This window comes from Aquarana catesbeiana, linkage group LG01 (assembly GCF_042186555.1).
Source record: "Aquarana catesbeiana isolate 2022-GZ linkage group LG01, ASM4218655v1, whole genome shotgun sequence".
In the NCBI taxonomy this organism is placed as follows: domain Eukaryota; kingdom Metazoa; phylum Chordata; class Amphibia; order Anura; family Ranidae; genus Aquarana; species Aquarana catesbeiana.
Window position 1 is genome coordinate 219,200 of NC_133324.1, and position 72,089 is coordinate 291,288.

Genomic DNA, 72,089 nt, shown 5'->3' on the forward strand with positions numbered 1-72,089 from the left:
CCAACAAGGAGAGGCAGACAGTCACAAGCCAATAAGAGAGGGCAAGCAGGCTCTGTGTCTAGAGGCAACAGTGCTGGTGGTGGAGATGGTGCATCCTCATCAGCACGTGGCCGTGAGACACGCTTTGCCTTTTTTATTCGGCAGCTGGCCATGTTGAGCCGCAACATACAGAAGACTTGGCCGAGTGGATGACAAAGCCGTCCTCATCCTCCTCATCCTCTCTCACCCATGCTCAGGGTACTTTGTCTGGCAAAGCAGCTGCCAACACGGCCTTTTCCCTCGGCTCAATGGCATCAGTGACTCCTTCCCTAGCCCCACCATGTCCTCCTGAGGAGTCCCTCGAACTGTTTGACCACAGTGTTGGGCACATGCTCCAGGAGGATGCCCAGCATTTAGAAGGCTCTGATGATGATACTGAGCTAGATGAAGGCAGTAACGTGAGCACGGACAGAGGGGGTGCCCAAGATGGACAGCAATCTGGCAGTCATGCTCCCCCTGCTGCAGCATACTGCCAGGTTTTCTCCAGTGATGAGGAGGGAGGGGATGATGAGGTCACTGACTCAACGTTGGTGCCTGAGAGGAGGAGGAGGCACATAACCAACGAGGCAGGATGCCCTTCAGGGGCCAGCCTAAGGGCAGCACACTGACTGCATCACACCGCAAAGCTCCGCATGTGCAGGGCGCTGCTGTCTCTGCGCGTTACTCCAAAAGTTCTTAGGTGTGGGCCTTTTTTGAGATGAGTGCATCAGATCACACCGCTGCTATTTGCAACATACGTCTCAAGCGTATCTCGCATGGCCAAAACATCTCCCACTTGGGCACCACATGCTTGACCAGACATATGTTGACCTGCCATGCAGTTAGTTGGCAAGCGTATCTAAAAGACCCACACCAAAGAACAAAGAGGACCTCTCCTTGCTCCTCATCAGCTGAGATCTCCAACCCCACTATACCTTCAGTCCTCTCTGAGACCTGCACTGAGAGGAATGAAGGTGTACAATTAGGTGTGTCACAGCCAAGTACTTGTGGGCATTCTGCTTTCCGTACACCGACGTCAGATTGTACCAGGCAAATTTCCCTGCCCCAGGGAGTTTGCTCCCAACCATCCACATGCCCAGTGGTTGAATGCTAGCTTGGCAAAATTGCTAGCACTTCAACTGCTGCCTTTTCAGTTGGTAGACTCTGCCCCCTTTCATGAGTTTTTGGAATGTGTGGTTCCTCAGTGGCAGGTACCCAAAAGCCACTTTTTCTCACAGAAGACGATTCCGGCTCTCTACCGGCATGTGGAAGGCAATGTTTTGGCCTCGCTGGACAGGGCGGTCAGCGGTAAGGTGCATATTACCGCTGACTCATGGTCCAGCAGGCATGGACAGGGACGTTACCTAAGTTTCACAGGGAATTGGGTGACTCTGCTGGCAGCTGGGAAGAATGCAGGACAAGGTGCAGTAGTGTTGGAGGTTGTTCCGCCACCACGCCTCCAAAATGCCACTACTAATGATTGTGACACACTTCTCTCCTCCACCCCCTCCTCTTCTTCTTCCTCCATGGCCTCTTCCTGTGCTTTGTCCTCAGAACCAGTGGTGCTCCGTAGCCGTTCAAGGGGCTACGCAAGTACGCAGGCCAAAAGATGCCATGCGGTGCTTGAGCTGGTGTGCTTGGGGGACAGGAGCCACACTGGGGCAGAGGTTCTGTCAGCTCTGCAGGGGCAGGTTCAGAGGTGGTTGACGCCACGCCAACTTAAGGCAGGAATGGTGGTTTGCGACAATGGCACCAACCTCCTCTCTGCCCTCCAACCTCCTCTCTGCCCTGTTTGGCTCATGTCCTTAACTTGGTGGTGCAGCGGTTCTTGGGCAGGTACCCAGGCTTACAGGATGTCCTGAGGCAGGCCAGGAAAGTCTGTGTGCATTTCCGCCGGTCATATAATGCCAGTGCTCGGCTGGCAGACCTCCAAAAGGAATTTAACCTGCCCAAGAATCGCCTAATCTGTGACATGCCCACCAGGTGGAACTCAACACTGGCCATGCTGCAGCGGCTGCACACGCAGCAGAGGGCCATCAATGAGTACCTGTGCGACTATGGCACCAGGACAGGGTCAGGGGAGCTTGTTTTTTTTTCCCCACGCCAGTGGGCCATGATCAGGGCATGCACTGTCCTGTCACCATTTGAGGAGGCCACGGGGATGGTGAGCAGTGACAGTGCATGCATAAGTGACACTGTCCCCCTTGTCCACCTGTTGGAGCAAATGCTGCGTGGAATAATGGACAGGGCACTTGAGGCAGAACAGAGGCAGGAAGAGGAAGACTTCCTTAGGGCTCAAGGCCCCCTTTATCCAGACAGTGTTCCTGCGTGCCCACCGATCACACAGGAAGAGGAGGATTGTGTCAGTATGGAGGTGGAGCCTGGCACTCAGCATCAGCAGCAGTCTTTAAGGGATCATTTACAGTCCCAAAACACATGGATTTGTACGTGGCTGGGAGGAGGTGGCTGCAGATCATTTTGTCCTTAGTGACCCAGAGGACTCCGGATCGAATGCCTCAGCAAACCTACGCTGCATGGCCTCCCTGATCCTGCAAAGCCTGCGGAAGGCTCCTCGTATTCGTGGTGTCAATGAGGGGGATTGTTTCTGGCTGGCAACCCTCCTTGATCCACGTTACAAGGGTAAGGTTGTGGACCTTATCTTGCTGTCGCAGAGGGAGCAGAGGATGAAAGATCTTCGGGAGGCCTTGCAGAAAGATCTGTGCAACGCGTTCCCAGAGACTGGGAGGTTACAAACTCCTGTTCCTGGACAACGTGTTGCTGAGGCTTCGGTCAGTCAAAGAAGGAGCGGTGGAGAAGGTGGCCGTCTGACCGATGCGTTCAGACAATTTTTTAGTCTGTAGCCCCAAGGTATGATCGGTTCCAGCAACCATCGCCAGCGTCTGTTTTACATGGTGCAGGAATACCTAGGGGCAAGATCAGACTTGGACACCTTTCCCACCGAAAAATCATCTGGGTTACTGGGTCTTGAGGATGGATCACTGGCCAGAGCTTGCACAGTATGCGATTGAGCTACTGGCCTGTCCTGCATCCAGCGTTCTTTCAGAACGCACATTCAGTGCTGCTGGAGGCTTTGTAACCGATCACAGGGTGCGTCTGTCCACCGACTCGGTCGATCGACTGACCTTCATAAAAATGAATCAGTCTTGGATCACCACCAGCTACCAAGCACCTGATGCTGATGTAACGAATACATTTTTTTGAAATGTCAGATCCCTTCAAAGACTGCCTATGCTGATGCTGAGTGACTATCCTGTTATACTGAGTAATTATCCTCTTCCTCCTCAATGATCATGATGATAGCTTGTAAGAACATTTTTGGTTCTGGGCGCCGCCAGTCCCGCCACCAGTGCCTAAGGCCCAATTTTTCAGCCCCTGTTTAACAGAGGCGTGTAATTACAATTTTTGATGCAATACTTTGCAGCAGGGCTCGTTCCTGCGCTCCAACTAGAGTATCTGTGAGGGGTTGCAGTGGTGTGGCACCAGCACCAGTGCCTAAGGCCCAATTTTTCAGCCCCTGTTCAACAGGGACATGTAATAGATATTCTATTCTTGATCTAATATTTCACAGCAGGGCCCATTTCTGCATCCACCAAGAGTATCTGTAAGGACTTACAGTGTTGTGGCACCAGCACCACCACCAAAGGCCCAATTTTTCTGCCCCTGTTCAACAGGGGCATGTAATTACAATTTTTGATGCAATACTTTGCAGCAGGGCTCGTTCCTGCGTTCCAACTAGAGTATCTGTGAGGGGTTGCAGTGTTGTGGCACCAGCACCGGTGCCTAAGGCCCCTGTTCAACAGGGGCATGTAATTAGAATTCTTGATCTAATATTTCACAGCAGGGCCCTGTGAGGGCTTACAGTGTTGTGGCCACAACAACACCTAAGTCCCAAATTTCTGCTGAGTATATAGGGCAGGCCCCTACTTTCAAACATCCAACTTACAAATGACTCCTACTTGCAAACAAAAGGAGACAACAGGAAGTGAGATGAAATCTACCCCTAGGAAGGGAAATTCTCTCCTGTAAGAGTTAATATGGGAAAAACTTTTCTCCTTTCCACTGATGCTTTATCACCAGTTCTTGTTTCACAAAAAAACCCAAATTTTCAAAAAACATTTGTAATTGGGACAGAAAGTGAGGTGAAATCTTCTGAAGAGGAGCACAGACAACAAAACAAATGTCACAGGGGTGATAACCCTTCCCTAGGTTTTCCAAAAATCCTAAAATAGATTTTTTGGCTGGAGCTAAACACGTTAAAAATGTACCCGTTCAAAATTACAAACCGATTGTACTTAACAACAAACCTACAGTCCCTGTCTTGTTTGCACCGCCTTTATACTGCTATTCAGAGTATATAGGGCCTGGGGGCCTCACACCTTTCCTTATTTTAATTTGGGTGCGGGGTTCCTCTTAATATCCATACAAGACCCAAAGGGCCTGGTAATGGACTGGGGGGTACCCATGCCGTTTGTCTCACTGATTTTCATCCATATTGCCAGGACCCGACATTACATTAAACCCGCAAGCAGTTTTAAATGACTTTTTTTCCTTTAAAAATGTAATTTTGTGCATGGACTGTTCTAAGCACGGGAAACATGCGCCACTTTACAGGCATACTATAGACACCCCCCAGGTATGATATTTAAAGGAATATTTCACTTTTTTTAACTTTAAGCATCATTAAAATCACTGCTCCCGAAAAAACGGCCTTTTTAGAAAAAAAATTTTGCATTGATACATGTCCCCTGGGGCAGGACCCGGGTCCCCAAACCCTTTTTAGGACAATACCATGCAAATTAACCTTTAAAATGAGCACTTTTGATTTCAAACGTTCGAGTCCCATAGACGTCAATGGGGTTCTAACGTTCGTGCAAATTTTCGCTCCATTCGCAGGTTCTGGTGCGAACTGAACCGGGGGGTGTTCGGCTCATCCCTATTGCTGAGTATGGATGGATGGATGAGTATTGCTGGGCATGGATGGATGGATGAGTATAGCTGAGCATGGATGGATGCATGGATGGATGAGTATTGCTGAGCATGGATGGATGAGTATTGCTGAGCATGGATGGATGCATGGATGGATGAGTATTGCTGAGGATGGATGGATGAGTATTTCTGAGCATGGATGGGATGGATGGATGAGTATTTCTGAGCATGGATGGGAGAGTATTTCTGAGTATGGATGGGAGAGTATTTCTGAGTATGGATGGGATGGATGGCTGGAGTGGGCATTACACATCCAGCCCACAGCACCTGCTGCACCCAATCTGTCCCATCGCACTGTACCAATAGGTACGGGGAGGGGAGAGAGGAACCGGACATGACGCCGGTTTGTTTACAAGTGATCGCTCCATCATTTGACTGAGCGATCATGTGGTAAGCAGCTGCTGTCAGAGGCCATTTACCATGATCTGAGAGTACCCAGCGCTCATGGACATTCCCGGGTGCGCGCCCCAGGGGGGTGTGCGGGAGCAAGATTCTGAGAGGACGTCCATGGACGCCCTCCCAGAATAAGCTGACTGCGCTGTAGCCATCTTTCGGCTATGGCCCGGTCTGCATGTGGTTAAGGAGGCCTGCCCCCTGCCAATCCATTGGTCAAGGCTCCCTAAAACACCCCAGGCAGCTCCACCTCTCCTCCTCTCTTTCCAGAACTTTCTAGTAAGCTCTGGAAAGAAGAGGGAGGTCTCAGTGACGCTTCCTATGAGTCACCAGCTCTATACTGGGCCACTCCCCACCCAGATTACACAAAAAAAACAGGCATGGCTGCCAGCCTGGCCTGCCTAAATTATCCTTACTTTTCCAACAAAAAATCCTAGCATCTACATTTCTAGAGGGTGCTACATAGAAATCATCATCTATGGTGCAGTTTTGCCTTAGCCATAAATATTGGCCATAGGGAATGCTATTCACCAGGGATTTACGTTGAGACAACCAACCACTTTCATCTATTCTGATCTTGGCATCCAAAAAAGTGACCGAATCCTGGCTGCATTCCATTGTAAACCTTAGATTGCAGTCCTGAATGAGCTCAGATATGAACTGATCTAATTCCAATCATATGCGACCGCAAATCATGAGTATATCATCGATGTACCGGTGCCACAAATGAATGTGACACAGGTCCATGGATGACCCCTGACTAAAAAAGAGTTGACGCTCCCATATCCCCTTCAGGTACAGGTTGGTATACAATGGGTCACAGTGTGCTCCCATCTCAACCCCCTGCACCTGGAGAAAGTGGGAGCTCCTAAAAATGAACAGATTTCAGGATAATATGTATCCCAGTAGCTGTAGCATGAAAGAGTTCTAAGGCCGGGAATATTTTTGTTTTTCTTTAACCACTTAAGGACCAGCCTCGTTTTGAGATTTTGGTGTTTACATGTTTAAAACAGTTTTTTTTTGCTAGAAAATGACTTAGAACCCCCAAACATTATATATTGTTTTTTTCTAACACCCTAGAGAATAAAATGGCAGTCATCGCAATACTTTTTTTCACACCGTATTTGCGCAGTGGTCTTACAAGTGCACCTTTTTTGGAACAAAAATCACTTTTTTGAATAAAAATATAAGACAACAGTAAAATTAGCCCATTTTTTTATATTGTGAAAGATAATGTTACGCTGAGTAAATTGATACCCAAGATGTCACGCTTCAATATTGCGCCCGCTCGTGGAATGACGACAAACTTTTACCCTTAAAAATCTCCATAGGCGACATTTAAAAAATTCTACAGGTTGCATGTTTTAAGTTACAGAGAAGATTATTGCTCTCATTCTACCGATCGTGGCGATACCTCACATGTGTGGTTTGAACACCGTTTTCATATGCGGGCGCTACTCTCGTCGGGACAGGGTACATTTACATTTTTTTATTATTATCTATTTTACCTTTTATTTTTTTATTTTTACACCGTTTTACATGGTGCAGGAATACCTAGGGGCAAGATCAGACTTGGTCACCTTTCCCACCGAAAATCCTCTGGGTTACTGGGTCTTAAGGATGGATCACTGGCCAGAGCTTGCACAGTATGCAATTGAGCTACTGGCCTGTCCTGCATCCAGCATTCTTTCGGAATGTACATTCAGTGCTGCTGGAGGCTTTGTAACCGATCACAGGGTGCGTCTGTCCACTGACTCGGTCGATCGACTGACCTTCATAAAAATGAATGAGTCTTGGATCACCACCAGCTACCAAGCACCTGATGCTGATGTAACCGAATCATTTTTTTTGAAATCTCAGATCCCTTCAAAGACTGCCTATGCTGATGCTGAGTGACTATTCCTGAGTAATTATCCTCTTCCTCCTCAATCATCACGCTGATAGCTTGTAAGAACATTTTTGGTTCTGGGTGCCACCACCAGTGCCTAAGGCACAATTTTTCTGCCCCTGTTCAACAGGGGCATGTAATTACAATTCTTGATCTAATATTTCACAGCAGGGCCCTGTGAGGGCTTACAGTGTTGTGGCGACAACAACACCTAAGGCCCAAATTTCTGCTGAGTATATAGGGCAGGACCCTACTTTCAAACATCTAACTTACAAACGACTCCTACTTACAAACGGAAGGAGACAACAGGAAGTGAGATGAAATCTACCCCTAGGAAGGGAAATTCTCTCCTGTAAGAGTTAATATGGGAAAAACATTTCTCCTTTCCACTGATGATTTCCAATCCTTGTTCCATAAAAAAAACACATTTTCAAAAAACATTTGTCATTGGGACAGAAAGTGAGGTGAAATCTTCTGAAGAGGAGCACAGACAGCAAAACAAATGTCACAGGGGTGATAACCCTTCCCTATGTTTTCCAAAAAGATTAAAAAAGATTTTTTGGCTGGAGCTAAACACGTTAAAAATGTACCCGTTCAAAATTACAAAGAGATTCTACTTAACAACAAACCTACAGTCCCTGTCTTGTTTGCACCGCCTGTATACTGCTGTTCAGAGTATATAGGGCCTGGTGGCCCCACACCTTTCCTTATTTTAATTTGGGTGCGGGGTTCCCCTTAATATCCATACAAGACCCAAATGGACTGGGGGGTACCCATGCCGTTTGTCTCACTGATTTTCATCCATATTGCCAGGACCCGACATGACATTAAACCCGCAAGCAGTTTTAAATGAGATTTTTTCCTTTAAAAATGACATTTGGTGCAGGGACTGTTCTAAACACGGGAAACACGCGTCACTTTACAGGCATACTATAGACACCCCCCAGGTACGATATTTAAAGGAATATTTCACTTTTTTTTTTTACTTTAAGCATCATTAAAATCACTGCTCCCGAAAAAACGTCAGTCTTTAAACCTTTTTTTTTGCATTGATACATGTCCCCTGGGGCAGGACCCGGGTCCCCAAACCCTTTTTAGGACAATAACATGCAAATTAGCCTTTAAAATGAGCACTTTTGATTTCGAATGTTCGAGTCCCATAGACGTCAATGGGGTTCTAACGTTCGTGCGAACTTTCGGTCCGTTCGCAGGTTCTGGTGCGAACCGAACCGGGGGGTGTTTGGCTCATCCCTACTATTCAGGACAATTATTCTGGCGATTGAAATAAATTAACACTCGAGTGCTAAACACACCCAGCGTTAATTTGCGTTTTCATGCGTTTTACATGTGTTTCCAAGCGACAAGCATTTTTTTATCCAAACTCTGATGCTCCTGGACGCACTGGCGGTGTTTTTTTTTCCTGCCGCTAAACTCTCCTGCTACTAAACACTACTAAAAGCCTACACTATATTACCAAAAGTATTGGGACGCCTGCCTTTACACACACATGAACTTAATGACATCCCAGTCTTAGTCCGGAGGGTTCAATATTGAGTTGGCTCCGCGCTTTGCAGCTATAACAGCTTCACCTCTTCTGGGAAGGCCGTCCACAAGGTTTAGGAGGGTGTCTATGGGAATGTTTGACCATTCTTCCAGAAGAACATTTGTGAGGTCAGGCACTGATGTTGGACAAAAAGGCCTGGCTCAAAGTTTCCACTCTAATTCTGCCCAAATGTGTTCTATTGGGTTGAGGTCAGGACTCTGTGCAGGCCAGTCAAGTTCCTCCTCCCCGAACTCTCTCATCCATGTCTTTATGGACCTTGCTTTGTGCACTGGTGCGCAGTCATGTTAGAACAGGAAGGGGACGTCCCCAAACTCCTCCCACAAAGTTGGGAGCATGAAATTGTCCAAAATGTCTTGGTATGCTGACGCCTCAAGAGTTCCCTTCAGTGGAACTAAGGGGCCAAACCCAACCCCTGAAAAACAACCCCCCACCATAATCCCCCCTCCATCCCACACCATAATCTCCCCCCTCCACCAAATGATTGGGACCAGTGCACAAAGCAAGGTCCATAAAGACATGGATGAGCGAGTTTGAGGTGGTGGAACTTGACTGGCCTGGAGAGAGTCCTGACCTCAACCCAATAGAACACCTTTGGGGTGAATTAGAGCAGAGACTGTGAGCCAGGCCTTTTTGTCCAACATCAGTGCCTGACCTCACAAATGTTCTTCTGGAAGAATGGTCAAACATTCCCATAGACACTCTCCTAAACCTTGTGGACGGCCTTCACAGAAGAGGTGAAGCTGTTATAGCTGCAAAGGGCGGAGCCAACTCAATATTGAACCCTCCGGACTAAGACTGGGATGTCATTAAAGTTCATGTGTATGTAAAGGCAGGCGTCCCAATACTTTTGACAATATAGTGTATGTGTGCATGAACACATAGGCTTATATACATGAGAGTTTAGAGGCAGGAAAATAGAAAACTCCAGACACCCCTAGAAGCAGCTGTAAAAACGTTGTGTCTACATGAGGGCTTATAGGGGAGAATGACGTAAAAGCAGCAATATTTGGATCCTGGACCCCAATGTACACATTGACCCTCACAATCATATCAATTATTTGCATGTTAGTTATACAAAAATATATATATTATTAATATTGTTGGTGTTATTATTAATGTTTTTATTAATATTATTTTATGTATTTATTTGTATCTCATTGATATTCACATAAACTAGGTGGTCAATGAAAAGGTGAAGTGAAGGAGACATAGTAATGCCGCGTACACCCGGGCGGACTTTTCACCCGGACTGGCCAGTCGGATTGAATCTGGTTTCAAATCTTTCCGCCGGATCTCTGCCGGACCCAGTTCCTATCGAGAAATCCACTCGTCTGTATGCTGGTCCCACGGACAAAAAACGATGCATGCTCAGAAGCAAGTAGGAGACGGAAGCGCTGGGTCTGGTAACACTAGTGTTCATATTGTAGGTAGCACATTCCTCACGCTGCAAATTCTGTGATCGTTGAATGCAGCGCATTATTGTCTTCTTTATAATGATAGAAGAATGAAGTTGTTTTGCTGCCTCATATTCACACAGAGCTCTCCCAAACTGATCTCTGGATTATTTCTCTTGATCTCATGAATTATATGGTATTTTTTAAAAGCCCGATCTCCGTACTAATGTTTTCACATTTGTTTTTTGGAGTCATCTTTTATTATTTTTTATTTCATCAAGATTTTTTTTAGGATTATTACAAAATTATTTTCTAGTAATCTCCATATATATATATTATTTTTATTTTTTTTATTTTGTTTTTGGTGTTTTTTTTTTTTGGTGTAAAGTTACCACAAGAACCTTTCTTTTATTTTTTTTTATTTTAATAAAACACATTGGATATTTTATTTTATGAAAATACTTGCCTTTTATTCTGGTTAATAAAATAAAGAGGAAGGCAACACTGGAGAAACTTTTGGAATTTGCAAAGCCTTTTGGCCCCCAGGGCAAACATCAAGTCTGTGGAAAAGAAAATTGGGATCTTGAGGAGTCCATATAATAGGGAGCCCAATCTGGTCCAGGAATCCCAGAGATCAAAAGCAGTAGAAGATGACATGGTAGTGGCTGGTGTAGTACCACAGCCTGCATCTTCAGACCAGACTGAACCCAGGTCATCACTTTCTTCTCTTCCCTGCAGCCTTCCCTCCACACTGCCCTGCACCCTTCCCTGCACCCTTCCCTCCACGCTGCCCTGCACCCTTCCCTGCACCCTTCCCTCCACGTTGCCCTGCACCCTTCCCTCCACGCTGCCCTGCACCCTTCCCTCCATGCTGCCCTGCACCCTTCCCTCCATGCTGCCTGCACCCTTCCCTGCACCCTTCCCTCCATGCTGCCCTGCACCCTTCCCTGCAGCCTTCCCTCCACACTGCCCTGCAACCTTCCCTCCACGCTGCCCTGCACCCTTCCCTCCACGCTGCCCTGCACCCTTCCCTCCACGCTGCCCTGCACCCTTCCCTCCATGCTGCCCTGCACCCTTCCCTGCAGCCTTCCCTCCACACTGCCCTGCAACCTTCCCTCCACGCTGCCCTGCACCCTTCCCTCCACGCTGCCCTGCACCCTTCCCTTCACACTGCCTTGCAGCCTTCTCTCCACACTGCCCTGCACCCTTCCCTGAAACCTTCCCTCCACGCTGCCCTGCACCCTTCCCTCCACACTGCCCTGCACCCTTCCCTGCAACTTTCCCTCCACGCTGCCCTGCACCCTTCCCTGCAGCCTTCCCTCCATGCTGCCCTGCACCCTTCCCTCCATGCTGCCCTGCAGCCTTCCCTCCACGCTGCCCTGCACCCTTCCCTGCAACTTTCCCTCCACGCTGCCCTGCACCCTTCCCTCCACGCTGCCCTGCACCCTTCCCTCCACACTGCCTTGCAGCCTTCTCTCCACACTGCCCTGTACCCTTCCCTCCATGCTGCCCTGCACCCTTCCCTGCAGCCTTCCCTCCACACTTCCCTGCACCCTTCCCTGCAATCTTCCCTCCATGCTGCCCTGCACCCTTCCCTGCAATCTTCCCTCCATGCTGCCCTGCACCCTTCCCTCCACGCTGCCCTGCAGCCTTCCCTGCAGCCCTCCCTCCACACTGTCCTGAACCCTTCCCTGCAGCCTTCCCTCCACACTGCCCTGCAGCCTTCCCTCCACACTGCCCTGCACCCTTCCCTCCACACTGCCCTGAACTCTTCCCTGCAGCCTTCCCTCCACAGTGCCCCGCACCCTTCCCTCCATGCTGCCCTGCACACTGCCCTGCACCCTTCCCTGCAACCTTCCCTCCACGCTGCCCTGCACCCTTCCCTCCACGCTGCCCTGCACCCTTCCCTCCACGCTGCCCTGCAACCTTCCCTCCATGCTGCCCTGCTCCCTTCCCTGCAGCCTTCCCTCCATGCTGCCCTGCACCCTTCCCTCCACGCTGCCCTGCACCCTTTCCTCCACGCTGCCCTGCAACCTTCCCTCCATGCTGCCCTGCTCCCTTCCCTGCAGCCTTCCCTCCATGCTGCCCTGCACCCTTCCCTCCACGCTGCCCTGCACCCTTCCCTTCACACTGCCTTGCAGCCTTCTCTCCACACTGCCCTGCACCCTTCCCTGAAACCTTCCCTCCACGCTGCCCTGCACCCTTCCCTCCACACTGCCCTGCACCCTTCCCTGCAACTTTCCCTCCACGCTGCCCTGCACCCTTCCCTCCACGCTGCCCTGCACCCTTCCCTGCAGCCTTCCCTCCATGCTGCCCTGCACCCTTCCCTCCATGCTGCCCTGCAGCCTTCCCTCCACACTGCCCTGCACCCTTCCCTGCAACTTTCCCTCCACGCTGCCCTGCACCCTTCCCTCCACGCTGCCCTGCACCCTTCCCTCCACACTGCCTTGCAGCCTTCTCTCCACACTGCCCTGTACCCTTCCCTCCATGCTGCCCTGCACCCTTCCCTGCAGCCTTCCCTCCACACTTCCCTGCACCCTTCCCTGCAATCTTCCCTCCATGCTGCCCTGCACCCTTCCCTCCACGCTGCCCTGCACCCTTCCCTCCACGCTGCCCTGCAGCCTTCCCTGCAGCCCTCCCTCCACACTGTCCTGAACCCTTCCCTGCAGCCTTCCCTCCACACTGCCCTGAACCCTTCCCTGCAGCCTTCCCTCCACACTGCCCTGCACCCTTCCCTCCACACTGCCCTGAACTCTTCCCTGCAGCCTTCCCTCCACAGTGCCCCGCACCCTTCCCTCCATGCTGCCCTGCACCCTTCCCTGCAACCTTCCCTCCACGCTGCCCTGCACCCTTCCCTCCACGCTGCCCTGCACCCTTTCCTCCACGCTGCCCTGCAACCTTCCCTCCATGCTGCCCTGCTCCCTTCCCTGCAGCCTTCCCTCCATGCTGCCCTGCACCCTTCCCTCCATGCTGCCCTACACCCTTCCCTGCAGCCTTCCCTCCACACTGCCCTGCACCCTTCCCTGCAACCTTCCCTCCACGCTGCCCTGCACCCTTCCCTCCACGCTGCCCTGCACCCTTCCCTCCACACTGCCTTGCAGCCTTCTCTCCACACTGCCCTGTACCCTTCCCTCCATGCTGCCCTGCAGCCTTCCCTCCACACTGCCCTGCACCCTTCCCTGCAATCTTCCCTCCATGCTGCCCTGTACCCTTCCCTCCACGCTGCCCTGCACCCTTCCCTCCACGCTGCCCTGCACCCTTCCCTGCAGCCCTCCCTCCACACTGTCCTGAACCCTTCCCTGCAGCCTTCCCTCCACACTGCCCTGAACCCTTCCCTGCAGCCTTCCCTCCACACTGCCCTGCACCCTTCCCTCCACACTGCCCTGAACTCTTCCCTGCAGCCTTCCCTCCACACTGCCCTGCACCCTTCCCTCCACACTGCCCTGCACCCTTCCCTCCACGCTGCCCTGCACCCTTCCCTCCATGCTGCCCTGCACCCTTCCCTCCATGCTGCCCTGCACCCTTCCCTCCATGCTGCCCTGCACCCTTCCTTCCACACTGCCCTGCAACCTTCCCTCCACGCTGCCCTGCACCTTTCCCTCCACGCTGCCCTGCAACCTTCCCTCCACGCTGCCCTGCACCCTTCCCTCCACGCTGCCCTGCACCCTTTCCTCCACGCTGCCCTGCACCCTTCCCTCCACGCTGCCCTGCACCCTTCCCTCCATGCTGCCCTGCACCCTTCCCTGCAGCCTTCCCTCCACACTGCCCTGCACCCTTCCCTGCAACCTTCCCTCCACGCTGCCCTGCACCCTTCCCTCCACGCTGCCCTGCACCCTTCCCTCCACACTGCCTTGCAGCCTTCTCTCCACACTGCCCTGTACCCTTCCCTCCATGCTGCCCTGCAGCCTTCCCTCCACACTGCCCTGCACCCTTCCCTGCAATCTTCCCTCCATGCTGCCCTGTACCCTTCCCTCCACGCTGCCCTGCACCCTTCCCTCCACGCTGCCCTGCAGCCTTCCCTGCATCCTTCCCTGCAGCCCTCCCTCCACACTGTCCTGAACCCTTCCCTCCACACTGCCCTGAACCCTTCCCTGCAGCCTTCCCTCCACACTGCCCTGCACCCTTCCCTCCACACTGCCCTGAACTCTTCCCTGCAGCCTTCCCTCCACACTGCCCTGCACCCTTCCAACCACGCTGCCCTGCACCCTTCCCTCCACGCTGCCCTGCACCCTTCCCTCCATGCTGCCCTGCACCCTTCCCTCCACACTGCCCTGCACCCTTCCCTCCACACTGCCCTGCACCCTTCCCTGCAACCTTCCCTCCACGCTGCCCTGCACCCTTCCCTCCACGCTGCCCTGCACCCTTCCCTCCACGTTGCCCTGCAGCCATTCCCTCCACAGTGTCCTGAACCCTTCCCTGCAACCTTCCCTCCACACTGCCCTGCACCCTTCCCTCCACACTGCCTTGCAGCCTTCTCTCCACGCTGCCCTGCACCCTTCCCTCCATGCTGCCCTGCACCCTTCCCTCCATGTTGCCCTGCACCCTTCCCTCCACGCTGCCCTGCAGCCTTCCCTCCACACTGTCCTGAACCCTTCCCTGCAGCCTTCCCTCCACACTGCCCTGCACCCTTCCGTGCACCCTTCCCTCCACACTGCCCTGCACCCTTCCCTGCAACCTTCCCTCCATGCTGCCCTGCACCCTTCCCTCCACGCTGCCCTGCACCCTTCCCTCCACACTGCCCTGCACCCCTCCCTCCACACTGCCCTGCACCCTTCCCTCCACGCTGCCCAGCACCCTTCCCTCCACACTGCCTTGCAGCCTTCTCTCCACACTGCCCTGCACCCTTCCCTCCACGCTGCCCTGCACCCTTCCCTCCACACTGCCTTGCAGCCTTCTCTCCACACTGCCCTGCACCCTTCCCTCCACGCTGCCCTGCACCCTTCCCTCCACACTGCCCTGCACCCCTCCCTCCACACTGCCCTGCAACCTTCCCTCCACGCTGCCCTGCACCCTTCCCTCCACGCTGCCCTGCACCCTTCCCTCCAAACTGCCCTGCACCCTTCCCTCCACGCTGCTCTGCACCCTTCCCTCCATGCTGCCTTGCAGCCTTCTCTCCATGCTGCCCTGCACCCTTCCCTCCATGCTGCCCTGCACCCTTCCCTGCAATCTTCCCTCCATGCTGCCCTGCACCCTTCCCTCCACGTTGCCCTGCACCCTTCCCTCCACGCTGCCCTGCAGCCTTCCCTCCACACTGTCCTGAACCCTTCCCTGCAGCCTTCCCTCCACACTGCCCTGAACCCTTCCCTGCAGCCTTCCCTCCACACTGCCCTGCACCCTTCCCTCCACACTGCCCTGAACCCTTCCCTGCAGCCTTCCCTCCACACTGCCCTGCACCCTTCCCTCCACGCTGTCCTGCACCCTTCCCTCCACGTTGCCCTGCACCCTTCCCTCCACGCTGCCCTGCACCCTTCCCTCCATGCTGCCTGCACCCTTCCCTCCATGCTGCCCTGCACCCTTCCCTGCAGCCTTTCCTCCACACTGCCCTGCAACCTTCCCTCCACGCTGCCCTGCACCCTTCCCTCCACGCTGCCCTGCACCCTTCCCTCCACGCTGCCCTGCACCCTTCCCTCCACACTGCCCTGCACCCCTCCCTCCACGCTTCCCTGCAGCCCTCCCTCCACACTGTCCTGAACCCTTCCCTGCAGCCTTCCCTCCACACTTCCCTGCAGCCTTCCCTCCACACTGCCCTGCACTCTTCCCTGCACCCTTCCCTCCACACTGCCCTGAACCCTTCCCTGCAGCCTTCCCTCCACACTGCCCTGCACCCTTCCCTCCACGCTGCCCTGCACCCTTCCCTCCACGCTGCCCTGCACCCTTCCCTCCACACTGCCCTGCACCCTTCCCTGCAACCTTCCCTCCATGCTGCCCTGCACCCTTCCCTCCACGCTGCCCTGCACCCTTCCCTCCACGCTGCCCTGCACCCTTCCCTCCATGCTGCCCTGCACCCTTCCCTCCATGCTTCCCTGCAGCCTTCCCTCCACACTGCCCTGCACCCTACCCTGTAACCTTCCCTCCACGCTGCCCTGCACCCTTCCCTCCACGCTGCCCTGCACCCTTCCCTCCACACTGCATTGCAGCCTTCTCTCCACACTGCCCTGCACCCTTCCCTCCACGCTGCCCTGCACCCTTCCCTCCATGCTGCCCTGCACCCTTCCCTTCAGCCTTCCCTCCACACTGCCCTGCACCCTTCCCTGCAACCCTCCCTCCATGCTGCCCTGCACCCTTCCCTCCACGTTGCCTTGCACCCTTCCCTGCACCCTTCCCTCCATGCTGCCCTGCAGCCTTCCCTCCATACTGTCCTGAACCCTTCCCTGCAGCCTTCCCTCCACACTGCCCTGAACCCTTCCCTGCAGCCTTCCCTCCACACTGCCCTGCACCCTTCCCTCCACACTGCCCTGAACCCTTCCCTGCAGCCTTCCCTCCACACTGCCCTGCACCCTTCCCTCCACGCTGCCCTGCACCCTTCCCTCCACGCTGCCCTGCACCCTTCCCTCCACACTGCCCTGCAGCCTTCCTTGGAGGCTGTGGCTCTGGTGGTTGACTTGTGGCAGGAGGAGGAGGAGGGGCTTGCTCATTTATTTGGGTGTTGACAGTTAACTCGCCCCTCAGCCCCTTGTGAAGGACATCAGAAAAAAGTTTTTTCACACAGGAGGCATTGGCCCTTCTCCATTTCAAGCGACCTGCTGGCTAAATAACAGCCATAGGACTCTTCAGGTTGGGGGGCTTTTGAGGAAATTTGTAGCTTCTCACTTGAGGCACAGTGATGCCTCCTCTGTCACCGTCCCCTTCCTGGGCCTTTGTGTATGAAGGCGGAGGGGAGGCACCTGCGATTATGTGAGGCTCCTACTGGGCCTCCTATGTGACATTAACCCCCGCCCTCCTCCTGGATGACACTAACCCCAGCCTCCTCCTGGATGACACTAACCCCGGCCTCCTCCTGGATGACACTGACCCCAGCCTCCTCCTGGATGACACTGACCCCGGCCTCCTCCTGGATGACACTAACCCCGGCCTCCTCCTGGATGACACTTTCCACAACTTCCTCCTGGCTGAGCTCATCCTGTGTATAAAAAGGGACATAGTTTTAGTTTTTGGTTCATCAATGACACAATTTTCAGCTCATGACTTGAAAATTCAATGTTAATACATATAAAAGAGTATCATTCTGATCCCAGCATTTTTTCAAGCTGGTGACAAACATATTTGGCCACTACTGTCAATTGATATGTAGACATCATTTTTTGGATAAAATCCTTAATAGGTAATCAAATAGAACATCTAGTTAACATCATTAATATTAGGACAATCAATAAAAGAGGTATGGTCTGCATTGGGTAAAGCAGGGGCGCAAATGACACCATTTTAAAAAGGTGGCGAGAGGGGGAGGGCCCCCCAAGTTTCCAACTCCTTCACAATTTTGTTTTTTAAGGGGGGATAGTTGAGTAAATATAAAGAAGATGGTTCACGTCCTAAACGAATACCCAAGTATGTGATATGTTGAGTTGCCTGGGCAAGTGGAGATAGATGTCTCCATTTAGTAGCTAGGCGTGGCTGTAGTGCTAAAACCTCACTTTTGTCAAAATGAATGCGGAAGTAACAGCAAAGTCAGAAGGCCGCAAAGAGTTGTTTGAGTCTATCAAAGTCTGATATGGGATCGGTAGAGAATAAGAGTATGTCGTCCGTGAACAGGGCGGAGCGGAGAGTTTGGTTGCCTAAGGTGCAGGGCCGGACTGGCCTACCGGGATACCGGGAAATATCCCGGTAGGCTGGCTGCACAAAGTACCGCTGGGGCCGCTCACTGCCTGTGTCAGCAATCTAAAGAGCAGCAGCGGCGGCCGCCCGCTGCTGCACTATGCAATGGCTGGGTCACTCACTGCTGTCTGTGTCTCCTCCGTTCAGGCGCCGGCGTGCCGCCCACCACACTCATCATGCCTCTGTCTGTGTGCCTGTCTGTGCAGGAGAACGCCGTGCTGCTCCATTTTTGCCTTCATGACTCGTCCCGTGCGGCGCCAGCACCGCCCACTATCTGCACGAGGAGAGAATAGAAGTGAATGGCCGGCCGTGCAGCTGCTGCAGCACAAGAACTAAGGTATTAAAAATATCTCTCTCTCTCTCCCCCCTCTCTCTCTCTCCCCCCTCTCTCCCTCTCTCTCCCCCTCTCTCTCTCTCTCTCCCCCCTCCCCCCTCTCTCCCCCCTCTCTCTCTCTCTCCCCCCTCTCTCTCCCCCCCTCTCTCTCTCTCTCCCATGTTTTGTTCAAGTGCCACATTATCTTTGAAAAGCTGTATACCATCAAACGCTGCCACTGTGCCCATAGATTGCCAACACTGTGCCTTGCCCATCAAACGCAGCCACTGTACCCATCAATTGCAGCCACTGTGCCCCATCAAACGCAGTCACTGTACCCATCAATTGCAGACACTGTACCCATCAATTGCAGCCACTGTGCCCCATCAAACGCAGCCACTATACCCATCAATTGCAGCCACTGTACCCATCAATTGCAGCCACTGTACCCATTAAACGCTGCCACTGTACCATCAAACGCAGCCACTGTACCATCAAACGCAGCCACTGTACCCATAAATTGCCACCACTGTGCCCATTAAATGCTGCCACTGTGCCCATCAAATGCAGCCACTGTACCCATAAATTGCTGCCACTGTGCCCCATCAAACACAGCCACTGTACCCATCAATTGCAGCCACTGTGCCCGTTAAACGCTGCCACTGTACCATTAAACACAGCCACTGTACCATCAAACGCAGCCACTGTACCCATCAATTGCAGCCACTGTGCCCATCAAACGCAGCCACTGTGCCATCAAACGCAGCCACTGTACCCATCAATTGCAGCCACTGTGCCCATCAAACGCAGCCAATGTGCCCATCAAACGCAGCCACTGTACCCATCAAACGCAGCCACTGTACCCATCAAACACAGCCACTGTACCCATAAATTGCCACCACTGTGCCCATTAAACGCTGCCACTGTGCCTATCAAACGCAGCCACTGTGCCATCAAACGCAGCCACTGTACCCATAAATTGCTATGGGGCTGGTATGACATTTTTTCCAGGGCTGGTTTTCATTCCCAGTCCGGCCCTGCTAAGGTGATGCCACTGATCCCATTAGCTGAGTTGAGTATTCTAGATAAGGGTTCAATCGCTATGTTGAACAACAACGGGGACAGGGGGCATCCCTGCCTCATTCCCTTTGTTAAGGGGATTGTGTCAGAGACAAAGTCAGGGGTGACAAGACACACCGTTGGGGAGGCATACATTTGTAATAAAAATCTCATAATTTGACCCGAAAAGGTGAATTGTTCCATTACTCTGAAAAGCCAGGAGAAACGAATGTTATCAGGCTTTTTCTGCGTCGAGAGACATAATGGCAACGTCTTGGTCGGGTGAGTTTTAGCGTATTCTAAAGCCATTAACCAGAGAGCCGGACGCATTTCTCAGGGTAGAGATATGAGTAGGATGTCTTGGGGCTGAACATAATTTAGCCAGCAGCCTGCCCGCCTTGTTACCAAACTTGTGAAAATGAAAAGTAGAGTATGATGTTTTGGCTGCTTCATGTTGTTCTGCCCAAAGATCAAAAATACGTTTAGCCTGTTGCCATTCTTGTATGTTATCAGAGGTACGGTTTAGTGTTAGCCGCTCATGAGCCAAGCGTAGAGCTTTGCTGGCCTGCCTATATTGTTGTCTGGTCCGTTTTTTAAATTGGGCGGTATATGAGATGGTTTTACCCGTAGAAAAGCTTTGCTGGCTTCCCAAAAAAGGTTTGGGTCAGAAATGTGAGCTCCGTTTGTGGAGATGTATTCTTCCCAGGCTTCATACAGTTTGTGTCGGAAGTCTGAAGAGCTGAAGGTTTAGCCTAAGTTATGTGTACAGCAATAGGGCTGTGGTCTGAAATTCTGGCGTCATGTATGTCTGGGGCACTTATTGTGGAGATTAGAGCAGGGGAGGCAAAAAAATAATCTATGCGAGAAAAAGTGTTATGCGGGGGCATAATGAATTGCATGGAAGCGATGGATTGTGCTAGGAGATTAGAGTTCGGTACGGGGGGGGTATAGGTACGTTGTCTATGTGTCGGGTGATACGTGCGATCTGCCAGCGTGGACATAACAGAATTAAAGTCTCTACCCACTAAGTGTAGCATCTCAGGGGCAGTTAGCACCCATTGCACCGGATCTTGAAAGAAGGAGGCATCAGGCAAATTAGGAGCATAAATGTTGGTGACAGCAACTGCTTTGTCGCCCAAGGTCAAATGTAGGGTTATTTTGCGGCCTGTCGAATCAACCCTGACATCTCTGACAGTGTGGTGTAAGTTTTTGTGTAATAGAATAGCAACTCCCGCTTTTCGGCCTACTGCCGGAGAGCCATAGATAGAACCCACCCACATTTTTGGAAGGCGTGTTAAATCGTCTGCGGACAGGTGTGTCTCCTGGAGCAGAGCCACATCTACCCAGAGACACCGTAAGTGTCTAAGGATTGACATGCGTTTATTTGGAGGGTGAAGCCCCTTAACATTCCACAAAACAATCTTTAGGCGACTCCCATCGGTAGATGATGACATGGCTGGAAATAAACAATGTTTTGGGTTAGAGGTTTGGAATGGAGCCTCTCTGTGGGTAGAGTATCAACCATTCGGGAGTCACCAAAGCGCTGTAGATCTCCTGAGAACATAGGTACTAGATAGGTAAACATGAATTTCAAATCTTCTAAACACCAATAGAGAACGAACAGTAGCAAAGCAGATTTTCGGTTAAGGAAAAACAAAATAAACATAGCGGACTTCACTTTTTTCCACATGAGGTTCAACTACCTATCATATCCCCCGACGGTCGCTAGCTCCTCATGTAGGGGCAGGATGTAGGCTATGGGGAGTGGAGGGAGGGAGGAAAAGAAGGGAAAGATGGGAGAGGGGGGAGTGAGATGGGTAGAGGGTAACAGGGAAGGGTAGTCAGAGGGGAGAAGGTCAGGGAAAGAGCAACTCACATTTAGACACTGGGGTAGGCTCAGATGAGTGAAGGCTCATCTCATGGGCCTAATCTACGTAGGTGTAGTGACTGCAATTATTGCATGGGTCTCTAGAGTGATCTTCTAGACAGACAGCATGTGGCCTTATTGGCGACTGGGGTAGAAGGCTGTAGAGCAAATAAACGTTAAGCAACAGGCTGACATAGGTACTGTGTCAAAGGGTTCAGTCATGATAAATTGAAAGAACAATAAAAGTACATAATAAAAAAAAGAAAAAAAGAGAGATAAGGGGGGGTAATATTACCCGTCTGTGCAAGCACAAGTGGCGAAAGTGGGTTTCTGAAGTCCTTCAGCGATTCCCAAATGCGGCTGCATTTATATGGAGGTTTGATCGGGCTGCGTTGATGTTTAGGCGGTGCAGTTGAAGAGAATGGTGATGTTGATGGTGGGCCCTCTGCAGTGTTGCTGTGTTCCATCTCGGTGCTCCGGGTGGTTAAGTAATTTTCTGCCTCATCAGGTGTGTTGAAGGTGAGGTGTTCTCCTTCCTGCGTTTGGATCTGGAGGATAGCTGGGTAAGCTAAGGAGAACCGGATTTGGTTGTTATGTAGAGTTGAGCAGATCGGCGAAAACGCTTTATGTTGTTTCATCACCTCCATGGAGTAATCCACAAAGAGCATCAATTTTGCGCCATCCAGAGTTAAGGAGCACGAGCGTCTAAATGTTTGCATTATAGCATTCTTGTCAGCATAGTTTAGGTATTTAACTATAACATGAGGAGGTTTGGCGTGGGTTTCTGAGTAGTGACCCATGCACATTCAATAGTGCAAGGTATGCGGAGGCCCAGTTGCTCTGGGATGGTTTTTGCGCAAATATTCGTAAGCTGGGAAGTGGACACTGACTCTGGCAATCCGATTATGCGCAAATTGTTCCTTCTCGAGCGATTTTCCAGATCGTCGAGTTTATCCCATATGTCCCTGTTTGTGGCAGTGATGCGTGCGATCGCGGCAGATGAAGCTGTGAATTCATCCTCAAGGGATGATATCCTCTCTTCCACATGAGTAATTCTCTGTGCCTGAGCTTGAATTTCTATATGGAGCTGCTCCAATCCTCTGTGAACTGCTGCATCCAAAGTGGCTATTAATGTGGGGCCCAGCAGTGTGCGATGCCAGCAGGGGAGGCAGGATCCGTACCTGCCATTTCTGGAGCAGAAGGAGGCTGTGGCTGCATCTGCAGCATCTCTGGTGTGCCTGGGGTGGCCGCCATCTTGGCTGTGTCAGCCGCTGTTTCTCCCGCGGGGGGTATCGTGGAGGATGCCTCCTGTGCATACGATCGCTCCACAATGCGATCCATGTGTGCCCACAATGAAGCAGGGATAGAGGGGGGTCTCCCCAAAGCAGTAGCCGGGTTTAAATGCTAGTTGTGTAAGGAGCACTGCGGGAGCTGGAGCTATTTACCTCCTCCTCATGTGGCGCCGGAACCAGAAGCTATTTAACCATTTAAGCCCTGGACCATTTTGCTGGCCAAAGACCAGAGCACTTTTTGTGATTCGGCACTGCGTCGCTTTAACTGACAATTGTGCGGTCGTGCAACGTGGCTCCCAAACAAAACTGACCTCCTTTTTTCCCCACAAATAGATACTTCTTTTGGTGGTATTTGATCACCTCTGCGGATTTTATTTTTTGCGTTATAAACAAAAAAATAGCGACAATTTTGAAAAAAACACATTTTTTGCTTTTTGCTATAATAAATATCCCCAAAAAGATTTCAAAAAACCTTTTTTTCTCAGTTTAGGCCGATACATATTCTTCTACATATTTTTGGTAAAAAAAAAATGCAATAAGCATATATTGATTGGTTTGCCCAAAAGTTATAGCGTCTACAAAATAGAGGATAGTTTTATGGCATTTTTATTAATATATTTTTTTTTTTTACTAGTAATGGCAGCGATCAGTGATTTTTATCATGACTGTGATATTGCGGTGGACACATCGGATAATTTTGGTGCAATTTTGGGACCATTCACATTTATACAGCAATCAGTGGGATTAAAATTGCATTGATTACTGTGTAAATGTGACTGGCAGTGAAGGGGTTAACACTAGGTGGTGCTGTAGGGGTTAAGTACGCAATGGCACGGCAGCAAATTCAAAGGGACGTACAGGTATGCCCATTTTCCTGTTCGTGCCATTCTGCCAGCATACATTGTCGTGCGCCGGTCGGGAAGCGGTTAAAGACTAAAATATAAGGCCCACTTATCAGATTCCTCACCCCCTCTGATGGGCCATTGATAAATTTAAGGGGGGGTTTCTAAATCAATTTAAAGGCACACAGACCATTTGGAGAGATTTTATGGGGGAGGGGATTCTAAATCAATTTAAGGACACACGGACCATTTGGAGAGATTTTAGGGGGGAGGGGATTCTAAATCAATTTAAGGACACACAGACCATTTGGACACATTTTTGGGGGAGGGGTTCTAAATCAATTTAAGGACACACAGACCATTTGGACACATCTTAGGGGGGGATTCTAAATCAATTTAAGGACACACAGACCATTTGGAGAGATTTTAGGGGGGGGGATTTTAAATCAATTTAAGGACACACAGACCATTTGGACACACTTTAGGGGGATTCTAAATCAATTTGAGGACACACAGACCATTTAGAGAGATTTTAAGGGGGAGGGAATTTTAAATCAATTTAAAGCCACACAGACCATTTGGAGAGATTTTATGGGGGAGGGGATTCTAAATCAATTTAAGGACACGCAGACCATTTGGAGAGATTTTAGGGGGGAGGGGATTCTAAATCAATTTAAGGACACACAGACCATTTGGACACATTTTGGGGAGGGGTTCTAAATCAATTTAAGGACACATAGACCATTTGGACACATCTTAGGGGGGATTCTAAATCAATTTAAGGACACACAGACCATTTGGAGAGATTTTAGGGGGGGGGGATTTTAAATCAATTTAAGGACACACAGACCATTTGGACACACTTTAGGGGGATTCTAAATCAATTTAAGGACACACAGACCATTTAGAGAGATTTTAAGGGGGAGGGAATTTTAAATCAATTTAAAGGCACACAGACCATTTGGAGACATTTTAGGGGGGGGGTTCTAAATCAATTTAAGGACACACAGACCATTTGGAGCCATTTTGGGGGGGTTCTAAATCAATTTTTAGGACACACAGACCATTTGGAGACATTTTGTGGGGGGGATTCTAAATCAATTTAAGGACACACAGATCATTTGGAGAAATTTTAGGGTAAAGCACTACAATGGAGCTCACAAAATACATTAAGTGACTAGACTAGGTGGATATGGGCCCAGTATAACATGCTGGGGAGGTCAGTGAAGGCAAATATGCATGCAAGACAAAAAGAGCATTAAAAAATTACAGCATGCATGAGGACAAAGGGGACATTCACACCATATTGCAATCATGGTAATTAGGGATTGAGTAAAGAAATACATTACATTAGCAAACATTAAATACAATAAAATGTGATGTTAAAGGATACAATTCTTACCTTAATATAGTCCTTCTGCAGGACCTGGATGATGGCAGAACAGGTCTCTGGGATAAAGATCCCCAGAGCCTGGGGGGAGATGCCTGTTGAGAACTTGAGGTCCTGCAGGCTTCTCCTAGTTACCAAGTACCGCAAGGTGGCGACCAACCTCTGCTCCGGAGTGATGGCTTGCCTCATGCAGGTATCCTGCCTGCTGATATAAGGAGTCAGCAAAGCCAACAAATGGTGAAAAACAGGGTCCGTCATCCTGAGAAAGTTCCTGAAATCCAGAGGGTTATTCTCCTGGATCTCACAGAGAAAAGGCATGTGAGAGAATTGGTCACGCTGGAGCAACCAATTCTTGGTCCATGAACTCCTCCCCACCCTGTTCATGGACTGGACTTGGGCTGAAGAATGAACTAAAGCACCCAGCACATACAAAGCACAAGCTCGACGATGAGAACATACCTGCAACATGGCTTCAAAATGGTTGGCTGGTCAGAACGAACTTAACAGAACGCACTGAAGAACAGCAAGGCATGTGAAGAGCGAGCTGAAAATCAGCAACGAGCGGACAACAACACACAGATAAATGAATGCGAACTGACTACATGCACTGAAACGCAGATACAAACCTCACGAGCACAAACTGAACAACAGTTAAACGATCTGAAAAATACGAGTCTGAACAGCGCAAATCTTCTCTCACCAAACTTCTACTAACACGAGGTAAACACAAGATTATCAGAAGGGGCCCAAAGGGTGGCGCGTGAGCTATTGAACTACCGCTTTACAGACTCGTCGGACCTTGTGTACGTCACCGCATTCTAGACGGTCAGACTTTGGTGTGAGCATGTTTGGGCAAGTCCGTTCATCCGAAAGTCCGTTGGAAGTCCGTCAAAAGTCTGTTGAAAGTCCGCCGGAATGACCTTCGGACTTTTGTTGCCGAAAAGTCCGCTCGTGTGTACACGGCATTAGTCTGTCTGTAAAGTGGAGCATCTGTAACATGCATAAAACCTGCTGCAGCAAATATGAGATTTCTAAAGAAAAAAAAAACGTGTCAAATCACATTTAAACTGACTCATGGTTGCAATTGTTGTAATATGAAAAAAAAGAAATAAAGCAAAAATTTGAAAAAAATGGCTTGGGGTCCCTCCCAGAAATCCATACCAGACCCTTATCCAAGCACCCAGCCTGGCAGTCCAGGAAAGAGGGGACAAGCGAGTGCCCCCCCTCCTAGACCATACCAGGCCACATGACCTCACCATGGGAGGGTGGGTGCATTGGAGAAGGGGGGCTCTGCCCCCCCACCCCAAAGCACCTTGTCTCCATGTTGATGGGAACAAGGGCCTCATTCTCATAACCATGGACCTGGCCCTTTTAACAAGTGGTCCCCCAGATCCTGCCCTTTTATGTGAATAGGGTACATTGTGCTCCTACTCATTCACCAAAAAAGTGTAAAAAACACCAAAAATAATGACAGTAGCTGGTTTTTGACAAGTCCTTTATTAAAAAAATAAAAATAAAATGTCCCCGATATAGATCTATCATCAATCACGACATCCGATGCACCACCGACCTGAAAAAAGGACAGAAAAGAAAGGTCCGCTCCCAACGGTCGCCCCCGCGGTCTGCCTGCTCCACTGTGTGACAGTTCTTATATAGGGGATACAGGGTGCTTGCTGGGTTGGTGACATCACTGGGTGGCCCTGTTCCTTCCCTATATAAAAACTGTCATACAACGGAACAGGCAGAATGCAGGAGCATTTGTCGGGAATGGATTTTTTTCCACGTCATTTGTTGTGGCGGATCTACATTGGGGACATTGGTTTATTTATTTTTTTAATAAAGGAATTGTTAAAACCCGGCTACTGTATTTTTTTTTACACTTTTTTTGGGTAAATGTACCCCATACTTATTCACATGGGGGGCCAGAACCTGGGCCCCCTTGTTAAAGGGGGCTTCCAGATTCTGATAAGCCCTCTTCCCGCAGACCCCCACAACCAATGGCTATGGTTGTGGAGATGAGGCCCTTGTCCCCATCAACATGGGGACAAGGTGCTTTGGGGTGGGGGAGGGGAGGTGCTCAGTCATTCCCCCCCCTTTTTTGGCCTGCCAGACTGCGTGCTCAGATAAGGGTCTGGTATGGATTTTGGGGGGTCCCAAGCCGTTTAAAAAAAAAATGGTGTAGGGTTCCCCTTAAAATGCATACCAGACCCAAAGGACCCGATATGGACTGGTGGGGACCACACGCTGTTTTTTTGTTCACTCTGCCAGCAATTTTTTTTTTAATTCAGCTGTCAGCGGAGAAGGGTGCACTTCCCGGCCCCACTCCTTAAGAGCCAGCTATTCACAGCACCCTGATTGGGCAAAGCTTTGCCCAATCAAGGTGCAGAATACACTGTGCAATGCAACACATTGCAGGGCATTCGGCAGGGTGAACATCTGCTGAACACCCTGCAAATTCGGGTGATCCCTGAATGGAGCGAACAGCCAATGTTCGGCCCAAACTCATGCTCAGGCTGAACCATTCACCCAACACTAATGACAAACACTTTTTTTTTCTACAACAGCATAGTGTATAGGATTTTTACTATTTACTACACAGAAAGCCAGTCACATTCTTTTATTTATTTATTTATTTTTATAAAATGTAAAATGTTGATTCGCATTATATACTGCATTTTATAGGGGAAAAATGTCCAAAAGCATCAATAATTTGAAGTTCAACCCCAATAGCAAACTAGAGCCGCAATGTACACATCACTGTACAATTTATCAATTATTTGCATAGTGCTAATTAATTTAAAATAATGAAAATAATACCAATATTGTTGTTAATTTTATTCTAATGTAATGTATTATTTAATATTATCATTGTATTTTTTTAAATTAGTATTTTATTATTATTCACCTAAACTAGATGGGTCAATGAGTAGTTAAAGTGAAGGAGACATAGTAAGACTTGTATAATGACAGATTGTATTGGAAAGCAGATGGTGATCAGTAAATTCAGCGTCTTTTTCCTGGGGGAATCCGGCAGAATCTTTCAGGTTTGTTGTTCTTTGTTTTTCTTTTGTTGTATTGTGAATGGAGCGGTCCCACCACTGTAATCATGTGCCGGTCTTGTGGGGTCTCTAGAGGAATCCAACACAACACAGAGATTAAGATATTACTGTATAAGGCAGAAGAAATACAAACTTCTAAATGTGTCTCTAAACTGACTTCAGTGATCAGATGAAGAATAATAAATTCAGATTCCATCTCCTGAGAGATTCTACAGAAACTTTCATCCAATAGAAAACAAACTCCGACTCTTCCCTGAAGAAGATGTCTAATAATAATTTACTAAAGAACCGCTTTCCAGTATCAGCAATGCCGAGAGAAAAAAAGTTATAAAGTTTAGTAGTTACTTTTACTGGAAATTATTAGTATACAAAAGTTTACCAGTTTAATACAAAATCAATAATAATAATTATAATAAATACTTTAAATAATGGACATATAATTTGTGAAGAAACATTTTGTAATATATATGAATGTTTTGTTTGTGAAATGCGCCTACAGCACCAAATACTTTGCTTTTATATTTTACCCAGAGAAGGCACATGTGTGAACTTTCCCTGCTGAAGGGCATAAAGCAGGTTGGCGCTGTTGTCATACATGACTTTTCCTGGCACAAGAGGAGTGCCACCTCTGGGTCTGCCTCGCGGGAACTTACAGAGTCTCTGCCCCGGTGTGGATTCTGTTCCCTAGACATAAAAGCTGCAATGCTACATGACTTCATTTTTCCTAAATTCATTGTATAGTCTCTTGAACACTTGTGGGGGTTTGCTGTTTCAGAGGACAACTTACCTGATGCAATCTGCTTATTCTATGGACAACATATAGTATCCTGCTTAAACAGGTTTAAAAGTTGTGGTGAAATTCTGTTAACATGTTCCACATTGATTCATTCTTGGAAAAAAAAAATAAAAAAAATACTTCTTAGTTCTCACTGCAGTCTACTTGCTCTCTCCTTCAGAAAAGAGGGCCTGGCCAAAAAGGATTACACGCCTAGCAGCAAAATTGTCAATTTTTTCCTTATACAGTCTGTGAAAAAGGAAGCCAATTTTTTACCTGCATATGTAATCTGTTTACTCTCTCCCTCATAAATTGCAGTCTATCCAATGAAAGCTTGAAAAACGAGGTGCAATTCTGTTCAATGTTTATGTTTTTAATTTAAAACTGAAAGTATCAATTTTTTTAGTTTCAGGTGCAAGATGCCTATTCAGTCACTCAGAAATCAAAGCCTTCCAATACATTCTTAATATCAATGGTGCAAATCTCTAACCCCTTACCATCTTCAGTCTTCAAAGCAAGACACTCATTTTTTATTTCCTCCTGTAATTTGCTTGCTCTCTCCCTCAGAAATTGTGGCTTATCCAAAAATGTTTGATAGCTGTGGTGCAAAACTGTAAAACAAATCTTCCTCAGTCCCTGAATTTTTCTTCAGTCTCTAAATTAAGATAATCATTTTTAATTTTCCTGATGTAATATGCTCACTCAACCTCAAAAATTTTCATCTTCAGTTTACTAAAAATGACATTACTTTTTTATTTACAGATGCAATTTGCTTACTCCAGGGGTGTCCAAACTTTTTACAAAGAGGGCCATATTTGATGAGGTGAACATGAATGAGGGCCGACCATTTTGCCTGACATTCTTTGAACCATTAAAATTAAATGCAAACAAATACACTACCCAACAAGAAATTTCTTGCCTTTGTGGTTGTGTGTGGTGAAGAGTCTAAGGATGAGTTTGGGCTTGTTATTTGGATATACCGTATTTATTGGCGTATAAAAAGGCACAGGCATATGACACACACCTTCACTTTAAAAGGGAAGTTTCAGGAAAAAACTTAAATTTTAAATAAAGAAGCAAATGTGAAGCAAAATAAGGGTCAGTGCCCATCAATGCAGCCTAATCAGTGCCATCTGCAGTCTCACCATTGTCATTAGTGCAGCCTCACCATTTCCATGAATGCAGCCTCATCATTGACATAAATGCAGCCTCACAAGTGTCATGAATGCAGCCTGACCATTGCCATCAGTGCAGCCTGATCCATGCCCATTTGCAGCCCTGGAGGGGACAGGGAGCGGGGCGGGACGAGTGCTAACAGATTACAAACAGGAGAATCTCAAGTTTAATCGGTGGCCTCTTTATTACAAAGTCCCGCCTCCTATGATAGACAGAACAGTCATTCTATGGCAGCCCAGGAGACGGGACTTCCTATTACAGAGGCGGCCGAGTAAACAGGAGATTCTCCTGTATGTAATCTGATGGCACTCATTACTCCCCCTCCCAGTCCTCTCCGAGGCTGCCAGAACTGAATGATAAATACGGTATATATCTTTTGTGGCCCCCCAAAGCTGTGCTCGGGGATTCGTTGGGGGCCACACAAGATACATATATATCCAAATTACCAGGGGGGCCATATTAAACCAGAACACGGGCTGCAATTGGCCCGCAGGCCGAACTTTGGACATGCCTGGCTTACTCACTTCTTTAAAAATTGCAGCCTATCCATTTTTTTTTTAAATTCCACATGTAATACACCTGCTCATTCATTCAAAATTGCAGCCTGTGCATAAAGGCCTAATATATGGAGGATAAAGGATTGTTTGAGGATTTGCATCATTTAATTTACAGAACATGCCAACAACTTTGAAGATTTTTTTTTTTTATTGTGAAGCAAACAACAAAAAGGACAAAATAAGAGAAAAAGTCAATGTGCAAAACTATTCACCCCCCTAAAGTCAATACTTTGTAGAGCCACCTTTTGCGGCTATCACAGCTCCAAGTCTCTTTGGATAAGTCTCTATGAGTTGCCACATCTCACCACTAGGTTTTTTGCCCATTCCTCTTTGCAAAACTGCTCCAGCTCCTTCAAGTTGGATGGTTTGCACTTGTGAACAGCAATCTTTAAGTCTGACCACAGATTTTCTTTTGGATTGAGGTCTGGGTTTTGACTAGGCCATTCCAACACATTTACATGTTTCCCCTTAAACCACTCAAGTGTTGCTTTAGCAGTGTGTTTGGGGTCATTGTCCTGCTGGAAGGTGAACCTCCGTCCTAGCCTCAAATCACACACAGAGTGCTACAGGTTCTGCTCAAGAATATCCCTGTATTTAGCACCATCCATCTTTCCCTCAACTCTGACCAGTTTCCCAGTCCTGACTGCTGAAAAACATCCCCAAGGCATGATGCTGCCACCACCATGTTTCACAGTGGGGATGGTGTTCTTTGGGTGATGTGATGTGTTGGGTTGGCACCAGACATAGCGTTTTTTTTGATGGCCAAAAAGTTGAATTTTAGTCTTATCAGACCAGAGCACCTTCCTCCATACATTTCGGGAGTCTCCCACATGCCTTTTCCCAAACTCAAAACGTGCCATTTTGTTTTTTGCTGAAAGTAATGACTTTCTTCTGACCACTCTGCCATAAAGCCCAACTCTATGGAGTGTATGGCTTATTGTGGTCCTATGTACAGATACTCCAGTCTCTGCTGTGGAACTCCTCCAGGGTTATCTTAGGTCTCTGTGCTCCTCTCTGATTAATGCCCTCCTTGCCCAGTCTGTGAGTTTTGGTGTGCGGCCGTTTCTTGGCAGGTTTGCTGTTGTGCCATGTTCTTTCCATTTGGTTATGATAGATTTGATGGGGCTCCTAGGGATCAGCAAAGATTTGGATATTTTTTTATAACCTAAACCTGACTTGTACTTCTCAACAACATTGTCCCTTCCTTGTTTGGAGAGTTCCTTGGTCTTCATGGCAGTGTTTGGTTAGTGGTTCCTCTCTCTTAGGTGTTGCAGCCTCTGGGGCCTTTCACAAAGGTGTGTCTATGTAATGACAGATCATGTGACACTTAGATTGCACACAGATGGACATCATTTCACTAATTATGTGACTTCTGAAGGTAATTGGTCGCACCAGAGCTTTTTATGGGCTTCATAACAAAGGGGGTGAATACATACGCACATGACAATTATCAGTTTTTTATTTCTGAAAAATAGTTTTATGTATATATTTTTATAATTTTACTTCCCCAACTTAGACTATTGTGTTCTGATCATCACATATAATTCAGATTAAAAAAAAACATTGAACTAAAGGCTGTAATGTAACAAAATAGGTAAAAATCCAAGGGGGTAAATACTTTTGTAAGTCACTATATATATATATATTGTATACATGGACCACATAATGCTTAGACATGGGCTGCCAATAAGTCTTCCTGTATTAATAAATGGTAATCACTGAATTGGCACATTTAGCAGATTATCCAATAGTTACATAAAATGTGTAAATGTTCAGGGACCACAGATCAAAGGTCTAAGAAAACACATATACTGGAGGTGTAAAGGGTAGAAGTGTCTAGAAAGAATTCACCTGCTGGTGGCATTGTGGCTCCCAGATCTACAGGCTGCAGTTCCAGTGTCCACCAGCAGGTGTCTCTCAGCAGTCAGAAGCTGACATCATCTTCTGCAATTAGACATCTCCTGATGTTGATTGCAGGAAGTGTATTTAAACCTTGTGCATGCTTTTCCTCACTGCCTTGGTATTTTTTCCATGTGCATCTTGTTTCCTGTTCCTGGACCCGACCCTGCAGCCTGATTCCTTCATACCTGCTTTCTGCGTCCTCTGGTACCATCTCCCTGTCCTGTCTTGTTCCCAGCTCCTTCTGCTTGATCTCCCATGTATGACCCTGGCTCTGTTATGATTATGACCTGTTTATCCCATTTACTGTATATATTTGAGTCAGGATGATTGAAGCGCATTATTACTACTATTACATTGTAATATAAAATGAAATCATTCAACTCACCATAATGCAGAATCAGTGGGAGCCCTGTGCATGTCACCTGCTAGGTCGCCTGCCACCAGATGCCATCAGGTGTCCCCAGCAGAGTCCGTCCTTACATTAGCAGAGTCCGTCCTTACATCAGGTGCCCCCAGCAGAGTCCCTCCTTACATCAGGTGCCCCCAGCAGAGTCCCTCCTTACATCAGGTGCCCCCAGCAGAGTCCGTCATTACATCAGATGCCTCCAGCAGAGTCCCTCCTTACATCAGGTGCCCCCAGCAGAGTCCCTCCTTGAATGAATGAGTGACTTGTATAGCGCTACCTATGCGAACTGAATCGCCTCAGGGCGCTTTTTTAACCTACCAGCATGTCTTTAGAGTGTGGGAGGAAACCGGAGTGCCCGGAGAAAACCCACGCAGGCACAAGGAGAACATGCAAACTCCAGGCAGGTAGTGCCGTGGTCAGGATTTGAACCAGTGACCCTATTGCTGCTAGGTGAGAGTGCTATCCACTACACCACTGTGCTGCCCCCTTGCATCAGGTGCCCCCAGCAGAGTCCCTCCTTACATCAGGTTCCCCCAGCAGAGTCCCTCCTTACATCAGGTTCCCCCAGCAGAGTCCCTCCTTGCATCAGGTGCCCCCAGCAGAGTCCCTCCTTGCATCAGGTGCCCCCAGCAGAGTCCCTCCTTACATCAGGTGCCCCCAGCAGAGTCCCTCCTTACATCAGGTGCCCCCAGCAGAGTCCCTCCTTACATCAGGTGCCCCCAGCAGAGTCCCTCCTTACATCAGGTGCCCCCAGCAGAGTCCCTTCTTGCATCAGGTGCCCCCAGCAGAGTCCCTCCTTACATCAGGTGTCCCCAGCAGAGTCCCTCCTTACATCAGGTGCCCCCAGCAGAGTCCCTCCTTACATCAGGTGCCCCCAGCAGTGTCCCTCCTTAAATCAGGTGCCTCCAGCAGCGGAGTCCTTCATTACATCAGGTGCCCCCAGCAGCGGAGTTCCTCCTTACATCTCTTCTCCACTGAACACAAGGGGATTAGTCATCACGGCGGCCATCTTTTTGTAGCCCATCAGAAGTGACATTGTTCTCACACTGAGAACAAAGCACCCGGCCGTAGTGATGCACTACGGGCGCCGGGCGGATGCTGTTCGGTGCGATGGATTGTGCCACAAAGCAGCTCCAAACCCCTCCAATGAAGCACCTCGTCTGCAATCTTGTGATTGCATAAACGTGGCACTTCCCATAGTGCACTGTGTTCGGTGCCTGAACACAGTGCACTTAAGGACTTTTTTTTTAACCACTTGCCTACAGGGCACTTACACCCCCTTCCTGCCAAGGCCATTTTTCAGCCTTCAGCGCTGTCACATTTTAAATGACAATTGCGCGGTCGTGCTACACTGTACCTAAACAAATTTTTTATCATTTTCTTCACACAAATGGAGCTTTCTTTTGGTGGTATTTAATCACTGCTGGGTTTTTTATTTTTTACAAAAAAAAGACCAAAATTTTGAAAAAAAATGTTTTTTACTTTTTTTCTGTCAGTAAATTTTGTAAGTAATTTTTTGCCTTCACTGATGTGCGCTGATGAGGCAGCACTGATGGACACTGATAGGCTGAACTGGTGGGCACTGATGAGGCAGGACTTATGGGCACTGATAGGTGGCACTGATGAGCACTGTTAGGTAGACATGTGTATTCGTTTTTGTACAAATGCATTTTCGTCTGAATTTCAGGTATTTTCGTTATCATTTTAACAAACGATAACGAAAGCGCAGAATCCAAAAACCGAAAGATCCGACATAAACAAATGCTTTATTTTTGTTTTCGTTGTGACAACAGTTCGGTATAGATAGGAGATTTGACATGATGATGACAATAACAATCTGTGTCTATCAAACCTGTGATCGAATGTGCCTAACCTTAACTCTATTAGTCCGAAATTATTCCACATAGAGAGAAAAGATTCCACATAGAGAGAAAAGAAAAGATTCCACATAGAGAGAAAAGATTCCACAAAGAGAGAAAAGATTCGACATAGAGAGAAAAGATTCCACATAGAGAGAAAAGATTCCACATAGAGAGAAAAGATTCCACATAGAGAGAAAAGATTCCACATAGAGAGAAAAGATTCGACATAGAGAGAAAAGATTCCACATAGAGAGAAAAGATTCCACATAGAGAGAAAAGATTCCACATAGAGAGAAAATAATCGACGAAGAGAGAAAAGATTCCACATAGAGAGAAAAGATTCCACATAGAGAGAAAAGATTCCACAGAGAGAGAAAAGATTCCACATAGAGAGAAAATAATCGATGAAGAGAGAAAAGATTCCACATAGAGAGAAAAGATTCCACATAGAGAGAAAAGATTCCACATAGAGAGAAAATAATCGACGAAGAGAGAAAAGATTCCACATAGAGAGAAAAGATTCGACATAGAGAGAAAAGATTCCACATAGAGAGAAAAGATTCGACATAGAGAGAAAAGATTCCACAAAGAGAGAAAAGATTCCACAAAGAGAGAAAAGATTCGACATAGAGAGAAAAGATTCCACATAGAGAGAAAAGATTCCACATAGAGAGAAAAGATTCCACATAGAGAGAAAAGAAAAGATTCCACATAGAGAGAAAAGATTCCACAAAGAGAGAAAAGATTCCACATAGAGAGAAAAGATTCGACATAGAGAGAAAATAATCAACGAAGAGAGAAAAGATTCCACAAAGAGAGAAAAGATTCGACATAGAGAGAAAAGATTCGACATAGAGAGAAAAGATTCCACATAGAGAGAAAATAATCGACGAAGAGAGAAAAGATTCCACAAAGAGAGAAAAGATTCGACATAGAGAAAAAAGATTGGACATAGAGAGAAAATAATCGACATAGAGAGAAAAGATTCCACATAGAGAGAAAAGATTCCACATAGAGAGAAAAGATTCCACAAAGAGAGAAAAGATTCCACATAGAGAGAAAAGATTCCACATAGAGAGAAAAGATTCCACATAGAGAGAAAAGATTCGACATAGAGAGAAAATATTCGACATAGAGAGAAAAGATTCCACATAGAGAGAAAAGATTCGACATAGAGAGAAAATAATCAACGAAGAGAGAAAAGATTCCACAAAGAGAGAAAAGATTCGACATAGAGAGAAAAGATTCGACATAGAGAGAAAAGATTCCACATAGAGAGAAAATAATCGACGAAGAGAGAAAAGATTCCACAAAGAGAGAAAAGATTCGACATAGAGAAAAAAGATTGGACATAGAGAGAAAATAATCGACATAGAGAGAAAAGATTCCACATAGAGAGAAAAGATTCCACATAGAGAGAAAAGATTCCACAAAGAGAGAAAAGATTCCACATAGAGAGAAAAGATTCCACATAGAGAGAAAAGATTCCACATAGAGAGAAAAGATTCGACATAGAGAGAAAATAATCGACGAAGAGAGAAAAGATTCCACATAGAGAGAAAAGATTCCACATAGAGAGAAAAGATTCGACATAGAGAGAAAATAATCAACGAAGAGAGAAAAGATTCCACAAAGAGAGAAAAGATTCGACATAGAGAGAAAAGATTCGACATAGAGAGAAAAGATTCCACATAGAGAGAAAATAATCGACGAAGAGAGAAAAGATTCCACAAAGAGAGAAAAGATTCGACATAGAGAAAAAAGATTGGACATAGAGAGAAAATAATCGACATAGAGAGAAAAGATTCCACATAGAGAGAAAAGATTCCACATAGAGAGAAAAGATTCCACAAAGAGAGAAAAGATTCCACATAGAGAGAAAAGATTCCACATAGAGAGAAAAGATTCCACATAGAGAGAAAAGATTCGACATAGAGAGAAAATAATCGACGAAGAGAGAAAAGATTCCACATAGAGAGAAAAGATTCCACATAGAGAGAAAAGATTCGACATAGAGAGAAAATAATCGACGAAGAGAGAAAAGATTCGACAAAGAGAGAAAAGATTCGACATAGAGAGAAAAGATTCCACATAGAGAGAAAAGATTCCACATAGAGAGAAAAGATTCGACATAGAGAGAAAAGATTCGACATAGAGAGAAAATAATCGACGAAGAGAGAAAAGATTCCACAAAGAGAGAAAAGATTCCACATAGAGAGAAAAGATTCGACATAGAGAGAAAATAATCAATGAAGAGAGAAAAGATTCCACAAAGAGAGAAAAGATTCCACATAGAGAGAAAAGATTCGACATAGAGAGAAAAGATTCCACATAGAGAGAAAAGATTCCACATAGAGAGAAAAGATTCCACATAGAGAGAAAAGATTGGACATAGAGAGAAAAGATTCTACATAGAGAGAAAAGATTCCACATAGAGAGAAAAGATTCGACATAGAGAGAAAAGATTCGACATAGAGAGAAAAGATTCCACATAGAGAGAAAAGATTCCACATAGAGAGAAAAGAAAAGATTCCACATAGAGAGAAAAGATTCCACAAAGAGAGAAAAGATTCCACATAGAGAGAAAAGATTCCACATAGAGAGAAAAGATTCCACATAGAGAGAAAAGAAAAGATTCCACATAGAGAGAAAAGATTCCACAAAGAGAGAAAAGATTCCACATAGAGAGAAAAGATTCGACATAGAGAGAAAATAATCAACGAAGAGAGAAAAGATTCCACAAAGAGAGAAAAGATTCGACATAGAGAGAAAAGATTCGACATAGAGAGAAAAGATTCCACATAGAGAGAAAAGATTCCACATAGAGAGAAAAGATTCCACATAGAGAGAAAAGATTCCACATAGAGAGAAAAGATTGGACATAGAGAGAAAAGATTCTACATAGAGAGAAAAGATTCCACATAGAGAGAAAAGATTCCACATAGAGAGAAAATAATCAACGAAGAGAGAAAAGATTCCACAAAGAGAGAAAAGATTCGACATAGAGAGAAAATAATCAACAAAGAGAGAAAAGATTCCACAAAGAGAGAAAAGATTCGACATAGAGAGAAAATAATCAACGAAGAGAGAAAAGATTCCACAAAGAGAGAAAAGATTCGACATAGAGAGAAAAGATTCGACATAGAGAGAAAAGATTCCACATAGAGAGAAAAGATTCCACATAGAGAGAAAAGAAAAGATTCCACATAGAGAGAAAAGATTCCACATAGAGAGAAAAGATTCCACATAGAGAGAAAAGATTCCACGTAGAGAGAAAAGATTCCACATAGAGAGAAAAGATTCCACGTAGAGAGAAAAGATTCCACATAGAGAGAAAAGATCGCTGCTGGAATTGGGTGGGGGAAGTAAAATAAAAATAATAATGATGATGAATGTTATTGGCCGATTGTAACCGAAGAGGAGGGGCAGTAAAATAGCTAGAATTAAGTACACACGTACAGCCAACTTCCTTTCACTTACGATTTGCTAGCAGAGAGAGACACTCACACTGAATCATTTCAGAAGTCAATCTTAGCTGGTCAATTTGTCAGAGAACCTGAGTGGGGGGCCCATGGAATCCACAATCCCTTGGAGAGGCTGGGAAACCCTTGTTCCAGATCCCCATGCATCACCTATGTCTAAGTTACCCTGTGTCTATTAGGGGCACAGCATGACTGAGAAAAGGACGGACAGCTATTTAATGGACACCGAGAATTTGGTTTGAATTACTTAAAATGGAACAGTAATATTTATCAACAATATTTCTCAAGAAATCTATGATACATGAATTCCACTGTATCAGAATGATGGGACATTGTAAGAGGTTTGTAGACTGTTGCCATGCCATCTGCAATCCCAGATTAATCAAAGCATTGTTTGGTAGACATGTGCGATTAGTTTCGTACGAATCAAAAATTTTGTACGAATTTCCGTAAAATTCGTACATTCGGGAGGATCCGAAATACGAATTGCTATGCTTCCGAAATTTTGTACGAAATTTTGTTTACGAATTTCGGATTCCAAATTCCTAATGAACATTCGTAATTGTTACGAAAAGTTAACGAACCTAAAAGTTAAAAACGAGGAAGTCATCACAGCACAGGGATGGTGGGAGCCCCTCATAATGATAAATTCATCATAACGAACATCCGTAATAGTTACGAAAAGTTAAGGAACCTAACGGAAATTCGTATTTGGTATGAAATTTTGGACACGAATTACGAAATACGAATTAATTCCAATACGGAATGGAACGGAACAAAACAAATTTATTGACGGCGCACATGTCTATTGCTTGGATGTGGATTCCATGGCCTGCAATGTAGGATACAGACCATCTGATAATTCTGGGAGATCCTGCTATTGTGTGAAGGTGTCCTGTGTTTAAAGTATATTTATGATTTTGTGTGTTGTGTCTTCTGAGCTAAAAGATGGCAAGTCTGTACTGAAAGGTCATACCTCGGAGTCACCTAGACTGGTTAAATGATTCGTTAATTAGATTATGTTCATTTATGTTTCTGGTTACATGTGTCTTGTTAGGGAAATATGATCAGGAAGGGCGAATGTTCTTCTGAAATGTATAAAAGCCTGTATTTCTTGTCCAATGAGGAGTTCCATGTTCAGTTTGTAACTAAGCTAGTCTTGCCTGGTTCTTGGTTGCAATGGCTGTAATATTTGATATCTGAGGATCCAGGTTGGAGGAAGCAGTGTACTGGTGGAAGCACTTAAGTGAAGTGCGAAGTGGTTCTGTTACAGAAGTCATCTCAGGTGGAGTGCCCCATCCTGCATCCTTCCCGACTCCCAGCAGAGTTACCCAGTGGGAGATGAACGATACATAACATTGCTGCCATTACTTGCTAGACCACGTCTCTGCTGACTGTGTGGTTATGTGTTTTGGAAATATTACCTACCACATGATGTTGGAGGGCAGGGATAAGCTTATGAGTGAAGAATAGGGATGAGCCAACATATTTTTCATGCAAATGATAACATTTTTACCCATTCAGCCTCCTGTTTGTCAGGAGTTAAGTATCACATGTAGAAGTGATATTTCTGCTGCGTCTGTAAATTTAGCCTGGAGTTGGGCTTTACATTTGGCTACTTTGTTTGTCAATGAATTGCAATAAAATAAAATCATTTTGCAAAAAGTTCATAGGGAAATGTGAGCATTGTTCTGGGCCATAGGTGGTGTACAGGTGTGAGAGATGAAATGGTTAATAAAATATTAGCAAGGTATTTGGTGAACAAACCATCCATATATACACAATATTACCAAAAGTTTTGGGACACCTGCCTTTACACGCACATGAACTTTAATGGCATCCCACTCTTAGTCCATAGCAGGGGTGGACTGACCATTCGGGCACTCGGGCACTGCCTGAGGGCCCAGGGCCACTAGGGTCCCCATCAGGGTTCCCAGCCTCAATAAAAACAGGGACAGTTTATAAAAATGTGTGTTTTTTTTACACATGTCCCTGAAATGTCTGACAACGACATAATTTTGATGTGAAAATCCTGAGGTTGTAGCTTCACCACCTCTCCGCTGCCTTCTCAGCCAATGGGAACACAGTGTACCCGCCCCCTTCTCCAGCACAGCTTAGTTGACATAGGAGCAGAAGATGCCGACAGCTGGAGGATAGGAGAGAGAGGAGTATACAGCCTGCAGTGTGGGACGGGCTGCTGCCTGCTGGAAGGTAAGCTGGCTGAGCTGAATTTATTCTTGTCAGAGCTTAACCTGGTAAGCAGGGGGGCTGTTTTTCCTCTAGCAGGGCTCCTCCTATCTCTGAGGGTGTTAGATCTATTTTCTGTGTGAAGTGCACTGCTCCTGGAGGAAGGACATGTTCTGAACTTCTATCCCAATTTCTGCTACACCTCCCTAATCATTACCTGCCCACTAGGGATGAGTCGAACACCCCCCGGTTCGGTTCCCACCAGAACCTGCGAACGGACCGAAAATTCGCATGAACGTTAGAACCCCATTGACGTCTATGGGACTCGAACATTCGAAATCAAAAGTGCTCATTTTAAAGGCTAATTTGCATGGTATTGTCCTAAAAAGGGTTTGGGGACCCGGGTCCTACCCCAGGGGACATGGATCAATGCAAAAAAAACTTTTAAAAACGGCTGTTTTTTCGGGAGCAGTGATTTTAATGATGCTTAAAGTAAAAAAAAAAAAAGTGAAATATTCCTTTAAATATCGTACCTGGGGGGTGTCTATAGTATTCCTGTAAAGTGACGCGTGTTTCCCGTGTTTAGAACAGTCCCTGCACCAAATGTCATTTTTAAAGGAAAAAATCTCATTTAAAACTGCTTGCGGGTTTAATGTCATGTCGGGTCATGGCAATATGGATGAAAATCAGTGAGACAAACGGCATGGGTACCCCCCAGTCCATTACCAGGCCCTTTGGGTCTTGTATGGATATTAAGGGGAACCCCGCACCTAAATTAAAATAAGGAAAGGCCCTATATACTCTGAACAGCAGTATACAGGCTGTAGGTTTGTTGTTAAGTAGAATCTCTTTGTAATTTTGAACGGGTACATTTTTAACGTGTTTAGCTCCAGCCAAAAAATCTTTTTTAAGCTTTTTGGAAAACATAGGGAAGGGTTATCACCCCTGTGACATTTGTTTTGCTGTCTGTGCTCCTCTTCAGAAGATTTCACCTCACTTTCTGTCCCAATGACAAATGTTTTTTGAAAATTTGGGGTTTTTTGCAGAACAAGGACTGGTGATAAAGCATAAGTAGAAAGGAGAAATGTTTTTCCCATATTAACTCTTACAGGAGAGAATTTCCCTTCCTAGGGGTAGATTTCATCTCACTTCCTGTTGTCTCCTTCCGTTTGCAAGTAGGAGTCGTTTGTAAGTTGGATGTTTGCAAGTAGGGTCCTGCCCTATATACTCAGCAGAAATTTGGGCCTTAGGTGTTGTTGTGCCAACAACACTGTAAGCCCTCACAGGGCCCTGCTGTGAAATATTAGATCAAGAATTGTAATTACATGTCCCTGTTGAACAGGGGCTGAAAAATTAGGCCTTAAGCACTGGTGCTGGTGCCACAACACTGCAACCCCTCACATATACTCTAGTTGTAACGCAGAATCGAGCCCTGCTGCAAAGTATTGCATCAAAAATTGTAATTACACGCCCCTGTTAAACAGGGGCTGAAAAATTGGGCCTTAGGCACTGGTGGTGGCGCCCAGAACCAAAAATGTTCTTACAAGCTATCACCGTGATGATTGAGGAGGAAGAGGATAATTACTCAGGGATAATCACTCAGCATCAGCATAGGCAGTCTTTGAAGGGATCTGAGATTTAAAAAAAAATTATTCGGTTACATCAGCTTCAGGTGCTTGGTAGCTGGTGGTGATCCAAGACTGATTCATTTTTATGAAGGTCAGTCGATCGACCGAGTCGGTGGACAGACGCACCCTGTGATCGGTTACAAAGCCTCCAGCAGCACTGAATGTGCGTTCCGAAAGAACGCTGGATGTAGGACAGGCCAGTAGCTCAATTGCATACTGTGCAAGCTCTGGCCAGTGATCCATCCTCAAGACCCAGTAACCCAGAGGATTTTCGGTGGGAAAGGTGTCCAAGTCAGATCTTGCCCCTAGGTATTCCTGCACCATGTAAAACAGACGCTGGCGATGGTTGCTGGAACTGATCATACCTTGGGGCTGCGGACCAAAAAATTGTCTGAACGCATCGGTCAGATGGCCACCTTCTCCACCGCTCCTTCTTTGACTGACCGAAGCCTCAGCAAGACATTGTCCAGAAACAGGAGTTTGTAACCTCCCAGTCTCTGGGAACGCGTTGCACAGATTTTTCTGCAAGGCCTCCCGAAGATGTTTCATCCTCTGCTCCCTCTGCGATGGCAAGATAAGGTCCGCAACCTTACCCTTGTAACGTGGATCAAGGAGGGTTGCCAGCCAGTATTAGTCCTTCTCCTTGATACCACGAATACGAGGATCCTTACGCAGGCTTTGCAGGATCAGGGAGGCCATGCAGCGTAGGTTTGCTGAGGCATTCGGTCCGGAGTCCTCTGGGTCACTAAGGACGACATGGTCCGCAGCCACCTCCTCCCAGCCATGTACAAGTCCATGTGTTTCTTGGGACTGATCCCTTAAAGACTGCTGCTGATGCTGAGTGCCAGGCTCCACCTCCATACTGACACAATCTTCCTCCTCCTCCTCTTCCTGTGTGATCGGCGGGCATGCAGGAACACTGTCTGGATAAAGGGGGCCTTGAGAGCTAAGGAAGTCCTCCTCTTCCTGCCTCTGTTCTGCCTCAAGTGCCCTGTCCATTATTCCACGCAGCGTGTGCTCCAACAGTTGGACAAGGGGGACAGTGTCACTGATGCATGCACTGTCACTGCTCACCATCCTCGTGGCCTCCTCAAATGGTGACAGGACAGTGCATGCATCCCTGATCATGGCCCACTGGCGTGGGGAAAAAAAACAAGCTCCCCTGACCCTGTCCTGGTGCCATAGTCGTACAGGTACTCATTGATGGCCCTCTGCTGCGTGTGCAGCTGCTGCAGCATTGCCAACGTTGAGTTCCACCTGGTGGGCATGTCACAGATTAGGCGGTTCTTGGGCAGGTTAAACTCCTTTTGGAGGTCCGTCAGCTGAGCACTGGCATTATATGACCGGCGGAAATGCACACAGACTTTCCTGGCCTGCCTCAGGACATCCTGTAAGCCCGGGTACCTGCCCAAGAACCGCTGCACCACCAAGTTAAGGACGTGAGCCAAACAGGGCACATGGGTCATTTGTCCCTGTCGGAGGGCAGAGAGGAGGTTGGTGCCATTGTCACAAACCACTATTCCTGCCTTAAGTTGGCGTTGGGTCAACCACCTTTGAACCTGCCCCTGCAGAGCTGACAGAACCTCTGCCCCAGTATGGCTCCTGTCCCCCAAGCACACCAGCTCAAGCACCGCATGGCATCTTTTGGCCTGCGTAATTGCGTAGCCCCTTGAACGGCTACGGAGCACCGCTGGTTCCGAGGACAAAGCACAGGAAGAGGCCATGGAGGAAGAGGAAGGGGTGGAGGGAGAGAGGTGTGTTAGAATCATTAGTAGTAGCATTTTGGAGGCGTGGTGGCGGAACAACCTCCAACACTACTGCACCTTGTCCTGCATCCTTCTCAGCTGCCAGCAGAGTCACCCAGTGTGCCGTGAAACTTAGGTAACATCCCTGTCCATGCCTGCTGGACCATGAGTCAGCGGTAATATGCACCTTACCTCTGACCGCCCTGTCCAGCGAGGCATGGACATTGCCTTCCACATGCCGGTAGAGAGCCGGAATCGCCTTCCGTGAGAAAAAGTGGCGTTTGGGTACCTGCCACTGAGGAACCGCACATTCCACAAACTCATGGAAGGGGGCAGAGTCTACCAACTGAAAAGGCAGCAGTTGAAGTGCTAGCAATTTTGCCAAGCTAGCATTCAACCGCTGGGCATGTGGATGGCTGGGAGCAAACTTCTTTCGGTGGTGCAGCAGCAGGGGCAGGGAAATTTGCCTGGTACAATCTGACGTCGGTGTACCAAAAGCAGATTGCCCACAAGTACTTGGCTGTGACACACCTAATTCTACACCTTCATTCCTCTCAGTGCAGGTCTCAGAGAGGACTGAAGGTATAGTGGGGTTGGAAATCTCAGCTGATGAGGAGCAAGGAGAGGTCCTCTTTGTTCTTTGGTGTGGGTCTTTTAGATACGCTTGCCAATGAACTGCATGGCAGGTCAACATATGTCTGGTCAAGCATGTGGTACCCAAGCGGGAGATGTTTTGGCCACGCGAGATACGCTTGAGACATATGTTGCAAATAGCAGCGGTGCGATCTGATGCACTCATCTCAAAAAAGGCCCACACCAAAGAACTTTTTGAATAACGCGCAGAGACTGCAGCACCCTGCACATGTGGAGCTTTGTGGTGTGATGCAGTCAATGTTCTGCCCTTAGGCTGGACCCTGGAGGGCATCCTGCGTCGTTGGTGATGTGCCGCCTCCTCCTCATCCTCCTCCTCCTCCTCCTCCTCTCTCCTATCAGGCACCCACGTTGAGTCAGTGATCTCATCATCCCCTCCCTCCTCATCACTGGAGCAAACCTGGCAGTATGCTGCAGCAGGGGGAGCATGACTGCCAGATTGCTGTCCTTCTTGGGCACCCCCTCTGTCCGTGCTCACGTTACTGCCTTCATAGAGCTCAGTATCATCATCAGAGCCTTCCAAACGCTGGGCATCCTCCTGGAGCATGTACCCAACACTGTGGTCAAACAGTTCGAGGGACTCCTCAGGAGGACATGGTGGGGCTAGGGAAGGAGTGACTGATGACATTGAGCCAAGGGAAGAGGCCGCTGCTTTGCCAGACAAAGTACCCTGGGCATGGGTGAGAGAGGATGAGGAGGATGAGGACGGCTTGGTCATCCACTCGACCAAGTCTTCCGCATGTTGCGGCTCAACACGGCCAGCTGCCGAAAAAAAGGCCAAGCGTGTCCCATGGCCACGTGCTGATGAGGATGCACCGTCTCCACGACCAGCACTAGACACAGAGCCTGCTTGCCCTCTCTTATTGGCTTGTGACTGTCTGCCTCTCCTTCTTGGCCTTCCAGACATACTAATGGCCTGTAGCTGCACTAAGCTGGGATATATATATATATATATATATATGTACTGATACTGCAGCTAGTAAGATCAACTGCCTGCCTGTAGTATGAGAACACCACCAACCTTCTACAGGTAGCTTTAGCTGAACACTGTGAGCAGGACGCACTGCACTAACTGTAAATAGTTTAGCTGCCTGACTGTGGTACTAATAGGATCAAAAGAACACCAGTAATTTTCTTCAGGTAGCTGTAAATACTGTAACAAGACAAGCCTGCCTGTCAGTAGGAAGATAACAGGAACGGATCTAGCTGAACTGAATACAGTGTATATATATATATATATACAACACCTGGGATGTATATATATACACAATACACTGTAAGTGCAGCTAACTCACTGACTGTTCTGCCTAATCTATCTAACTCAAATCAAATGACACTGTCTCTCTCTCTCTCTATCTATGAACGCCGGAACACACTACACAGGGCCGCCGTGCAGGCGGCCCTATATAGTGTGGGGCGTGTACTAAATCCCCTGAGCCATAATTGGCCAAAGCCTCCTTGGCTTTGGCCAATTATGGCTCTCTGTTCAGACGGCACTGTGATTGGCCAAGCATGCGGGTCATAGTGCATGCTTGGCCAATCATCAGCCAGCAATGCACTGCGATGCCGCGGTGAATTATGGGCCGTGACGCGGCACACGAATTTGGCGCGAACGGCCCATATCGTTCGCAATTCGGCTAACGGGCGAACAGACGATGTTCGACTCGAACACGAAGCTTATCCCTACTGCCCACCAGTACACAAGCACAGTCTCCTCCTCTCATATATTGCCACAGAAATCCCAACCTCCAAAAACAAATTTCAGGGTGATGGCAAACTCATTTCAGGAAGGTGGTGCTCCGCGCTCCCAACCCCCGCCCCCACCTCCCCTTTGCTGCAACATTTTTTTGAGATCACTGTGTTTATTTTTAATTTAAATTCCAATCTTAACAGTACCAAATCCATCCTTGTCCTCCTTCCTTTTCCATCCCCCCCTCCTTCTTTCTTAGAAGGTTGTTCATAACCTCAACTAACTTTAATCTCATTATAAATAATGCTTTACTAACCATTTCCCCAATATTGTTTCACAGGATCTCTATAGTCTTGAGACATTACTATATCCCATACATAGAAACAGCTCAAATAAGTAATATAGAGTACAGATCTCCCCTTTTTTTAAAAATGGTATACGTATAGGTGCTTATATACGTGTATGAGGATACGCACACATAAAGGTTTCCCGCCTTGTCCTTTTTATGTAGGTGGTTTGTCAAGACCCTATTCCAGCAGGGGAGATAATCTAGCTAAAATAACTGGGTCTCCTAAATATTTAGGCTGTAAATGTTGTTCAACTGAAGAGATCTGAAATGGAGATCCAGGGGCAGTAATTGGATTACTTGCAGCATCTCCTGGATCTCTATTGGACATGCGCACTGCCAAAAAACTGGTTTGTTTTCGTTTCATTCGTTTTTTGTTTTTTTTTTCGGAAATTTGAAAATTCGGAAATTTGGAAATTTGAAAATAAGCAAGAAAATTCCAAAAATTCAAAAGAACGAAAATCTGAAATAACTAATAATAACTAACTATTAATTTATAGGTATTGGAATTTTGTTTCAAATTTGGCTGTTAGTGAATGTAACAAATACTAATTTATCTGAAGTTACGAATTATCCAAAATAACAAATGTTGTATCTAATAATAATAATACAAATGAATAATAATAAATAACCTATAAGTGACCCCACCCACTCACAGTTTGAGTCCAATAGGGGTGTTAACGAATCTAAACAAATGGAACAGAATACATTAATAATAAATAATAATACATTATTATTATTATTATTGTTATTTATTATTATTGGTTTTTCAATGCATACGTATAATAATAAAGAGCATGTTTACATGTTAAATTCCACTTACAATTAAGATAAAGATAACTTTAGCAATATCCTAGTAAACAAGGCAGAGCTTTTGATTAAAGGGTCCAATGGGTTCGGACACAAAGGGTAGTAAGTTGAAACATAAGAGGGACTCTATGATGATCTTGCAGAGAGACCGGGTCTGCCCCCATAACACCCAAACACCCCTATTGGGCTCAATCTGTGAGTGGGTGGGGGCACTTATAGGTTATTTATTATTATTAATTAGTTACGTTCCATTCGTTTAGATATGACATTCGTTATTTTGGATAATTCATAACTTCAGATAAAAGCATTTATCATTTTCCTGTCATTTCACAATTATGTGACACTTTGTGTTGGTCTATCACATAAAATCCCAATAAAATACATTTACGTTTTTGGTTGTAACATGATAAAATGTGGAAAATTTCAAGGGGTATGAATACTTTTTCAAGGCACTGTACACTATTGAACAAACAATAAAGTATGTAACTTAGAATAGATCAAGTCACATATGTCTTATTTAGATTATAAAAGATACAGCAACATCTACATGTAGAAAAAGAAGATAACCTCCATATGACTGTATCAGAAATAATTGGGTTATGTTTATATCTATCCAGATTTGTTGAGGAAGTCTCAATGTTTGCTGCTCTTATAATCCATGGAGGTAACATCATCAGCATAAACCATATAACGAGTAATGCCATAGTAACCGTAACTGTCACCTTGCACCCCATTATGAGTATGAACAATAAAGAAACACGTGGGGTCCCTTGGATAGGGTAAATCCCCGACATACAAGTTGGCATATGGTCAATAGAAGTGCAAGTGTTCAGGGTTAATAGGGGGGTGGATAGAGAGGGGACCTGAGCGGATGAGAAGGAGAGGGGGGGAGAGGGCGGAAAACAGAGAGGGGGAAAAAAAGGGAGTGGGGGAGGGTAAGGGTCAGTTAACGAAAGGTAGGGGATGGAGATTCTACCTTCATGTGTGGGTATGGATTAAGGTGCAGATGAGTTTACTATCTCTTGGAAGTGGAGCCCGCGGGCCCATTTGTGGGAGTGTCACGGGCTTTGTTGATCAGCTCCTCCATGTCAGACATTTTTCAAATGCAATGAAACCATTTGAACAGCATTGGTGGTGTTGTCAATCCACACTTAGAATACAGTGTCTGCCTGCATTTACAAGATGCATGGCTAAGGACCTACGTATGATATACAGATTTTGGAAGTGAGGAATTGTGCAATAAGCATTGTGCTGGGGTGAAATCAAGCATATAACTGGTTACTTTAGTTATAGTATTGTGCAATTCTTTCCAAAAAGAATGGGATGTTTGTATGCGTTTTGTGTGTATGTAGGAAAAGATTCCCAGCTCCAGCCTTCTAAGTGCCAAACCTACATTGGCATAAGTGGAAAAATTGTCTGGGACCCGTGGGCATACCCATTTTTCCAAAAATGTTTAACTGGATAACTTCTATACCAGTCTGCATTTGCCTGTATTACCTCCAGAAAAAACAGGAAGAGTGTCATGATTAAGGGGTCAGGCTGGAAGATCAGTTGCTATAGCAGTAGAAGTCCACACAGGAACCGGCAGGATAGAAGCACAGGCAGGTCACCCTGGAAGATGACACAGGCTCACCTAAGGTGTGGAATCTAAGTACTAACTGGTGTTCACCAGAGCTCCTGATGGTGGAGATGGATTTTGCACCAGGTCGTGGTCCTCAGGATCACCCAACCAGGAAGTGAGCAAGCCGGGATCCAGTAGCAGATATAGCAGATAGAGATCAAGCAGAAGCATAGTCAAGGAACAAGCCAAAGATTGGTAAGGAATAGTTGCAGGTTGGGATTAAGCAGAAGTCAAGTAGCAAGCCAAATGTCAGTGATGAATAGAATCAAAGATACTGACGGCATCAGGAGAGACAAAAGCAGGATATTCAAGGTTCAAGACAAATAGGATTCACGGCAGGATCATTCAAGGAATTGTCCAGGGAGCTGTCCAGTGTTATAGCACTACAGCTGTAACTTTAGAATAATTCTAATAGAATAGAATATAATAGAATGATGATAATGTGGGTCCCACACAACACACGAGTGGAGGCACTAGAGGAAAACTCTTTCATCCACAGATGCCCATCGATAAAATTAGTTAGTAAAGTATGGCAGACAACGAAGGCACTAATGGGGTACAATGGGCTGACAGAATATACCCCTTTACGGGATAACAAAAACTTGGCCAAAATAAGGGGTATAGAGACACCCAGAGTATGGGAAAGGCAGGGTATTAGCTGTTTAATCCAGTTATATGAGGGTAACCTCTTGAGGTCTTTTTTAGATCTAAGACGGAAATTTAACATATCAAATAAGGCGTTTTATAAATACCTGCAGATTAGACACACCATTCAAGTACAGTTCAGGTCTCAAACTATGGAGTGGACCCAGATCCCCATACTCCTGAAAATTGTGAATCCAGCCTCAACTAAAGGTTTAATCTTCAAGTTGTATGCTTGCCTGGGGAATAGAATTATTAATGGGGTGGAACCTCTTAAGAGTAGAGAGGGGTGGGAGAAAGACGTAGGGACAATAACTATGGTACAATGGCATAATATTTTAGAACAAGGAGCTCTGGTCTCGATTTCCCCTTCGCAGAAACTTTCTCACCTGTTTCTAATTCACAGAGTGTACTATACCCCCCAAAAAATGTTTAAACTTGGTTGGTAACAAAATGATGAGTGCCCATGTGTAAGGCAACAGGAGACCTTATCCATATGGTGTGGAAGTATCCAAAGATTTTTAGATATTGGGTGGAGATAATTGCTAGAATAAATAACATTTTTAGGAGCTCGTTAGAACCTGAGGCCAAGACATGCCTATTAGGGAGCTTGGAGGAAGATAGAGTCCTGCCTGGTACCATCGTGACAGTGTTGAGATGTCTGTTCCAAGTGAGAAAACCAATTGCACAGAAATGGCAGGCTCAGACCCCTCCGACTGTGGAGAATTGGATTGAAACTATCAATTTAATGGTTTGGAGCGAGAGAGTGATGTATATTAGGCAAGGTAACCTCAGGAAGTTCGAGAAAATGTGGAGACCTTGGCTGAAGGAGATGGGGTGTCCTGTATGAGGGGATAGGGGTGAGCTGAGGAGAGTTTTCTCCTGCTCACCACCATGCCCTTGTCTCTGCCTTTTTTTTTTTCTTTCTGTGGTCTCTTCTTTATATCTTTGGTCTATCCATGGAGAGAATTTCTTCTTCCTCTTCAGCTATATGGACAGACAATAGATATGAAGACATGTATAGATAGATTGTGTGATGTGTGCTAGGGGGGTGGGTCAGGTAGGGTAGGAGGGAGGGAGAGGGACTATAGTATAATAACCTTGTCTTTGCATTATGTGATATTATATGTTAACTTATGATGCTGTATGTTTTTAATTTTTGCAATATGAAAAATAATACAAAGAAAGAATTAAAAAAAAAGAAGATAAATAAAAATTAGAAGAATAGAGGTTTTACCCTAAACTATGTAGAGGGTTCTTTACTGTAAGAGCGGCAAGGATGTGGAATTCCCTTCCACGGGTGGTGGTCTCAGCGGGGAGCATTGATAGCTTCAAGAAACTATTAGATAATCACCTGAATGACCACAACATACAGGGATATGTAATGTAATACTGACACATAATCACACACATAGGTTGGACTTGATGGACTTGTGTCTTTTTTCAACCTACGTTGAATGTCTACGTCCTGTCCACCATCCACAATGACACCCGGAAGACACGGTCCGAATCAAAAGCCTGTATACATCCAAGATTATAATCTTTACATAGGAGGAGGGCGGTGGATTTCAATGATCAAATGCTACAGCCCTATATGGCTGGTATAAAAAGTTACAATTTATCATATTTCTTTAGGCGTTTATAATGCTTATGTCACCTATACCAAATCTACAGGAAGACCCCCTGCCTTACCCAAATTCATAGAAGAAATTGTCACATCCCTCATCATCAAGCAAAGATCCCCCCAAGAAAACCTTCACTCTGATGCTGATTCCACCCACAGAAGCAGCCGAAAGACAAAGTGTCCCCAGTGTCCCACCTAACACGGCTTAAAAGGCTGTGTCACACCGACAGATGACATCATGACAGCTTCCTTCTGTGCCTCCTCCATCTATCCCAAGACTCTGGAAACCATGTCACCACCGGGAGTGATGACACCACGCTTCCCAGCTGCAGTCACGGATCTCTGCACCCAATATGGCTGTTAACCATTGATGTGCCTATACTTATCCACCATCCAGTGAGTGTATTACCTTCAATAAAAGCCATTTGTATCATTGCTACACTTAGATTGGCACTTTTCTTCTCTACTTTTTCTTTCACAGATACAGAGTCTCTTCTACTCTCCAGCGGGCTGCCTATGTGTGCGATGAGGGGTTTGTCCTCCATGTTGGTATTACCCAGGATTAATGGACCACTCCATCTTGTAAGGACTTGCCCCTGTCCCTCACCTTTTGGTTCATGGCTTTTAATTTACCCACTTTTCTATTCCCTGCTAGAGGTGCTCCTGCTCTAGCTACAGAGATCCTAGTGCTTCAATCATCCTCCTGATTGTTTATCCACCACATTTCTGCCTTTCATGTGAACTGACCTCAGCCTGGTAATCAAACATGTTTTTTGATTGGCGGTAGGACTGATCTTTTGCTCTGCTACTGTAGTAGTGGGATTCATGATAACACATGGGTCTTACATATGTGAGGGGCTCCAGAATATTTTTTTCTGTTTTTCTCAGAGTTTTGTAATTCCCAGATTAGGGTTTGGAGACCAGGGGCTTCAAAGAAATTTGGGTGGGAGAAGTCTCTACACCTGTGCCCAGGTCTTACCTGACCGAGGCCCTAAGCTTAATATTTCTGCCTGCTGCCGACTTACTACCATTATGCCTCTGCCTGTCGCATGAACTGACCACAACTCTGCCTGCTACCCGTACTATGGACCATGTTTCTGCCTACTACAAGGACCAATATATTGGCTGTGCTGACCATGTCTCTGCCTGGACAATTCCTTTGGCTGTTGCTGACCACATTACTGTCTGCTGCCTGGACCAATGCTTTGGCTGTGCTGACAGTATTTCTGCCTGCTGCCTATACTGACTATGGACAATAGTTCAACCTTCTGCCTAGACGATTCCTTTTGCTGTCACTGACCACGTCCCTGCGTGCTGCTGAGACCAATTCTCCCCTCTGTGGACAACTGCACTACTAAAACGACAGGTAATCTTTTGTTTACCCTTTGCTCAGCAGAATGTATTTTGGGATATAATTCTTGGTATGTACATTCTATGTGTTAGAAATATGAAGGGCCTTTAAAAATGATAGCTGGTCAGGAAATTAGATGTTTAATTTATGTCCTTAGAACACCTGATGCTGCTTTTTGTATGCTGGGCTTCTCTATGTGGCTAGGCATGTACATGCTATGTGTTGGAAATATCTTATAAATAGAAAACTTAAAAATAAGTTTTCATTTTCTTTCCATATTTTGCAAAAACATGTGGAAAAAAATGATACGTTCAAAAGACTCATTATGCCTCATAGAATATATGTTGGGGTGTTTGCTTCTCAAAATGGGGTCATTTTGTGGATAATTCCATTGTCCTGATGCTCCAGGGCCTTCAAAAGTGTAATAGGTAGTCAAGAAATTAGATGTGTAATTTACTGTATGTCCCTAGAACACCTGAAGGTGCTCCTTGCATGTTGGGCCTCTCTATGTGGCCAGGCTGTGGAAAAGTCTCACACATGTGGTATTACCATACTCAGGAGGAGTAGCATAATGTATTTGCGGGTGTAATTTTTTGTATGTACATGCTATGTGTTGGAAATATCTTTATAACTGGACAACTTGTGTAAAAAAAAATATGTTTTTATATTCTTACCACATTTTTCCAAATACTTGTGGATAAAAATGACTCATTATGCCTCATAGAATATATTTTGGGGTGTTTTCTTCTCAAAATGGGGTCATTTTGTGGGCGTTTCCATTGTCCTGGTGCTTCAGGACCTTCAAAAGTGTGATAGTTGCTTTTTGGGCCTTTCTATCTAGCTAGGCTGTGAAAAGGTCACATGTGGTATCTCCATACTCAGGAGGAGTAGCAGAATGCGTTTTGGGGTGTAGTTGCAAGTATGCCTGTGCCGTGTGAGAGAAATAACCTGTTATGACATTGTACTGTAGCAACTGTGGATTACCGTTACTTTACTATGCAGACAACCCCCTGTATGCTCCATCTATTCCAGTGTTCCCCTAGTGCTGGGCTCTAGTAATTGTCATCATATCAGTGAGCCAAATGGGAATGATTGTGGGACTAGTAGTCTTTTGGATTAGCTGTTCCCATGTTGTGATATTATCCATGGACTACACATCCCAGAGATCCTTCTGCAACACGAACAGACCACTGGGAGGGACTACAAAAGGCCTGGCAGATCGGCCCGCACTCTCTCTTCCCTGGGTCTGATGGTGTGAGCACCTCTCTGCTGCTGAGAGAGAAGGCTGTGGCCTACCATGAGGTGATTGAGTGACCCCAGCCTGGCCCGGAGGGCCCAACTCAGCTTCAGGGGACCTCAGTGAAGGAGCTATTTGAGCGTCCTGGAGGAAAACTGTGCTCCAGACCTAGGAAGGAATCAAAGAAAAGGGGAAAAAATAAGTCATCTGCTACCCCTTCCCCTCCCTTGCCTGTTAAAAAGAAAAATGGGCCCCTAGGGAAGGGAAGACGGACACGGGAAATCAATGCACACCTTTCTGATAGAGTTGTTAAACAGACTTCACCACCACCAAGGAAGCTGATGAGGGCCCAGACTATAGAGTCACCAGCTGGAAATCTGCCAAGGAATTTGGTAGGGTCTCTCCAATAGTTTTGTTACAGGTAGAAGGTATTTTATACTCAAGCTTTCCTGGACACAGGAGCTCAGGTGACCTTGTTGTATCTGAACTTCGATAACAAGCACTTAAGACATCCCTTTGTGTAAGCTTGAAGAATTGGAGATCTGGGGTAAAGGTACCCAGAAGTGCCCATATGATGGATATATCCCTATCAAGATAACATTTGATCCTTCTTTGGCTGGAAAGCCAGAGTCATTCAACACTTTGGCCATTGCCTGTCCTCAACCACCTGGGGCAGGCCACAATTTCTTGCTGATAGGCACCAACACCAATCTTGTGAGGAGATTACTCGGGCCTTTGGCTCTGGAGGGCACTCCAGTAGGGAAGATCCATCCTCTGTTGAGACAGGCTTTTCAGCGTGTGTTGCAGGAAAATAAGGCCCCCGTCGAGGGGGTAGGGAGATGTGGCAATTGAGTGCCACCACCCCAGTGATGGGGGATGACTTAATCCGGAGTGAAAATGGGAGGGAGTCCACTGTCCAGTGCCCTAATATGTCTCCCAGATGGGAAGAGGTAATCAAAGTTCAGCTAGCTCAATGGAATAAGATGTTCTCCAAAGATACCTTCGATGTGAGTTGTGCCAAGAGTGCCCAACACCGAAGTTGGCTGAGTGAAGACAAGCCTTTCAGAAAAAGAGCTAGATGAATCCCTCTGTATGACCTGGAAGACCTTTGGGAACAGTTGGCTGAATTGGAGTAGGTCTATTCCAGATCAGTACATAACTCCTCATATAGAAGAGGCCATGCAATGCCTGTCAGGAGCTAAATGGTTCAGTGTTCTGGGTCTGATGAGTGGATACTATCAGATACCAATGCATCCAGAGGACAGAGAGCAGACAGCCTTTATCAGCCCTTTAGGATTATTTGAATTCAACCACATGCCACAGGGGTTAACAGGGGCCCCCGCCACCTTTCAGAGATTGATGGAGAACACAGTGGGTGACATGAATTTAATAGAGGTGCTTGTATACTTGGATGACATCATCGTTTTTGGAAAAACGTTGGATGAGCATGAAGCTCGATTGGAGAAAGTCTTTCAATGATTACACACTGAAGGGCTGAAGTTGTAGAGAAGTGTCAATTCTATCAGACTTCAGTCACCTATCTCAGATCTGTAGTCTCAGCTGAGGGAGTAGCCACAGACCCTCAGAAGTTTGAAGCTGCTACCTCCTGGCCTTGACTAAGCACTGTCACTGAATTGAGGTAGTTTTGGGGTTCTGCTCCTACTATAGAAGGTTTGTAAATCATTTTGCACAGATTGCAAAACCTCTAAATGAGTTATTGCAAAAGCAGACAGATGAGGACTTGAAGAAGACCCATACCAGAGGTTCAAGGAAGCCTTGTGAGTCTATTCGAGAGCAATGGACAATGAAGTGTGAAAAGGCTTTTGTGTCAGAAACCATGAAATCAGACCGAAACAGAAGTACAGTTAAACCAGAATTGTTTAATAATAAAGTAAAAAGTACAAACATAGTCAAAACATAGCCAAAGTTCAGTAGCCGGAACGGATAGTCAAGCCAGAAGTCAGGGATCAATGTAGTGGAACAGCAAACAGGATCTGGAGCCAGAAGGGATGTCAGCAAAGCAAGTCTTGAACAGGATCACAGGAGAGCATCTCAGTTTCTGTGATGTTGACCAATGCAAAGGCAGAGCTCCTATGGAGTGGACAGCTTAAGTAGGCAGGACTGATGAGCAGGATATCATCAACAGCTGAGTAACTGCGGAGAGATAAGAGCTGGAAATTAGCCTACAGCTGAGCAGCCAGCTCAGAGAAGGAAGGGCTGATCACAGTCCTGACATTTTTAATGTTTGAAGGGGAGCCTTATTGAAGCGCCCATGTTGGCCAATGCTGATCCCTCCAAATCTTACGAACTACATGTGGATGCTAGCAGAGATGGGCTAGGGGGAATGTTATATCAGGAATCGGAAGGAAAGCTTTGCCCAGTGGCCTATGTGAGTGGAAGCCTCACTCCCCTGAGAAGAATTATCCGGTGCACAAGTTGGAGTTCCTGGCTCTTAAGTGTGCTGTAACACACAAGCTACGAGACTATCTATATGGAGCCACATTCATGGTGAAAATGGATAATATTTCTCTGACTTATTTGCTGTCTACTGCCAGACTGCAGTTGCCACTGGACTTCGGTGGTTGGTCGCCTTGTCTGAGTTTCAATTCAGTTCAAAAAATACCGGCCAGTGGTGGGAAACTGAGAGGCTGATAACCTTATGCCACTGATACTGGTCAGAAGAGCTGGGTTCATTTGCCTCTAGAGGGAGTACTCGTGGTATGCCAAGGAGTAGAGAATAGGCATAAGGGGGCAACAAGCTATTGGGGTCACCCACGCTGGAGTACCAAGATACTACTGTGATTTTACGCAAGTGCGTAGTCAAGAACTGCCTCAACTGACTAGAGAGGATGTGAGAAGAGATCAACGTGAAGACCCAATGGGCAACCTTATAAAGAAGTCCTTGTCAGTTCCGGATCCTCAGATGCTGTTAAATAGTTTCATTGAGGGAGCTAAATGAGTACATAAAGAATGGGAACGAATGCGGTTGGAAGACGGAGTTATATACTGAAAAGGCCCATCTGAGGAACCAGAGGGTGTTCGCCAACTATTCCTCCCTGAGAAACATCGACTAGTAGTTTTGGCTGCTCTCCATGATGTCCATGGCCATTTAGGTCCAGATAGAACCCTGAAGCTGGTTAGGGACCACTTTAATTGGCCATCCATGAGGGCTGAAGTAGAAAGCTACTGTCACTCTTGCATTCGGTGCATTCAAAGAAAGACTTTGCCAGGCAGGGCAGCCCCAATGGGCCATCTACAGAGTCAGGGACCAATAGAATTGGTGTGCATTGATTTCTTGTGTTTGGAACCTGACCTGAGTGGGTGGAGTAATGTTTGGCTGTGACAGATCACTTTACTCGTTATGCTCAGTCTTTCCCAACCAGGGACCAGCAAGCTAGTACTGTAGCAAAGACCCTAGTGGAGAAGTTCTTCATGCATTATGGGCTGCCTCAGCTTCTACATTTGGATCAAGGTCAGGACTTTGAGAGCAAGCTAATCCAAAGATTGTGTGAATGTTAGAATTTTCAAAAATCAAGAACCACTCCTTACCATCCCCAAGGGGACCCACAACCTGAGCATTTTAACGGTACTCTGTTGAACATTCTAGGAACCCTTCCTTTTGCAGAAGAAACACCCTGCAGTGGCTCATGTTTACAATAGCACAGCGAATGACTCTACTGTACTGGGCACTCCCATTACTGACTGATGTTTGGAAGGGAAGCTCGCTTTTCGGGTGGATCTGTCTTTTGGAACGTCATTAGATCACACATCTCAAGCCTCTCACCGAGGGTACGTCGACACACTTTGAAAAAACTAAAATACTGCTTATGAGAAAGCGAAGGAAGCATCTACCACCAGGGACAGAGAAACAAGAAAAACCTTGATCTTTTATTAAGGGTTCAAGACCTGCAACCTGGATATCGGGTACTGTTGAACAACCTAGGGGTGGCGGGAAAGCATAAACTGGCTGATGGATGGCTCCCACAGCCCTATATTATCTGCAAACACTTACCTGGGCTTCCCGTATATCAAATCCGCCCTGAAGGAAAGATTGGACACCTAAAAACTTGGCTTTGAAACCATTTGCTGCCTATATCTGAAGCTATTCGAGTGCTCCCACCTCCTTGCTCAGAAACTAGAAACCAACAATCAGTCTCCTATGCTAAGATCGAGGATTTTTCAGGCTCGTGAACCCATACCTCAAGAGGAGAAGAGTGATGAGGAAGAACTGACCCTTGATTGGCTATGGGTTCCCTCATCTGAGGACAACCCTACCGTTTCTCAAGCTCCTTGAGAAAACAGTAATGAAACGTCCCCCTGGAGAAAGACCAAACTTCTGCTGTCTGAAGTTGAAGTGCCTGTGCACATCCCTGCAAGGGAGCGTGAGGAAGTTAAGATGGAGTCAAATGACCGTTTAGAGGCGTCAGATGCTGTGGAAACTCCTGCTCCTCCTAATAATGAAATAGAAAGTGATAATGTTCCTGAAACCCTGGAGGAGCCAGAACCTGAGCCAGAACCCATATGTAGTTTTTGGGAACAAATCGTGAGCCGGAGCCATTGGAAAGTATCTATTCTAGGTTGAGACAGAAGATCTGCCCTCCTAAAAGACTGACTTTTGATACCTTTGGGGAACTTATTACTACTCCTTAACGTTCTAGTCAAGCACTTGCCTCCTTTTCGAACCTTTGATAGAGAATGACCTTGATCCCCCTCCTGACACTACTGGGTGGGCCACTAATTTACCACTGGCCTGCCACCAAAATGATATGCCCCTGCCTGATAATGTTTATAGTTTATTGTTAGAAAACCCTTTTCTAGGTCAATTGTTGAGTGTTGCAGCTTTTGGTTTGTAAAATAACTGTTACTTTTCTTGTGGTACAATAAAGTGATTTCACAGGTTGTGTTCTGTCTTCGGGGTCCAAAGACTTTCAAGTGGGGGGAGGATGTAGCAACAGTGGATTACTGTTACTTTACTATGCAGACAACCCCCTGTATTCTCCATCTATTCCAGTGTTCCCCTAGTAATTGTCATTATATCAGTGAGCCAAATGGGAAGGATTGTGAGATTAGCAGTCTTTTGGATTAGCTATTCGCATGTTGTGATATTACCCTTGGACTACACATCCCATAGATCATACTGCAGCATGAACGGACCTCTGGGAGGGACTACAAAAGGCCTGGCAGATCCGCCCCGCGCTCTCTCTTCCCTGGGTCTGATGGTGTGAGCACTTATCTGCTGCTGAGAGAGAGCGCTGCGGCCTACCACGTGGTGATCAAGTGACTCCAGCCTGGCCCTGGAGGGCCCAACTTTGTTTAGGAAGGGAGTAAAAGTACCCAGTAGGCAAGTGGGTAATCTAGGAATCTGTCAAGTAGGCAAAAAGATAAAGTTATAGCAACAGTAAATAGATTTAATGCCCAGTAAAAAGCCCTCCTGCAACAGAATACATCTATGAGATGCAACAGTAAGGGAAATAGAGGCTGAGGGAGTATAAGAAACTTGACTTCATCAAATAATTCATTAAAATCATCAAAAAATAAAAGAGGGGTTAGCAGTATAGCAGAAAACTTGTGGCCCAGGGTTAGACAGACCTATCTGTTCTCAGATTCTTCCTGTATTCGGGAGTCTTAAGAATCCTTTCTTGGTCACCGGTGGACTGGAGAAGCAGTAGGACTGTGACCCTGGTATACTCTGTGTGGATCTGGGGGTGGTGAGCTGGGGTGAGAAGACCTACAGCATTGTTGTTTCGGGAATTGCACATCCACCTGGTCATCAAGATGAAGAGATCTTGTGAATGGGACCAAGTGGTATTCGCTGTATCATTATGGAACCTGATTTAGAGGAATATCCAGGCATTTGCAGAAATGGGAAAGCTCCACCTGGACTCTCAAGAGGGCCGTGCAGCCTGCTACAGAGGCAGAAAGGCTGAAGAGGAATTTCCATGTGTAATGGATTCCTCAAGTCTGTAGAATATCCAGCAGGGGTCAGAGATCTTTTCAGTGTTGCAGAGTCATATGGGACAAAGCCTGGTAGATCTTGATGTCAGCATTCTCATAAGAGAGTTGGATCTGATTACGTGCTTTCCTGAGGAGATCTTCTTTGAAGCGAAAGCCGGTCAAGCAGCACAGTCTGTCTAAAAGATTACTGAAGATGGCCATGACAGCTTGACAGTTGATCTTGTTGCGATGCCCACGGTTATCTAGGTCTTCTAGATGTCTATGAAGATCCCGCAGTTGCAGGATATGAGCATCCAGGACAGTAAAGAGCTTATGTATGTGAGCTTCCTGGTGTGTGGTCATCAAAAAAACTTCATGTCCCCTATGCTTTGTATGTCATGGCGGAGGTCCACAATAGCTGCTGAGATAGGGAGTCCTTTATGTCAGCCGCCACGCTGTGCAGGTCGCTCAGGCTAGGAGAGTGCTTGGAGGCAGGGAACGATGAAGGAGGTGAGCCTCTAGCTGGCACAGGTGTATGCTGGCTCTGTGTATATGTGGAAGTTGCCAGTGATGCCACCATGTTAGAGGGCTGGGTGGGGAAGATCTCTGGATTTTGGTGGCTAAGCTGCATGCCCTGGCCCCCCTAGCTGCTGCGAGATGATTTCCACATATGTATGCCTGGCTGGGTCTCGGTTGGAGTAGAAGACAATCCCTCTGTTGGCCGGAGCTCCGGGTCTAAGTAGCCATTTGGATCTTCAGTCAGGCCACGCCCTGACTCATTCTTTCCTATTGGAATTTCACTTTCTGTCCTGCAATGTAAAAATATAATTTTATCAGAAAAATATATATTTTTTTTAGGAAGTATATCCTGGAAATAAAGAAATATAATTCTGAATGACTAAAAGTGTGCTGAATATGAAATAAAAGAATAAACCAACTTTATTAGCTCAGTTACACTTTATAATACATATTTTATATTTTCAGACTGAAGTTACTATTATTCCGTTCTTTGTTCTGTAGTGTAAATCGGTCGCAGTTGATGTGTATAAATCTCTGGTGATTGCGTCTCCTCCTGAGCAGAGCTGCCGGTGACTGAGAAGATCTGCTGTGTGACATGAAATGTTCTCTGGTGTTCTGTGTCTGTTACCTGCTGATACTCCTCCTTCCCATCACCTACTATGGAGTAGTACTGACCCGGAGCTCAGCGCCTGGTTGTAGAATGAATATGGTAAAGCCAATGTTTGAGTATAAATATTACCAGGAGGGAGATTTCATTATCGGAGGATTAATTTCTGCTCACATGAGGAGCAGGCATCAGTTAGATTTGAGCGTAGCCCCTTTTGATGCGTCTGGCTCATCTAGAACCTTTTCTTATTGTGATGAGTAAGTTTTGTTTTATCATCTTTGCTCTCTCTGTATAACCCAACAAAGAGAAAATATAACGGTTTATCTTCATTTTTACTGTAATATTTTATGAAAATTTGCAAATGTTTCTACTGTTGTTTTATATTTTCTCATTATTAGACTCAAGTCTTTATACCACCAATATACAAATACTACTATTTACTATTTACTATCGGGGGCGGCACAGTGGTGCAGTGGGTAGCACTCTCGCCTAGCAGTAAGAAGGGTCGCTGGTTCGAATCCCGACCACGACACTACCCGCTTGGAGTTTGCATGTTCTCCCTGTGCCTGCATGGGTTTCCTCCCACACTCCAAAGACATGCTGGTAGGTTAATTGGATTCTGTCTAAATTGGCCCTAGTATAGGTATGAATGTGAGTTAGGGACCTTAGATTGTAAGCTCCTTGAGGGTAGGGACTGATGTGAATGTATAATATATATGTAAAGCGCTGCGTAAATTGACGGCGCTATATAAGTACCTGAAATAAATAAATACTACTAAACAAAGAAAATAATCTGCACTATGTGTTGTGATATAAAATCAGTGATGAATGATTAATAAACAGCTGCACTCATTGTATTGTACATCCCAATACTAAAACATAACCATCAAAAAAAATGGTGTTGCTCTGTGAATATACTCAAACAAGCATATACAGGCACTGCTCACTTAGGCTATGTTTCCACTATTGCGTCCCCAAAGTCGCGCGATTTTGCCGTGATTTTTACCGCGATTTTACCGTGACTTTTTACCGCGATTTGAAGCAATGCCTGTATCTATGGACCTCAAGTCGCATCAAAGTGGGACCAAAGTAGTGCAGGAACTACTTTAAAGTCGCTGCGACTTGAAGTCGCACAGATATGAACGGTACTCATTGGAAATCATGGGAAACAATTTGTCATGCGACTTTTTAGTCCCAAGTCGCATGAAAAGTCGCACTAGTGGAAACAGAGCCTTAACGACCAGGTCATTAAACTAATTGGTTGTTAAATGAGGAATCACAAGTAATCAATATTTTAAACATTCTTAACTACTGTACTGTATTGTATTGTGAAAAAAAGGTCTAAACATAAAACTGCAGCTCAATGACATTGTTTTAATTTGCATAAGTACAAAACAAACAGGAAAATTCTGTACTGTACAATACAATGATGACGTTAGAGGGGGGAGAGCTGGTCATAAGTCCGAATGGTCATTAAATGATGAGTATCTGCATTCAAATAATCAGAATCATATAGAGCTCATACACTGATGAGAAAAAAGTGCTATAAGTTCAAAAAAGGAAACGCATCCATATATACATGTAAGGGTGTAAACATGTGCATTCATCAATAATAATATTCTATAAAGTGCCAGGTGAGGTATACAGATTGAGTATTTTTAATTAACCACTTCTGGACCAAGCCTATATCTGACCCTTGTTGTTTACAAGTTAAAATAATTTTTTTTGTTTGCTAGAAAATTACTTAGAACCCCCAAACATTATATATCATTTTTTTAGCAAAGACCCTAGAGAATAACATGGCGGTCGTTGCAATATTTTGTGTCTTTCAAACCCATTTTGTTTGGAAAAAATACACTTCACTGAAACAGTAAAGTTAGCCCAATTTTTTTTTTTGCATATTGTGAAAGATGATGTTATGCCGAGTAAATAGATACCCAACATGTTACGCTTTTAAATTGCGCCCGCTCGTGGAATGGCGACAAACTACGGTACTGAAAAATCTCTATAGGTGATGTTTAAAACATTTTAATGGTTATCAGTTTAGAGTTACAGAGGAGGTCTTCTTATGAGAATTATTTCTCTCACTCTAACGATCGCAGCGATACCTCACATGTGTGATTTTGAACACCATTTACATTTGCAGGCGTGACATAGGTATGAATTGTTTGAGAATGCGGGGATATTTATTTTATTTTTTTACTTTATTTAACACTGTCTTTTTAAAAAAGAAAAATCTGATCACTTTTATTGCTGTCACAAGGAATGTAAACATCGCATGTGACAGTAATAAGTGGTGACAGGTTCTCTTTATGGAGAGATCTGGGGTCTATAATGAATGTAAACATCCCATGTGACAATAATAGGTGGTGACAGGTCCTCTTTATGGAGAGATCTGGGGTCTATAATGAATGTAAACATCCCATGTGACAGTAATAGGAGGTGACAGGTCCTCTTTATGGAGAGATCTGGGGTCTATAATGAATGTAAACATCCCATGTGACAGTAATAGGAGGTGACAGGTCCTCTTTATGGAGAGATCTGGGGTCTATAATGAATGTAAACATCCCATGTGACAGTAATAGGAGGTGACAGGTCCTCTTTATGGAGAGATCTGGGGTCTATAATGAATGTAAACATCCCTTGTGACAGTAATAGGAGGTGACAGGTCCTCTTTATGGAGAGATCTGGGGTCTATAATGAATGTAAACATCCCATGTGACAGTAATAGACGGTGACAGGTTCTCTTTATGGAGAGATCTGGGGTCTATAATGAATGTAAACATCCCATGTGACAGTAATAGGAGGTGACAGGTCCTCTTTATGGAGAGATCTGGGGTCTATAATGAATGTAAACATCCCTTGTGACAGTAATAGGAGGTGACAGGTCCTCTTTATGGAGAGATCTGGGGTCTATAATGAATGTAAACATCCCATGTGACAGTAATAGACGGTGACAGGTTCTCTTTATGGAGAGATCTGGGGTCTATAATGAATGTAAACATCCCATGTGACAGTAATAGACGGTGACAGGTTCTCTTTATGGAGAGATCTGGGGTCTATAATGAATGTAAACATCCCATGTGACAGTAATAGACGGTGACGGGTCCTCTTTATGGAGAGATCTGGGGTCTATAATGAATGTAAACATCCCTAGTGACAGTAATAGGAGGTGACGGGTCCTCTTTATGGAGAGATCTGGGGTCTATAATGAATGTAAACATCCCATGTGACAGTAATGGACGGTGACGGGTCCTCTTTATGGAGAGATCTGGGGTCTATAATGAATGTAAACATCCCATGTGACAGTAATAAGAGGTGACAGGTGCTCTTTATGGAGAGATCGGGGGTCTATATTGAATGTAAACATCCCATGTGACAGTAATAGGAGGTGACAGGTCCTCTTTATGGAGAGATCTGGGGTCTATAATGAATGTAAACATCCCATGTGACAGTAATAGGAGGTGACAGGTTCTCTTTATGGAGAGATCTGGGGTCTATAATGAATGTAAACATCCCATGTGACAGTAATAGGAGGTGACAGGTCCTCTTTATGGAGAGATCTGGGGTCTATAATGAATGTAAACATCCCATGTGACAGTAATAGGTGGTGACAGGTCCTCTTTATGGAGAGATCTGGAGTCTATAATGAATGTAAACATCCCATGTGACAGTAATAGATGGTGACAGGTCCTCTTTATGGAGAGATCAGGGGTTTACAATGAATGTAAACATCCCATGTGACAGTAATAGGAGGTGACAGTCCTCTTTATGGAGAGATCTGGGGTCTATAATGAATGTAAACATCCCATGTGACAGTAATAGGGGGTGACAGGTCCTCTTTATGGAGAGATCTGGGGTCTATAATGAATGTAAACATCCCATGTGACAGTAATAGGAGGTGACAGGTCCTCTTTATGGAGAGATCTGGGGTCTATAATGAATGTAAACATCCCATGTGACAGTAATAGATGGTGACAGGTCCTCTTTATGGAGAGATCTGGGGTCTATAATGTAAACATCCCATGTGACAGTAATAGGAGGTGACAGGTCCTCTTTATGGAGAGATCTGGGGTCTATAATGAATGTAAACATCCCATGTGACAGTAATAGGGGGTGACAGGTCCTCTTTATGGAGAGATCTGGGGTCTATAATGAATGTAAACATCCCATGTGACAGTAATAGGAGGTGACAGGTCCTCTTTATGGAGAGATCTGGGGTCTATAATGAATGTAAACATCCCATGTGACAGTAATAGATGGTGACAGGTCCTCTTTATGGAGAGATCTGGGGTCTATAATGAATGTAAACATCCCATGTGACAGTAATAAGAGGTGACAGGTCCTCTTTATGGAGAGATCTGGGGTCTATAATGAATGTAAACATCCCATGTGACAGTAATAGGAGGTGACAGGTCCTCTTTATGGAGAGATCTGGAGTCTATAATGAATGTAAACATCCCATGTGACAGTAATAGGTGGTGACAGGTCCTCTTTATGGAGAGATCTGGGGTCTATAATGAATGTAAACATCCCATGTGACAGTAATAGGAGGTGACAGGTCCTCTTTATGGAGAGATCTGGGGTCTATAATGAGTGTAAACATCCCATGTGACAGTAATAGACGGTGACAGGTCCTCTTTATGGAGAGATCTGGGGTCTATAATGAGTGTAAACACCCCATGTGACAGTAATAGGAGGTGACAGGTCCTCTTTATGGAGAGATCTGGGGTCTATAATGAATGTAAACATCCCATGTGACAGTAATAGGAGGTGACAGGTCCTCTTTATGGAGAGATCTGGGGTCTATAATGAATGTAAACACCCCATGTGACAGTAATAGGAGGTGACAGGTCCTCTTTATGGAGAGATCTGGGGTCTATAATGAATGTAAACATCCCATGTGACAGTAATAGGAGGTGACAGGTCCTCTTTATGGAGAGATCTGGGGTCTATAATGAATGTAAACATCCCATGTGACAGTAATAGGAGGTGACAGGTTCTCTTTATGGAGAGATCTGGGGTCTATAATGAATGTAAACATCCCATGTGACAGTAATAGGAGGTGACAGGTCCTCTTTATGGAGAGATCTGGGGTCTATAATGAATGTAAACATCCCATGTGACAGTAATAGATGGTGACAGGTCCTCTTTATGGAGAGATCTGGGGTCTATAATGTAAACATCCCATGTGACAGTAATAGGGGGTGACAGGTCCTCTTTATGGAGAGATCTGGGGTCTATAATGAATGTAAACATCCCATGTGACAGTAATAGGGGGTGACAGGTCCTCTTTATGGAGAGATCTGGGGTCTATAATGAATGTAAACATCCCATGTGACAGTAATAGGAGGTGACAGGTCCTCTTTATGGAGAGATCTGGGGTCTATAATGAATGTAAACATCCCATGTGACAGTAATAGGAGGTGACAGGTCCTCTTTATGGAGAGATCTGGGGTCTATAATGAATGTAAACATCCCATGTGACAGTAATAGACGGTGACAGGTCCTCTTTATGGAGAGATCTGGGGTCTATAATGAATGTAAACATCCCATGTGACAGTAATAGGAGGTGACAGGTCCTCTTTATGGAGAGATCTGGGGTCTATAATGAATGTAAACATCCCATGTGACAGTAATAGGAGGTGACGGGTCCTCTTTATGGAGAGATCTGGGGTCTATAATGAATGTAAACATCCCATGTGACAGTAATAGGAGGTGACGGGTCCTCTTTATGGAGAGATCTGGGGTCTATAATGAATGTAAACATCCCATGTGACAGTAATAGGAGGTGACGGGTCCTCTTTATGGAGAGATCTGGGGTCTATAATGAATGTAAACATCCCATGTGACAGTAATAGGAGGTGACAGGTCCTCTTTATGGAGAGATCTGGGGTCTATAATGAATGTAAACATCCCATGTGACAGTAATAGACGGTGACAGGTCCTCTTTATGGAGAGATCTGGAGTCTATAATGAATGTAAACATCCCATGTGACAGTAATAGATGGTGACAGGTCCTCTTTATGGAGAGATCTGGGGTCTATAATGTAAACATCCCATGTGACAGTAATAAGAGGTGACAGGTCCTCTTTACGGAGGGTTCGGGGCGCCTAAAAAACCCAAATCCCTACCTTGTACTTAAAAGTATTCAAAACGCCAAAATCTGCATCTCTGAAAACTGTCATTTTTTTTCAAATCAGCTCCATTTGCAGCTGAGTAAATCGGAAGTGGCATTGTGATGTCCCCTCCGGGTTTTTGCATTGGAGACCTGATCAGAGCCGAATCCGGCTTCATTTGGGTCTCCGATCAGCCAGCGGATGTGCCGGTAGGTCGTTCGGGTCTCTTGGTGGGACGGGAGACCCGGGCAGAGCGGCGGAAGGAGGCGGGAGGCTGTCCCTGGCCTTGCGATGTCGGTCGAGCGGCTGCTGAGCCGTATTGTTTGTTATCAATAGATAGCCGACCGCCCGCTCTAAAAAATGGTCTCGGGGTGAAGCCTGCAGCTGCATATCATCCCGGTACAACCACTTCAACACAATGACGTCCAGGTACATGATTTTGTGTGAAGTGGTTAAAGTTCCAATTATTCTGTGCAAAGCAGAAAAAACCTCAAATAATGTCCATAGACAGAGGAATCCCAACTCCAAATACCGGGGGTGACACAGGTGCTCCACACGGCTTAATTACAGTCCAAAAGTTCTCCAAGTGACCCCTTGTCTGTTCTCCACCATATATAATAATGAATGGAGGCTTACCAGATGAGGAGACCCCGAACGAGGTCTAGCCACACATTAGTGGGCAACAACCCCACCCCCACTGTAGGTATGCAGGTAACACTTCCTTCACATCCCTGGGTTGGAGGACATAGCGGTGATAACAGCGCGCCCACCAGGAAGCCGGGTGATCATTTCTGAATGTATGATGTATTCATTTTATTTGTGAATGACTACAACTAAGAGGCTGCATTATCTTTATTATTATTTTTTATTATTATTATCTATGAATGGCACATCTATAATACGGGTCCTGTGAAGGGAGTGTTACCTACATACCCACAGTGGGGGGTGTTTCCCACTAATGCGTGGCTAGACCTCGTTTGGACCTGCAAGATCGCTTTTATCGGGGGTGGGAGAGGGGCCCCCGTCCCCATGCACTCTGGTCATCCCTGCTGCTAACTGGAGCCGTCGGTAGTGGTGGAGATGATCGAGTCCTTTCCCCTCACTGCCTGGAGGAAAAAATGGCCCCAGCTCGGCTCCATAGCATTGGACATCGCTCTTAACCACTTGCCGCCCGCCCTATTACAAAATGACGGTGGCAAAGTGGTTTGATATTCCTGACCGGACGTCATATGACGTAATCAGGATATCGAGCTGCTACGTGCCCCCCGGGGGGCACGCATCGCGGCAATCGTTGTTGCGGGGTGTCAGTCTGACACCCCGCAACACCGATCTAGGTAAAGAGTCTCTGATGGAGACTCTTTACCATGTGATCAGTCATGTCCAATCACAGCTAATCACAATGTAAATAGGAAGAGCTGGTGATCGGCTTTTCCTCACTCGTGTCAGACAGACGCGAGTAGAGTAGAGGAGAGCCAATCGGCTGCTCTCCTGACAGGGGGGTCTGTGCTGATTGTTTATCAGCACAGCCCCCCCTCGGATCCTACCCAGGACCACCAGGGAAGCCGCCCAGGACCACCAGGGTGGCCACCACACTGGACCACCAGGTATGCCCCCTAGACCACCAGGGAAATACCAATCTGTGCCCAGGCAGCTGCCAATCAGCGCCCACTCCAATGCCTACCACTGCCAGTGCCACCAGGGATGCCTATCAGTGCCGCATATCAGTGCTGCATATCAGTGCCCATCAGTGCCCAGCAGTGCCGCCTATCAGTGCCCATCAGCGCCCAGCAGTGCTGCCTATTAGTGCCACCTATCAGTGCCACCCTATCAGTGCCCAGCAGTGCCCAGCAGTGCCGCCTTTCAGTGCCCATCAGTGTCGCCCATCAGTGCCACCCAGTGCCACCCATGAGTGCCCATCAGTGCCGCCTATCAGTGCCCATCAGTGCCCAGCAGTGCCGCCTATTAGTGCCACCTATCAGTGCCACCCTATCAGTGCCCAGCAGGGCCGCCTTTCAGTGCCCATCAGTGCCAACCAGTGCCACCCAGTGCCACCCATGAGTGCCCATCAGTGCCGCCTATCAATGCCCATCAGTGCTGCATAGTAGTGCCACCCATCAGTGCCGCCTACCAGTGTCTATCAGTGCCACATATCAGTGCCCATCGTCAGTGCCCGTCAGTGCCCGCTCATTGTTTCCACCTCATCGGTGCCGCCTTATCAGTGCCCATCAGTGAAAGAGAAAACTTAATTATTTATAATTTTTTTTAACAGAAACAAAAGCAAAACTTTTATTTTTTTCAAAATTTTCGATATTTTTTTATTTGTATAGCAAAAAATAAAAACCGCAGAGGTGATCAAATACCACCAAAAGAAAGCTCTATTTGTGGGAACAAAATTATAAAAATTTAGTTTGGGTACAGTGTTGTATGACCGCTGAATTGTCATTCAAACTGCGACAGCGCTGAAAACTGAAAATTGGTCTGGGCAGGAGGGTGTCTAAGTGCCCTGTATTGAAGTGGTTTTTTATTTGAATATTCATGCCATGTAACTAGGGATGAGCCGATCACCCCCGGTTCAGTTTGCAGCAGAACATGCAAACAGGCAAAAAATTTGTGTGAACACCGTTAAAGTCTATGGGACATGAATGTGAAAAATCAAAAGTGCTCATTTTAAAGGCTTATATGCAAGTTATTGTCATAAAAAGTGTTTGGGGACCCGGGTCCTGCCCCAGGGGACATGGATCAATGCAAAAAAAAGTTTTAAAAACGGACGTTTTTCAAGAGCAGTGATTTTATTAATGCTTAAAGTGAAACAATAAAAATGAAATATTCATTTAAATATTGTGCCTGTGGGTTCCCTTTGTATGCCTGTAGCACATCTTTCCCATGTTCATAACAGTATCACAGCAAAATGACATTTCTAAAGGAAAAAATGTCATTTAAAACTGCTTGTGTCTGTATTGTCGGGTCCCGGCAATATATATTAAAATCATTGAAAAAAACGGCATGGATTCCCCCCAAAATCCATACCAGACCCTTATCTGAGCATGCAACCTGGCAGGCCACAGGAAAAGGGGGGTGAGAGAGCGCCCCCCCTCTCCTGAACCGTACTGGGCCACATGCCCTCAACATGGGGAAAGTGCTTTGGGGTCCACCCGAAAACACCTTGTCCCCGTGCTGATGGGGACAAGGGCCTCTTCCTCACAACCCTTGTTCGGTGGTTGTGGGGGTCTGCTGATGGGGGGCCTATTGGAATCTGGAAGCCCCCTTTAACAAGGGGGCCCCAGATCTCACCCCCCATGTGAATGGGTATCGGGTACATTGTACCCCTACTCATTCCCCAAAAAAGTGTTAAAAAAGTAAAAATGACGTGACTTCCGTGTTTTTGCTTGGTCAGCTGTTATATAGGCAAGGGCGGGGCCACCTGGTGATGTAACTGGGTGGCCACGCCCTTTCTGACATCATGTGACACCACGTGATGTCAGAGGGGGCGGAGTCACACATTTACATCACCGGTTGGCCCGGCCCTCAGCTATATTACACCTGTCATCTCAAAAAGGCTATAAAGGCTATAAAAATGTATATTGCCGGGATCATACATTACATTGCCGACAATACATTACAGCCGCGAGCAGTTTTAAATGACATTTTTTCCTTTAGAGATGTCATTTTGCTGCTCTTATTCACATTCTAAAATAGAGAGAACAATCAGCGCAAACAATTAACATAAAAGCAGATATTGCAAGCTGAACACTAAAGGATTCACCAACCAAAAACAATGCAATAAAGAAGATAAGTGCAGCGCAAAGAAAAAAATGAAAATTAAATCAGCATAAAACATAAAACATGAGTCCTTATTAATCCTTATATAGATTAAACTTCAATCCTTGATCATAGAAGGACGTATAAACTCTTCTCCATAACTTTGGCACATTAAATCTGTAGGAAATGCGCTTACCAGAACAGTTGGACCTCTAAATTATAGGAGGTCAAACGGGCATATTAATCAAACACCATCAGCACAACGACATCGATCCCCTGGATAGTTGTCCTCGTCCACCTTAGTCTATTGGCAAGCTGAAGATAGTGTAAACTGTATTGCAGTAATTCACATTCTGCCTTTGGCCAATCATGGCTCTTAAAGCAGAGCGCACTGTGATTGGCCAAAGCATGCAGGTCAGGTGCATGCCTTGACCAATCAGCAGCCTTCAATGCACTGCAATCTTGCAGTGCATTGACCATCTTGCAGTGCATTATGGGGCGTTCGGTGGGCACTCAAATTTCCTGCGAACGCCCCATAATGTTTTTAATTTGGCAAAAATTATGTTCGACTCGAGCATAGGGCTCATCCCTACTGTTCATCCTTGTACTTATGGGGACCCTTGTCCAACACTGCGCCCATCTGCACTAACTGCAAAGCTCTTCCCACAATGTTCATCAGTGCACCCCTCTACCAACACTGCCCACGCCTTCCCCCTCTGCATCCCTCTTCCAGCACTGTTCATCTTTTGCACCTCCAGGGCACTGTGCAATAAAACTTTCTAAATTTTGCAAACTTACCATGATTACCAGATGCCATTAGCAGTTTATGGTTTGTAATTGATTTTGTGTACAATTGCCTTATTGTTTTCAGTAAACGAGAGAGGCCCATAGTATATCCCCAAAGCAATAAACGGAGGGCCGGCATGACAGGGGTTAACGGGGGCTTAGGTTACAGGGAGTTAATGGTAAGAGGGGGCATTTCAAGTAGAGGTCGACCGATATGGGTTTTTCTCTGGCCGATGCCGATGCCGATATTTAGAAATCGCGGTGGCCGATGGCCGATATGTGATGCCGATTTTTTTTGGGCCGATATATTTGGCCGATTTTTTTTTTTTTCTTTTTTCCCTTCATCTCATAAAATCTAACAGTTAGATTTTTACACTGGGGAGTTTTTTAGGCGCTTTTGGGCTAAAAATAGCGCCTGTAAAGTGCCTGTAAAACGGCTCCCCTGCAGTCTCAGTGTGATATCCCGAGTGCTTTCACACTGAGGCGATGCGCTGGCAGGATGTAAAAAAAGTCCTGCAAACGGCATCTTTGGAGCGGTGCAATACTGCTCCTCCACCACTCCTGCCCATTGAAATGAATGTGCACCGCTGCCGAAGCGCCTGCTAAGCGTTTTGGCAGTGGCGCTTCAGGGGCGCATTTAACCCCTTCCTCGGCCGCTAGCTGGGTTATAAGCTCCCCGCTAGCAGCCGAATAGCGCCTCTAAAATGACGGTAAAGCGCCGCTAAAACTAGCAGCGTTTTACCATCAACGCCTGCCCGCTCCAGTGTGAAAGCAA

The 72,089-nt window shown here is 46.0% G+C and overlaps 1 long non-coding RNA gene across 1 annotated transcript; it reads left to right on the forward strand.

Moving 5' to 3' along the window:
• Window positions 1-18,228: 18,228 nt before the first annotated feature.
• On the forward strand, window positions 18,229-51,437 carry LOC141124124 (uncharacterized). Its single transcript, XR_012240779.1, has 2 exons — window positions 18,229-18,413; window positions 51,053-51,437. It is a non-coding gene; the product is annotated as an uncharacterized lncRNA (long non-coding RNA).
• The last annotated feature ends 20,652 nt before the right edge of the window (window positions 51,438-72,089 follow it).